This window comes from Pleurodeles waltl, chromosome 1_1 (assembly GCF_031143425.1).
Source record: "Pleurodeles waltl isolate 20211129_DDA chromosome 1_1, aPleWal1.hap1.20221129, whole genome shotgun sequence".
In the NCBI taxonomy this organism is placed as follows: Eukaryota; Metazoa; Chordata; class Amphibia; order Caudata; family Salamandridae; genus Pleurodeles; species Pleurodeles waltl.
In genome coordinates this window covers 912256746-912328834 of record NC_090436.1, presented here as the reverse complement: position 1 = coordinate 912328834, position 72089 = coordinate 912256746, and positions in this window count along the sequence as shown.

Below are 72089 nucleotides of genomic sequence, written 5' to 3'. Positions count from 1 at the left end.
GAGGGTTGTGGGTAATGTGTGTGTGTGTTTTAAAGTGGTGTGTGGGTGTGGTATGTGTATGTGTGCCAGGTGTGTGTAGTTTGAATTGTCCAATGTGGTGTTGTTTTGTATATGTGTGTATATTTTGAGCACAGCGATATGTATCACCAATGGTTTACCACTGTTGAATGTCCGCTGGGGTGATTCGTGGGTCATAATGATGTAGGCGTAGTTCTGTTGGTGTAACAGTGTGGGTTTTGCTACTGCCAGTTTATCACTGACTTTTGGGCTGACGGACTTGTGTGTGTGTCTGTATAGTGGCGGATTTCTATGTGTGTGTCATAATACAGGTAGCAGCGTACGGCCTCGGTCGCGGTATGTTGGCGGCAGTCAGCATAGCGGTGAGCTGCACTTACCGCCAATGTCATAAGGAGGGTCTTTGTGTCTTCTGCTAGTGACATCATTCAAAACAACATTGCATTTTTGCACCATTGCCAAAGTCAGTTTAGGTCCAATTAGTCAGTTGAGTTGGACCTTACAAGTTCTTAAATCCAGCCGTATGATCTGGAAGCATGTTATCTTTAAGAAGTTATGTGCCACATTTAACCTGACACGAAAACAACAGATAAAATAGAAAAGCTAGAGAAGTTGCCTTTTACTGTAGCTGAAACACCATCATCAGTGTGGTTAGTACATGGGATGATATTCCTACTGATATCAACATTCCAATTCACCCTATGGCAGGTGAGACATGCCCTGCAAAGGATATCTTCTTCCGGGGCCAATAAAAGTAGGAGGCAAGACTGGCAAAGATCTTGTCTTGCCCTAGATGTCCTGCTGGGGACATTTCATGAGCTGTGGGTGCTTCACGAGCTGTTTCCAGTGCACCCTGCCCTCTGCCCTTCAATTTATCTGCAGCTAGCTGGGCTATTCTTCCAGGCTACAGGCTTCCTTGTCTCCAATCTTGGGCAGCCATGGACCTTGTGGTCATATGGACCCATTCAGGAAACCCCAACTTTACCCCGTCCACACAGCCAGTGTGCCTGCACCAGCTGCCAAGGGCAAAAAGGGACCATCAGCTGGCAAAGCCAAAAAGGGAGCACCATCAGCTGGCAAAGGCAAGGAGGCAGCACAAGCTGGCAAAGGCAAGGAGGCACCACAAGCTGCCAAAGGCAAGAAGGGGCCACCAGCTGCCAAGGGCAGGAAGGGACCACGAGCTGCCAAGGGCAATGACAATGGCTCGGATGCCGCAGGCAGGATGGATTTGGAGCCTTGTGCTGGAGCAGCATCTGAGCAAACAACACCAGCCATGGCATTTCAGCCATCCAAGGGTGCAGGGGATGGGCTGGAGTCCCCCCCCCACCGGCAGCACCGCCACCTACACTGCCACTGGCACCACCACCAGCACCACTGCCAGCAGCAGCTGCCCCAGTGGACAGCCGCCTGAGACTTCAGGGGAAGGGCTGGAGCCTCCCCCCACCACTGGCAGCACCGCTGCCAGCACCCACTCCTGCACCGCCACCTGCACCGCCACCTGCACCGCCACATGCACCACCACCAGCACCGCCACCTGCACCGCCGCCAGCACCACCACCTGCACCGCTGCCAGCACTGCCACCTGCACCAGCACCACTTCCAACAGCAGCAGCCCCAGTGGACAGTCGTCCGAGGCTGCAGGGGAATGGCTGGTACCTCCCCCCACCGCCACCACTGAGCAGCCATCACCGCCGGCGGGCAGTGTGTAGTTGTGCATCCATGGACTGTAGTGCCTCCTGGCCCCTGCAAATCCTGTAGGTGTGACACCCAGGTGAGAGACTGTGACCTTGCACTCCCCAAGGTCTGCATCACAGGGCACAAAGCCTCCTCCAGAACCAGTGGAAGAAGGCATTCACTCACCCCTCCTTGCCATGATGAAGCCCACTGGGCACAAGGCCCCCTTCAGAACCAGTGGAAGAAGGCATCCACTCACCCCATCCTTTCCAGGATGAAGCACACTGGGCACACAGCCGTCTTCAGAACCAGTGGAAGAAGGCATCCACTCACCCCTTCCTTGCCAGGATGAAGCATACTGGGCACAAAGCCCCCTCCAGAACCTGTGGAGAAGCCATCCACTTGAGAGACTGTAGCCTTACACTCCCCAGAAACAAGTAGTGGGCAGATCACCACTTGAGAGACTGTGGCTTTGCACTCCCCAGGACCAAGCAGTGGGCAGACCACCCACCAGGGAGACTGTGGCTTTGCACTCCCCAGGACCAAGCAGCAGGCAAACCACCCACTTGAGAGACTGTGGCTTTGAACTCCCCAGGACCAAGTAGTGGGGAGACCACCCACTTGAGAGACTGTGGCTTTGCACTCCCCAGGACTAAGCAGTGGGCAGACCACCCACTTGAGACTGTGACTTTGCACTCCCCAGGACCAAGCAGTGGGCAAACCACCCACTTGAGAGACTGTGGCTTTGAACTGTCCAGGACCAAGCAGTGGGCAGACCACCCACTTGAGAGACTGTGGCTTTGCACTCCCCAGGCCCAAGCAGTGGGCAGACCACCCACTTGAAAGACTGTGGCTTTGCACTCCCCAGGACCAAGCAGTGGGCAGAGAGACTGTGGCTTTGCACTCCCCAGGACCAAGCAGTGTGCAAACCACCCACTAGAGAGACTGTGGCTTTGCACTCCCTAGGACAGAGTGATGGGCATGTGGCCCCCTCCAGGAGCAGTGGCGTTGTACCATCTTCCGGCTGAGGTGCCCCTCTCCCCTTCCCCCTGAGGTGCCTGTATATTTTCAACTTGATGCCCCAGCAGTGTTCTCTCCGTATTGAGGAAGGAGTCAAGTGGGGCCTTGGACTATGTGATATGGTCCTGTGGCCCACGGACATTTTGGACTGGGCAGTGTCCCTTCATTTGTATATATTGTAGATACTGTTGTGCTTTGAGGACGTATTTCTAGAACTTTATATTACACTGACTTTACTGACTTCCTTTTGTCCTTGGGGTATTCCTGAGGGGTAGGGGTGGATATGTAATGTTGCATCTGTTTGTGTGTATTTTGTTGGGGGTGTTGTGTGTTGCGTGTGTGTGTCACTCTCTATTTCCTCCCCCCTCCTTTGTGTGCTAGGGGTGGTACTCACTGTATTCGTCTTCGCCGCCATTGGTATTCTTGGTGTAAGAGGAGGTAAACCAGCATGTGTAACACCTGTAGTTCGGGCTCCATGGTGTTGTGGTTCTTTCTTGAGTGTCCACAGGTGAGTCATTTCCCTTCTCTGTACTGTTTCCGGCGTGCTTTTGATGGCATTGGTACCGCCCCGGAAAAGCTGGCAGATTGGTGTCTCGTAATACAGTGGGCGGAACCTTGTCTTCCACCTGTCTGTTGGCGGTTACCGCCGCGGTGCTTGTTGCTACCGCCGTGGTGGTCGGTGTGTTAAAGTGTCTGTCTGTGTTGGCGGTTTCTGCCATGGTCATAATTCCATTATTTTTACAGCCGGCCTGTTGGCGGTATTACCGCCGCTTTATCACAGACCACCAGGGTTGAAATGGAGGCCAATGTTATTTAATATGTATATGCAAGTGGACAATGTCTTCTTACCGTTACTGACAATGGCCAAGGCTTTCTCTAAATTCTCCTCATCTATTTGCCTTAAGCATGCAGTGGCTTCGATTTGTGAAAGTTTCCAAATTTTGTTATATATTGCATACAGAACTCTTTTAGAGCATGGTTTCTTGAGACCTAACAATAAATCTTGTAAGTCTATGTCTTCAAAAGGGGAGAGAGGTGTTCTTTTACAGCTGTTAACATGAATGTTCTCAACCATTGTTGACATAATTTATCCACGTTCTATGTGATAATGATACTTGAACATTGTGAGGTGAGATAATGAGGGTCCAGCCTGCTCACTCTAAAACCCCACTTGTAGTTGATAAAACATTCATGACAACCATGTCCACTGGCCACAATAACCACCCATTGGGACCTGAAAGTGATGAATTAAAGGTACTGTTCTGAGTCATACCATTGAGCTGTTCTTCTGAAACGTTTGCAGGTTTCTGCCAATTATCAAATTTTGCTGCAGAGGCAATACTGGATACCTTAATTTCTTTTACTTTAACTTCTCCAAGGCAAACTTTCAGCTGAAAATTGTCATTCAAGAAAATCATTTGTAATGGAATTAAACATGCTCTAAATAAAGTGTCCAGGTTTTCTATCTGCCAATTACTTGTTCTCCGAGCTGTTTTAAGCCAATTGTCTTTTTCCAATATTCATATCCTTGTATGACTAACTAGAAAACAAACAATTCTGAATAAATTAATTTTCTGTCAGTTGGTAATACTTTCCTTGTTTTTAATGTTGGTAGTTTGAAATAAAATGACTCAGCATTTGTGACATCATGCCCAGAAAAATAAGAGCTTTTCTATACATATATTTTGGGACTCCCCACTGGTGGAGTTAGACAATGTTCCCATTGTGTGCAACTAAAAACTATTCTGGAAGCATAGAACCAACTGTTTTAACATCCCAATCATTCAAAACAACCCCAGGTGTGATAACATCATTCATAGAATTTTTAAATACATATGGAATTTGTATCATTTCAGTTGATCCCAAATATATCATAAGGAACTATGGGCCAGATGTATCAAAGGATTTTGCATTCGTGAACGGTGTGAATTGGGAAATTCCACCATTTTCGAATGCGAAATCGCTTTTCATGATGTATGAAATGCAATAGAGCGCAATTTTAGGGAATCACAGTTTTTAGCAATTCCCTAAAATTGTGACTTTGAATAAGGAATCGCAAATTGTGAATCCCCAAACATGAAATCGCAAATAAGGAATTTCTATTTGCGATTCCCAAAGCACATGTATCATGCATTTCCTAAATGCTAACTGGGCATTTAGGAAATGCAATTAGCACAAATTAAAATGTGGTGGTAATCATGTGCAATTTTGGAAATGCATTGAAAATGCATTTTTAAAAGTGGCATGTAGAGCAAACATATGCCCCTAGGGCATATGTGCGCTTTATATGTGCACAATTTCTTTGGAGGGGTTTGCATCAAAGGGGGCCTTAGGCCCCCAGCAGCCTTTGATTTGTATTACCAAATTTGCACATTGAGAAATGCAAAACCATTCGCACCTATGGAGATGAGTGGAGTCCCATTCCCTAATAGCGATTCCCTAATAGCGATTGTGATTTTTAAGAAATCGCTATTAGGGCTTCGCCATTTTCTTACATCCCATTTTGCATATCTCAAATAGCGATTTCTTAAAATTCACTATTTAAGAAATGCAAACCGGGTCTTTGATACATCTGCCCCTTTATTCCAAACAATCCTATCAGGAGATGGAACAGCAGAAATTTTCACAAGGGGCAAGTCTCTTTGTACTTTGTGGGAAGACAGATACAGATTTAAAATCTAATCCATCAGTTCAACAGCAGAGCATTCAGGAAGAGAATGGCCATGTATAAGCAGAAAGAAAACAATAAAAATCCAATCCATAGAAGGAAAGCAAGCAATGCCAATATGATCCAAAGATAGTAACATGGACAAATAAAATAGTTGTGTTTAAGCCAGTTAAAAAGCTTCCAAATATCAGATGCTGGTGAATTAGCTGGTGCTGAAGAAGTTGAAGAAAAAACATCAATGTCGGTAAAGTAACCAGAATCAGTCTTTGCAGAAACTGGAGCCTCTGCAGGTGAAAGAAAACTGGTAGATGTATTCAAACAAGATTCTTTGTAGGCAGTCCCATCTGTGTGTGTTGCATTTGGTAATTGCAAATTACCATTTTGGACATTTCGTGCAAAGTAACAGTAACTGGAATCAACAAAAGTTCATTCTCCTTCCTCCCCAACCTCAGAGAAATAATTTTAACACTGTTTAATGATTGAAGAGGTATCTCCTATATGGTAGTGAGAGGGGCAAGGGAACTACCTAGGAATCCTCATGGTCTGCTGTGTAGGATTGGCCACATGATGCCGCTTTATGTGATCAGTGAAGACAAAACAGTTGTCTTTGGAACCAGGCAGCGAAGGTAGAATGATAGTCCTTGTACCTTGTATTCCAAGAAATTGCACTGGTGCCTGTCGGATTTGCCAAACTCTTTCTTCACATGTATCTTTTCTTAGGCTACATCCCCAACTTTGGGAACTAAACCTGTGGATGTTGGTGAATTCCTCATTCACCAGGTGGTGGCATGTGCTGATGAGTGTTCATCACAGAACTGTTGTAATTCTTACAAAACAGTGACGCCTTCACTTTTGTCAAAAGGTGTTTCTGCTGCCACAGCACCAAGACCATCAAGATCTATAGCATATATTGGAATGCTGAACAGGAATTCAGGTCGAAGGCTTTCTAGGCAGAGTATTCAATGCTCTCTGGATGCAATACAAGTGATCAATCCAACTGTGCCCTGAACCTAGTACACTCACTGTTAAGGATTGCATTAAGCCCTGATTTTTTCTTTCCACTACTAAATTTCCCTTGGGATGGTAGGGTGAAGAATGATTAGCTGTAACACCAATCATTCTCCTGGTGCCCCTGTTTGCCCTGGTGGCAAAAGCAGGGCCCTGGTCCAAGGGGAATGCTGCAACTGCATATGTCCCAATAAAGCACCAGCAAATCTTTAATAACAGTTCAAGTATCAGTCGATCGTTGGTGTCACACACATAGGAATCTGCAGCAAGAGTCTACACTAGAATGTATTTGTATGCACCATCTGAAATTACGGGACTGCAATGGTTCAGCAACATGCATTGCATAGGCTTATTTGCTACTAGGAGGGGTGTCTGCAGTGGGCGTTTAATGGTGGAACCTTTAATTCATTGGCAGATGTCACAGCTAAGGACATACTACTTGGCCTGTTGTATAGACCATGCCATCCACAGTGTTTTTTTTTAAAGAGATAATGTAGCCGCCACACCAGCATAAGCAGAAGCAACAACCTCATGAGTCAAGAGATGCCTTAATCAGTTCTAGCCTATGATATTGGTTGGGTACCACATGATCACCCACACCTGGCATTGTAACAAAAAAAAATGTTTTGGGCACTTAAATGGTAGGAATATTTGGTAGAGTATGCTTTTGGTAAAGGATTGCCATCAGCTGAAGCATTCATAGCTGCCAAGATGTCATCATTCACCCTCATATGAGAATGAGGTATCACAGCAACAGAAGCTGTAGCAACTGTAGAGTTGGCTGCTTCATCAGCCAATACCTTTCCTACAATGTTTCATCCAACAAATTGGTGGCAGTTTGCCTTTAAGAATTGCCACCTTCCCCCACAAGAATTTATGTTTTACTGTGTTTACTTTGGAATCTCTGATTCCATTAAGGCACCAGTATTGCACGTTTTCATTAAAAGACTGGACACAATAATACAAATCACACACAATAAGTGTAGGCATTTCAGGATCCGTATGTTCCGGTGCCAAAAGCAATGCTTTAAGCTTAGCAAGTTGTGCTTTATAATCTCCTATGTACTGGTGTGTAGGTTTGCAGAAGGTGGAATTTACTATCTTTCAACTCTCCACAAACAGCTGCTCAAGCTATGGAGTATTGATGTTTGGTACCTACAGCTGTTTGAGCTGACCCATCACTGTATATTATGATTCTGTAATGGTCAAGAAGCATGACATTAGTGGGCATGGTCACTCAAGTTTATATTGGAGAAATTCTTGGGTCTGACGTTTTGGATCAGAAACATAATCAACCTGGCAGTCAACAAGGTAGCCCACTTTATCCAACATGGATGTAATGCTTTTGCGTTTAGAATACTGCCCTTGGTAACAGCCTCAAGTGCTGGTATTGGGGTAACAACAATGATGCATTTACCCTAGGCTAGTTGTCTCTCCTTGATGAATGCCATCGGAACTGCAGTCAATATTTTATCTGTTGGTGCAAAATACATTTCAGCATTGGATTATAAGTGTGATTTTTACGCTATTGGTAGTGTGTCACTGTTGTTAAAAGTTACATATGTGAAACCAATGTTACCCAGGATTACCTGGATCCCCAGGTTTGTCTTATCTTCACATGTGTGTAAATGTTTAGCTTTAAACATGTAAGTCTGTAATGAGCTGAGTATTTATGTAGGTTGTGCTGTCCAGTGTTTGCTTGAAAAATCAGGACAGATCAAAACATAAAGTGGTTTTATGTTCCGAGCATAATCTTCAACGTTTTCTGCCAAAATTAAAGAATCCTAACAAGGATCGGAGCTATTTGATATTGTTTGGTGGTTGCAAATGTGTACACTTCTCTAAGAAGTTTGGCGTCAGACATTTCCCCTCATTTGATAGCTTATATCCCAGGCACAGAACACTGAGGAAAGCTATTTTAGATTTCGTAAGTTGAATGTTTTGCTATGTTCGGCAAATCCCAGTACAATGTAACTCACCCTGGCTAGATGTGTGTTGAGATTGCCATCCATCAGATAGATGTTTTCCACGCTGGACAACACCTCAGGATCAATATTCTATAATATTGATGTCACATGGGCTAAGAACAATCCTGGGCTGTTCTTATACCCTTTGGGAAGTCAGCAAAAATCAGGCTGAGAGTCTAACACAGAGAATGCGCTCAAATCCTGGCTTTAAGGTGCTAGGGCCCATATTTATACTTTTTGACGCAAAACTGCGCTAACGCAGTTTTGCGTAAAAAAAATTAGCGCCGTCTAACGCCATTCTGAAGCACCATGCGGGCGCCGTATTTATTGAATGACGTTAGCCGGCGTTAGCCGCTGGCGCCGTCTGGTGTGCGTTAAAAAAAACGACGTACACAGGCAGCGCCGGCGTAGGGGAAAATGGAGCTTGGGCGTCAAGAAATGGGGCAAGTCAGGTTGAGGCAATTTTTTCGCCTCAACCCGATTTGCGCCTTTTTTTTTCACTCCCAACCCCCATAGAAATGACTCCTGTCTTAGCAAAGACAGGAGTCATGCCCCCTTGCCCAATGGCCATGCCCAGGGGACTTATGTCCCCTGGGCATGGTCATTGGGCATAGTGGCATGTAGGGGGGCACAAATCAGGCCCCCCTATGCCACAAAAAAAAACCACTTACCTGAACTTACCCTAATGTCCCTGGGATGGGTCCCTCCAGCCTTGGGTGTCCTCCTGGGGTGGGCAAGGGTGACAGGGGGTGTCCCTGGGGGCATGGGAGGGCACCTCTGGGCTCCTTCAGAGCCCACAGGTCCCTTAACGCCGGCCTTTTGCAGGCGCTAAAAAACGGCGCAAAAGCGGCCGTACGTCATTTTTTTTGACCCGCCCACTCCCGGGCGTGAATTTTGCCCGGGAGTATAAATCTGACGCACATGCCTCGGAGTCGATTTTTTAGACGTGAACGCCTACCTTGCATCTCATTAACGCAAAGTAGGCGTCCACGCTAAAAAATGACGCAAACTCCATGGACTTTGGCGCTAGACGCGTCTAACGCCAAAGTATAAATATGGAGTTAGTTTTGCGTCGAAATTGCGTAAAAAAAAAACGACGCAATTCCGGCGCAAACGGAGTATAAATATGCCCCTAGATTTTACCTGAAAAACCCATTGGGAATATTTAGGGTTGTTTTGTATTTTTTCATACAATGTTGTTCATAAGAGCTGTGCTATGTGAATTTTGAATAGCAAATGTGCATGTGTGGGTGTTTATATGTTTGTAATCTAAGACTATTCTGTAAAAATGGTCCGGCTTCGATATGGGAAAGAAAACATTATTCTTAACTGATACGTAAGGTTCAACTACTCCCTGGTACTCTAGTTGTGAGAGAATCTCCCTCATTGGGGCGTTTGTATCATGTTTTATTGAATATTCAGATTGTATCTGTGGATTGGACCCTATATATATTACGTGATAAAAAAAGTCACTATCCCAACCCACGGAGCTTTGGTAGAGAGCTACAGCCTGCGCCAGACCCCAATGTGCACCTTAGACTTCCTTTATTGGTTCTGGAACAAGGACTGAGAAAGAAGGCAAAATTACATCTTCCCCTTGTGGGAACATTCGGACAAACTCTGGAGGTCAATCTTTCTCTGGAAAAATAATATCATAACTTAGTATTAATTTTTCCCAGAAAATTACTTTAATTGTGTGCTCAATGTTCCTCTCAATTTGAATGTTTAACTTGTAGACCCTCTCGGGTAGGGCAACATGCCTGTCTGGGGTTTTGACTTCAAGGTGGTCATTAGTTGCTGTCACTTTCAGAAACTCTTGAAGATTCTACCAAAATATCATGACCGCCGCTGCACCGTCTAGCAGTGTCACTTCCCACGTCCTGTAACTATTGTTCTCAATATGTGTGGCATACTTAGCTGAAAATGCCATACCCTTTTTCTTTTTAAATTGTGGTTTGTGCTGTGGAAGTTTCTCTCCCTTTTTTATCATGATGTCAGAGGATCTTTGTGAGTCCTTTTTTAGTTTCATGTACTTGTTCTGGTGTTGTGACCGCTTACCTCCCTCTCAGTCCACTTGTCAGATGAGTCCTGAGAGGTATGACAAAGGTGTATATCAGCATACTGATACCTGTCAGGTTGTTTCGAATGATTACGATTCCTAATATTGATTCATTTCTAAGAGGTCTCTGAATGCGGAGATCCCCCTCGTTGTTTCATCTTATCATTATTAGATTTGTTTTTGTCCCAGCATTGTTTTAGAACCCTCCTGTGCTTCTTCAGCATTATCCTTTTTGGCTTTACCGTTAAGCTGTGCCTTAGTTTGTCTGGCCCCCAGATTATCCCAACAAATAGTAGTGTAAATCTTGACGATAAACTTTGACAGCTCTCGTTCCTGGTCTAATTGTGCAACGTCCTGGAGCTGCTGGCATATTGTCAGTTCTGCTGCTTCCCCTTTATGTCACATAAAATAATTGTGACAACATTGCCCATTAGTTTCATCTCCCAAATCCAGGGCAGGTGCAGCACAGGATTAGATTTGGATATGTTTCAACACATCTGGTAAATTTGCCAATGTTTGTGTACCATGTGTCATGGTATAAATTGCTGCAAAGACTGTGCCCCAAGCTGAAGAGAATTTTCCCTAACACCACAGATGCCACTGCTTAGAGGGAACCATCCCAAATTGCAAGCATATTGTGAGAATTCTATGTTTGTTTTGGTGTCCTGTATGGGAAAACACTACTTCCAGCTGATTTGTCTTTTCTGCAATCTAAAACAGAATCTCTTCATGGGAGCTTTAACCATAATTGCATTAATAGTTACTGGGTTTATCCCAGGTATAGCAAATTGTGGAGTAGCTGGAGCAGCACTAAATGGGACGGTGTTCAAAGTTCGCATTACGAATTGTATTGTGTCTATATATTTGTTAGACTTTTCATCCTTGACGTGGTCTCCCTTAACATTTTGCCTCCGTACCCCAGGTTGTTGATGTGTGCTGGACTCCGTTTTTGCTGTTTTTGTAACTCTGGGCACTTCACCACTGCTATCCAGTGCTAAAGTGCAAGAGCTCCTATACAAAATGTGTATATAATTGGTTCATCCATGATTGGCATATTTGATTTACTGGTAAGTCCCTAGTACAGTGCACTAGAGGTTCCCAGGGCCTGTAAATCAAATGTTACTAGTGGGCCTGAAGCACTGGTTGTGGCACCCACATTAGTAGCTCTGTAAACATGGCTCAGCAAGGTCTGTGTGTGCAGTTTTAAACGGCCAATTCTACTTGGCAAGTGTACCCACTTGCCAGGCCTAAACCTTCCCTTTTCTTACACATACGACACCCCTAAGGTAGGCCCTAGGTAGCCCTATGTGCAGGGTGTAGTGTATGTTTAAGGTAGGACAGGATACTAATGTACTTTATATGTCCTAACAGTGAAATACTGCCAAATTTGGTTTTCACTGTTGCAAGGCCTATCCCTCTCATAGGTTAACATGGGGGCTGTCGTTAAATATGATTAGAGTGTGGATTCCCTTTGGGAGCGGATAGACATGGAGTTTGGGGTCTCTGAGCTCATAATTTAAAAATACATCTTTTAGTAAAGTTGATTTTAAGATTGTGTGTTTGAAAATGCCACTTTTAGAAAGTGAACATTTTGTTGCTTAAACCATTTCTATGACTCTGCCTGTTTGTGGATTCCCTGTCTTGGTCTGTTTCCCAGTGGGCTGGTTGCACCTCTCAATAGACAGTGATAAAAAGGGAGCTGGGGTGTAGCCTGCATATCCTGATGGGCCATCTGTGCTAGGAAGGAGGGGAGGAGTGGTCACTCATACCTGAAAGGGCTGTGCCTACCCTCACATAATGCAGTCTTCAACCCCCTGCTGTGTATCTGGGGCATGGCCTGGGCAAGGCGGGATTTCACAAACAAGAGAGACTTTTCTTTGAAATAAGCCTACTTCAAAGGAAACAAATGGGTATAAGAAGGGCACCGACAACCACAGACTTTAGAACACTTCTGGAAACCAAGAGGAACCTCTGCCTGGAGAAGATCTGAAGAGCTGAGGAAGAAGAGCTGCCCTGCCTGTGACTGTGCTTTGTGGAGCTATCCTGCAGTTGCCGCTTCTGCCTGTGCAAGAGGACAAAGACTGGACTTTGTGTGCCTTCCTTCTTGTGAAGAACTCTCCAAGGGCTTGAATTAGAGCATGCCTCCTGTTGTTTGAAGTTTCAGGGATAGCAAAGACTTGCCAACACCTGGATCCTCTGCTGAGATTCCTACCCTGCCAAATGGTGCCCATCCAGTTCCTTGGGCTCTGAAAGGAGAAGCTGGCAGAACAAGAGTAAGAAATCCACGCACCGACCACCGTGCAGGGAAAAGATTGACGCAACTCCGAGACGCAGCTGAAAAATCACCACGCCACCGGCTTCGTGGTTGAAAATCAACAATGGCTCATGCAAATGAGGGGTGAAAATCCTAAACACTTGAGGTGGTCCATTTCCCTACAGGGGATGGACTTTATGGTGAAGCATAGCCCAGGGATTGACAATGCCAACACTAATGGTCTCTCCAGATACTTCCGCCTTATCGATGAGAGCTCCCATCAGGTTGGGTAGCTCTTTCCACTTTCAGCTGTGGGGGACACATGTTAGACTTGACAGCCTTAGGGTGGTCACCCTCAACTTTTTGCCTGCCTCTCTCCACTTTTTGACACTGTGTAAGGAAATGCCTCCTTGGCGTGGTTACCCCCTAACTTTTTGCCTTTGCTGATGCTAAGTTAGGATTTGAAAGTGTGCTGGGACCCGGCTAACCAGGCCCCAGCACCAGTGTTCTTTCCCTAAACTGTACCTTTGTCTCCACAATTTGAACAACCCTGGCACTCAGGTAAGTCCCTTGTAACTGGTACCCCTGGTACCAAGGGCCCTGGTGCCTGGGAAGGTCTCTAAGGGCTGCAGCATGTCTTATGCCACCCTGGGGACCCCTCACTCAGCACATGCACACTGCCTCTCAGCTTGTGTGTGCTGGTGGGGAGAAAATTACTAAGTCGACATGGCACTCTCCTCAGAGTGCCATGCCAACCTCGCACTGCCTGTGGCATAGGTAAGTCACCCCTCTAGCAGGCCTTACAGCCCTAAGGCAGGGTGCACTATACCACAGGTGAGGGCATATGTGCTTGAACACTATGCCCCTACAGTGTCTAAGCAAAACCTTCGACATTGTAAGTGCAGGGTAGCCATAAGAGTATATGGTCTGGGAGTTTGTCAAACACTAACTCCACAGTTCCAAAATGGCTACACTGAAAACTGGGAAGTTTGGTATCAAACTTCTCAACACAATAAATGCACACTGATGCCCGTGTGCAATTTATTGTAACATACTGGCTGACCAGTTTCTGCCAGCCTGCCACACACCAGACATGTTGCTGGCCACATGGAGAGAATGCCTTTGTCACTCTGTGGCCAGGAACAAAGCCTGTACTGGGTGGAGGTGCTTCTCACCTCCCCCTGCAGGAACTGTAACACCTGGCGGTGAGCCTCAAAGGCTCACCCCTTTTGTTACAGCACCCCAGGGCATCCAAGCAGTGGTGGATGCCCACCGCTCCGGCCACTGCCCCCACTTTTTGCGGCAAGGCTGGAGGAGATAATGAGAAAAACAAGGAGGAGTCACCCACCAGTCAGGACAGCCCCTAAGGTGTCCTTAGCTGAGGTGACCCCTGCCTTGAGAAATCCTCCATCTTGAGTTTGGAGGATTCCCCCAATAGGATTAGGGATGTGCTCCCCTCCCCACAGGGAGGAGGCACAAAGAGGGTGTAGCCACCCTCAAGGACTGTAGCCATTGGCTACTGCCCTTCCAGACCTAAACACACCCCTAACTTCAGTATTTAGGGGCTCCCTCGATCCCAGGAAATCAGATTCCTACAACCTGAAGAAACAAGAAGGACTGCTTACCTACAAGCCTGTAGAGAAGGAGGAAGATGACAACTGCTTTGGCCCCAGTCCTACCGGCCTGTCTCCAACTTCGAAAACCTGCTCCAGCGACACATCCGACAGGGACCAGCGACCTCTGAAGCCTAAGAGGACTGCCTTGGACTGAAGGACCAAGAAACTCCCATGAACAGCGGCCCTGTTCAAAACCACCTACTTCTTTTCAACAAAGAAGCAACTTTTAAAGACTGCACGTTTCCCGCCGGAAGCGTGAGACTTCACACTCAGCACCCGATGCCTCCAGTTCGAGATCCAGAGAACAAACACCTCAGGGAGGACTCCCCAGCAACTGCAAGCCCATGAGTAACCAGAGACGACCCCCCTGAACCCCCACAGCGACACCTGCAGAGAGAATCCAGAGGTTCCCCCTGACCGCGACTGCCTGTAACAAGGGACCCAACACCTGGAACCAACACTGCACCTGCAGCCCCCAGGACCTGAAGAAACCAAACTTCAACACAGGAGTGACCCCCAGGCAACCGTTTACCTTGCCCAGGTGGTGGCTGTCCTGAGAAGCCCCCCCGTGCCTGCCTGCACCGCTAGATTGACCCCTGGGTCCCTCCATTGTTTCCTACCTGAAACCCGACACCTGCTTTGCACACTGCACCCGTCCGCCCCTGTGCCGCTGAGGGTGTGTTTTGTGTGCCTACCTGTGTCCCCCCCGTGCTCTACAAAAAAACCCTGGTCTGCCCCCTGAGGACGCAGGTACTTACCTGTTGGCAGACTGGAACCGGAGCACCCCTGTTCGCCATAGGCGCCTATGTGTTTTGGGCACCTCTTTGAGCACTGCACCTGACCGGCCCTGAGCTGCTGGTGTGGTAACTTTGGGGTTGCCTTGAACCCCCAACGATGGGCTGCCTATACCCCAGAACTGAGACTTGTAAGTGTTTTACTTACCTCCTAATCTAACCTTTACTTACCTCCCCCAGGAACTGCTGATTTTTGCAGTGTCCACTTTGAAAATAGCTTATTGCCATTTTTACAAAGACTGTACATGATATTGTTTCCATTCAAAGTTACTAAAGTGTCTAAGTGAAGTACCTTACACTTAAAGAGTTTAAAGTAAATCTTGAACCTGTGGTTCTTAAAATAAACAATATTTTTCAATATAAAATCCTATTGGCCTGGTGTAAGTCTTTGAGTGTGTGTTCCTCATTTGTTGCCTGTGTGTGTCCAACAAATGCTTAACACTACCGTCTGATAAGCCTACTGCTCAACCACACTACCACAAAATAGAGCATTAGAATTATCTACTTTTGCCACTATGTTACCTCTAAGGGGAACCCTTGGACTCTGTGCTCACTATTTCTTACTTTGAAATAGTATATACAGAGCCAAATTCCCACACACTGCTTTTGCTGGTTTTAGGACTCTGTACACTTTACAACTGCTAACCAGTGCTGATGTGCATATGTTCTGTCCCTTAAAACATGGTGACATAGGCTCATACCCAATTGGCTTATTTGATTCACTTATAAGTCCCTAGTAAAGTGCACTTCATGTGCCCAGGGCCTGTAGATTAAATGCTACTAGTAGGCCTGCAGCACTGATTGTGCCACCCACATAGGTGGCCCCTTAACCATGTCTCTGGCCTGCCATTGCAAGGCCTGTGCGTGCAGTTTCACTGCCAATTCGACTTGGCATTTAAAATTACTTGCCAAGCCTTAAAGTCCCCTTTTTCTACATATAAGCCACCCCTAAGGTCGGCTTTAGGTAACCCATAGGGCAAGGTTCTATGTAAGTAAAAGGCAGGACATGAACATATGTATTCTATATGTCCTGGTAGTGTAAAACTCCTAAATTCAATTTACACTTCTGCGAGGCATGCTCCTTTCGTAGGCTAACACTAAGGCTACCCTCATAAACTGTTTGAGTGGTAGATTCTGATTAGAAAGGGGTAACAGGTCATATTTAGTGTGGCCAGAATGGTAATACAAAGTCCTGCTGACTGGTGAAGCTGGATTTTATATTACTATTTTAGAAATGCCACTTTTAAAAAGTGAGCAGATCTCTGCACTCGAAACCTTCTGTGCCTTACATTCCACGTCTGGGCTGGTTGACAGCTCCCTTGGGCATTTCAACCAGACAATTACAAACATAGGATGCTCAGCCACACCTGCACACATCTGCATACTGAATGGGTCTTCCTGGGGGTGAAGCGCCTGACACTTACATGTTTAAGGAAAATGGCCTGCCCTCACACAAAGGACTGCCAAACCCCCTACTGGGACACTGGGAGACAGGATTGTACTGAAAGGGGACTTTGTGCACTTCTAAGCCACTCTTTAAAGTCTCCCCCACTTCAAAGGCACATTTGGGTATATAAACTGGGTCTCTGACCCTACCAACTCAGACAGTTCTTGACAAGATATCTCCTGGGAAAGAAACTCTGAACCAGAGCTGGCAACCTGCTAAGAGAAACTGCCTGAGGCCAAAGGACACACCTGACTGCTTTGCTGTGAAGGACTGCTGCCTTGCTGTTGCCCTGCTCCCTTGCTGCCCTCTGGCTCTCCTGAGATGTACTCACCAAGGGCTTGGATTGAGCTTGCCTCCTGTTTCCTGAAGTCTCAGGGCCAAAAAGACGTCATCTCTGCAAAGAACTCCTTGTGCAGTGAAAATCGAAGTATAGCCTGCCCTGCGGTCAGGAAGGCACTGCATTGCTGAATCAGAACGACGCAGCCCGGCTCCCCGGCTCCCCGAGTGGAGATCGACGCAGCACCAGTGTTGCAACTGGAACTTTGATGCACGGCCCACCGGAAGGATGCATCGCTGAGCCGGAACGACGCAGCCTGACTTCCTGCAAGAAGAATCTATGCAGCGCCTTCTGTGTGACAGAAATTTCCCCGTTTCAACCACTGGATCGACGCAGCTCCTGTGACTTTGTGCTGCACGCCCAGGATTTCTCCACATTGTTCCAGGGGCATCCAAATACCCCGCAACCCAAAGAGGATCCAAGCCTGTGCGCCGGAAAGTGACCCAAAGCCCTTGCTGCGTGGAAAAGCATTGACGCATCGTCTGTGTGCCTCCTGAGAAACCTAGGCACACTTCCCCGTTTTCCACGCATCTCCTCTGCGTCCCCGTGAGGATAATTTAGATGCAACCCAGGTACTTTGTGCTTGCAAGAGACACTTATTGCTTTTTGAGAACTAAGGACTCTATTTATCATTACAAGAGTCATATTCCAACTTGAATTTATCAAATCCTGATTGTTTTTTACCTTAATCTACTCAGATAAATATTCCAAATTGTTCTAAACCTGTGCAGTGTATTTTTGTGGTGTTATACTTTGCTATTGTATGATTTATCGCACAAATACTTTACACATTGCCTTCTAAGTTGACTGCTCAGTGCCAACCTACCAGAGGGGGGACACAGGATAATTTGGATTGTGTGTGACTTACCCAGACTAGAGTGAAGGTCCTTGCTTGGACAAGAGGTAACCTGACTGCCAACCAAAGACCCAATTTCTAACATTATCAATAATGTGTGAGTGGGTGCCTTGAAACCAATCACGGTGTTCTTGACATGTAAGTGATATTTCAAAATATTGGTAAGTTCTGTTCTGTGCAGATGGGCTTGCTACAGTGTATATATATATATAAAGTTGTATGTATTCACATCAACTGCAAGAAAAGTGACCCATGACTAGAAATACTCTGTTCTGTATGCATTGTCGCCCATATTTATACTTTTTTAGCGCTGCATTTGCGGCGTTTTTATGAGTGCCACTTTTGCATCAAAAACTGGCGCAAATGCGGTGCTGAAAAGTATAAATATGGGCCTGTGTGCCTCTACCATGAATGTAACATTTCCAGCCCCATTAGCAAGCCCATTTGCTATTGCGTGTTGTGTCACAGGTTGTATACAATGTACTGGAACTACCACCAGTCGTGGTTTTGCCATACCTAAATCGCAAAATTCAGAGATAGGTTCAAGCTTGACAACCTACAGGCTAAGGGCTTCATTACGAGCTTGGTGGATGGAGTACTCCTTCAAACAAATGTGGAGGATATCCACATCCTGCTGTATTATGATGTCCATAGGATATAATGGAATCATATTATGGTGAAAAGCTATCCGTGACGTTTGTGATGGACTAGTCCCATCCGCCATACTCTAAATCAGTCCCTAAGATAGGTAGTACCTATTTAGCTGAGGAGGATTTTCTCTAACACCACATATGTCTCTGTATAAAGGTAGTTAGGGTACCTTTGGCATGCAAGAGATAGTTACTCAGGAGTCTGTTAAATTTGTACCTGACCAGTGGTGGTAGCATGTTTAGGTTGGCAGCACCACCGATTGTGATAGACTGAGTCCACTCCACACCATTTGAAAGCTGCCAGCCTGATTTCTAGCTAGCCCACAATGCCTCATCCAACCCTGGAAAGGAGAAGGTGATTTGTAGCAACCTGAACCTGACACTCTGCCTTCTCAGATCACACACCTTTTGCTCAGTTACTCAGAGACTCACACATGCCAAGGCAGAAAATGAGATGCAAAAAGCATTTAAATGCACTTATTGAAGCAAGTGCATCCTAGTATAAAAGCATGAGCTGCGATAATGAGACAGATGAAAAATAGCACAGTAATCATCATTAAAACATCGGCAGCGTCCTCAATTCACCATGACCAGACAGGTTAACTCAGTCACATCCAACCTGCTTTCACACCCTCTGACTCCTATGGAAAATTTTCAGATGTATACCAACCGACTGCCAAAAAACCCGGACACATGCCCTGTTCACGAATAGACTTCACTATGGCAATGCCCTATATTTCTGAACCTCCAAGAAGAACCTGAGTAAGCTGCAACAAATCCAGAATGCCGCCAGACTCTTCCTGAACATCCCCCACAGAGAGAACATCACAGGATGCCTGAGAGTCCTCCAGTGACTCACCGTCAAGAAGACGATCAACTTCAAACTCCTCGTACTTGCCGACAGAGCTCTCCACAACATCGAACCCAGCTACCTCAACCACCACCTCACCTGGCTGTCCCATTTCAGACCTCTCCACTCCTCCCAGCAGTTGCTCGCCAACGTACCCCACATAAAGAAGTCCCCGGCTGGAGGAAGATCTTTTATCTACCTGGCAGCAAAAGATTGGAACACCTTACCTCTTCACCTCAGTCACCATTGCTACCTCAATTCAGGAAGGACCTCAAGACCTGGCACTTCGACTGAACCTGGAGTACATACCCCACAGCGCTTTGAGACCCTATGGGTGAGTAGTACGCTCTAAAATATTTGATTGATTTAATTGATTGATTGAACCAGTGTAAAGTAGATAAACAGACCAACCATGTTGTGTAATTCTAGAGTCTGGAGATTCCTTCTTACACCCTATGTCTAAGTCTGAGAGCTTAGCAGTGGTAACCTTTCTGCCTGTCTCAATCTAAGGGAGGAGCCTCGACCCCATGCCTGAATGTGATGGCAAGGACCCGCCTGTTGTCTGGATGGCAATCCTCTTTGGGAAGCTGAAGAGTCACCGTCAGGATCAGCAAAACTGTCTGTGGAATGGTGTGCGTCCCAGGATGGCTATGGCTGAATGCCTCTGCCCCCTTAGGCCTATGTCTTATTTATATAATAATTCATAAAGAGTGCATTGTGTACAAATGCCTGATAAAATGTGCAGCTTGAACAGAGTCTTTGTGGAAATAAGAAGCTGGTTGAAAAAATAAAAATAATTAGCTAAAAGCTGTCTATGCTAAAATATATGAAATGAATAAACTGTCTCTGAATGTGAAAGGCACAGGCTATCGGCCTAGTGCTAAAATAAGGGTGCCCATCCTAGGTGCTAGAGGTGACTCACAACACTTCAACTCAGAATTACCAGACTGACTTCAAGGGCTAGCTCGACTGGCCTCCTGTTCTGAGTTACATTGGCATCACAAGCTGCAGAGACCACTGATGCGTCTTCCCAGCTGCCCAGACTCACCTGGATCTGCCTATGTCTTGCTGCTGGCCTCTGCTGGAGTGAGTCCTGATCGCCAAAAAGGCCCCTAGGTCCTAGATCCGTGGATGGCATCAGAATGTACTCATCCTGGCCCAATTGTGAGTGTCCTCAGAAGCGACATAGCCCAAAGCAGTACCTCGCATTGAAGCACATCACAGCCCTAACGCGGCCTTGTGGGATCTGACAGAGCACGCAGGACCTCATATCACAGCCTTCACAGCTCCTCATCAGAACTGACGCAGAGCGACGCAATGCTCTGCATCAAGGACATAACGCACTCTTCTCAGTGGAACTGACCTGGTCGCTGTATCCAGCCCACACTCAATTGTGGTCGGCCTAAACTTGTGACTTTTTCCAAGTCCGTTATGACCAGCTAACCACAGTTGGAATATTGTGCTTTTATGCACTATATTTACCTAAAAATTGCAGCTTCCAAAAGAGGATTGCCATCCAGACAATAGGCAGATCCTCGCTATCACATTCAGGTTCCACTGGTTGGATTTTCAACATTGTGGTTTATGTATTGATTTATGACATTTTACTTTATTTTTCTAAAATGGAGGTGTATTTTTCATGAGTTTTGTTTCCACTTGATTGCTGTTTGTATGCTGCATAAATACACATTGCCTCTCCGTTAAGCCTGACTGCTTTTGTGCCAGACTACCAGAGGGTTAACAACAAGTTATTTAAGTGACTTTTTGTGTTTTATCCTGACAAGGATTGCGGCTGTTGCTTGAGTAATATTTCACTCCCCTCAACCAACAACCCAATTTCTCACAATACCTGTTACCTTTGATTTTCGTATTGCTTAATCAAGTCCACACTGCTATAGTATTTACTGAACCAGACTTCCGAGGAGCTTTCATTCAATCCATCTCAAGGGGTGGGAGAGGTTGAGTGGAAAACTGCTTTTAACACCAGAGAGGAACATTTTGAATATTTAGAAGGCCTGAGTGAAATTCTAACCAAGCCAGTATAATTTGAGTAATTTTGGAAATTTCATGTTGTGCTTGTTACATGAAATTCTTGAAATTTCTCTATAATGCCACATTATGTAATTATGAAGCATTCACTGTAAAATATTGCCACAAATGTGCCCTTTGAAGTAAAAATGTATCACAAAAATGTACACTAGCAGAAGGTTAGTGGCTATAGTTCATGGTGCTTTTGTTTTTGGTACTATTTATTAGTGTGAGAAGCTTCCTCACATTAAAAATAGCTGCAATGGTACATTTTCCACTGAATAGATTGAGAAGCGTGAGAAGGTGCTGCGGGAACTCGAGTTGGCGAGGTCATGAAAAGCAGATCTGAAACAGCAACTTTTCAACACCAGGGAATAAGTAGCAGTAGATATAGAAAAATTATACTGTTTTCACTACAGGGATTATATATGGCCAAAGCACATCCAGAGCGTGATGAGATGAGTACTCTAGTGCCCTGGCTTATTAATCCAAAGAATAGAAGCGCACATGCACCATGCACTCCAACCAACCCATGTTCAGGTGCGCTATACCCTGGACATCCCCTTGAGATGCTTGGAGCAAATTAATTCGGGTGGAGGACTGAGAGGTCTAGCAGAATTGGTTAATTATGGGGTACATAGGAGAGGAGATCTTTATAGAGATGGGGTGTTACCACCATTTGAGGATTTCTCAGCCTCTTCTGAAATCCCAAGAGGGCAATTTCTATTGAATTGGGCGGTAATAGCCAGAGTGCACCTCCATTGGGCTATGGGTGCAGAGGAACCTCAAAAGCACAGTGCTTGTAAGTTGCTGTGCACTACGTCAGGGTGCATTAAGGGGTGACATTTCTTTTCCAGGCACTATAGAATGATATAGTATCATCCCTTATAGGTCTTAGAGAGAAGGGGATAGAGGACTTGGCAAACCCCATTCCTAAGGCAGACAGGAGTTTGAATACTGTAACTAGAAATGCTAGATTTAAATTGATTAACTTATTTTACCTCCAAAGGGCGTATCTGACTCCAGGGAAAATATATTGGATTTATCATGATACAGGTGTGGTGTGCCCTAGATGAGGTGAACAAAGGGTACGAATGATGCGGTGTGGTCATGTGCAGTCTTGACCCCCATTGGTGAGATACTGGTGGAAGTCAGTGTCCTGTATTAAAGAGGTGACACAGAGTTCTATTGAGTACGCACCTGTGGTTAATCTTTTAGGAGGATTTCCAAGACGTTCTAAGTGCAACAGGGTTTATTGACTTGGCCCTGGTACTAGCCAGACAGGAAATAACCATGCATTGGAAGGCAACTTGGCCCTCTAGGATAGAGAAATGAGAGGGGGAGCTGATTCGGTGGGCAGGATACGAGAGTGCAATGTTGCATGGAAAAGTAGGGAAAGGGAGAGGATGAATTAACAGGGTATGAGCATGGGATAATTTCTTTGATTGCCTGAAAGATCCTGAAGTGTTGGGTGAATCTGCGAAAGAAAGCGTGTAGAAGCAGAATAAATATATTCTGAAACTGAATGATAGGAATAGAGTATATGTAGCTGCAGATTTGAAATGTATTTTGTGAACCAGGAACAGAGCATGTGTATAAACACAAAGAGAAGTGTGGGTGTGGAAGCTTCAACAGAAATGCAGTGAGCCTGTGTACAAATGCGGAGAGGAGAGTGGGTATGGAGGCTACGATGGGAATATATTGGTAAATAATGTAATGGGGACTGGACCTTTGTGAAGGGGCTTTCAGGGTTAATAAGGTAATTATTGCAATGTTTTGTTCATCTTATGATAAAGGCTGATAAAATGTTGTTTAAATAAAAAAGGACACATTTTGAGCTAAAATATAGCACTAAACTGCAGATTTCCATTTAATGTAACCATGTGTAATTTCACATCATTTTGCCTGAATTTTGCAGAATAATACAAAAGCAAATGGCACAAATTTCACATGCCCCTAATATTTAGTAATGCCATTCGGCCGATGCATTGCTCTAACTTCTTTCCAACGTCTAGTCAACTATATCTTTCAAGACATCTTGGATATCTTAATTTAGACGATATTCTAATGGTTTCAAAATACCTGAGTATGTATCCAAAGAGGATTTCTGCAATGATGGAATAGCCCTGTCTACTTAATGTGAACCAGATGCAGGCATTTTTGGGATTCAATATCACTTATAGGCATTTTATTGAGTATTTTTCCGATATAATGAAATCCATAGCCCAGGCATGTCCAAGATTGCAACCGGAGCGGCAGAATAATCTGCGGCTCCACTCCTAGCCACCTAATCATCCATCACCAAGGCCCCAGGGAATGTCTTGGCGCTGGACGTGAGCAGCGAAGCCGAGCTACTTGGGCGGCGTCCTTGCCGCGAGGAGAGTGGTGCCCCTACCGGTGCAGTCTCTGCAAGGGCCTACACCCTCCTAGATGTTGGGGGAGAGCACATCGCGGGGATTGGGGGCCCCCCTCCACATTACGGTGACAAGGCACGAGTGCCGTGACCCCCGTGGCGCAAGAAGCCGGGGGTGCGATGAGAGCTTATGGCTGGGAGCACGAGGGCTCCGATACAGTGAGGCAGCGACTCAGCTGAACTTTTCGAGCTGCGACTCGGACCGCGCAAGGCCCCTGAGGCTCCTATTTAATCTATAGCTGCACATGAGCTCCAGCCTGCTTGCGTGAAGACGCCATTCACTCTCCTGCTGCTCTAGCATCCTATCATAGCAGATATGGGACCGGACTGACAATTTCTGTCCTAAGCCCGTCACCTTGGGGCCCTGATTTGCCAGCCACATTGCGATATTCGTCACAGACCGCCTTCTTGGAACTACCAGTGTCTGCCAGACTCGGGGGGACACTGGGACTGCACCCCCTCGATCGTGGCAGTCGCTACACGAGCTGCTTGGCAACATTAATGCGGCACTGACTCTGAGACTTAATTTCTCCTTCCAGCATCGCCTTGAGTTGCCTTCATACCACATTAAGGCGGGTTGCTTCTGTGCTGTCCCCAAATTCACATTGTGCTTCTCCACGGGGACATTATACTATACATATCAGTGCACTGGTGCCATGCATGGGGGTTCACTTACTGGAGGCCTCTTAGCTGCTTGATATAGCGTCTGCCTCCTCCCCCTTGGGCACTCGTCTCTGGAGATGTCCTGGAGGGTGCATGCCCGACTAGGTGCTCCTATCGGGGGTCCACCTGTGACCAGGGAGGCCAGATAGGTAAACCGAGACCCGCCAAGAACCCTACGATGACCATGGAGATGACGGGCACACTGGCTGTGAACCCAGACTCGACCTCCCAGGCGTTGTGCCAGATGGAAGTCACCCTGCATAATCACACATCACAATTTGAGCGGGTGTTATAGCCCATACTGGATACCAAAACCACTCTTGAGACGAAGATTGATGTTACACGGGACGTCAACCTCCTGCAGACCGACCACCAGGCCTTGGCGGAGAGAGTGACGGAAACAGAGAGCGATATGGCAACACTGTCTCCCAGTGTGAAGGCCCTTCAGGAGAAGATGACCCAACTAACCACGGAGGTAGACGAGCTCAGACATAGATGCGGAGGAGAGATCGAGGCGAAACAATAAACGCCTGGTAGGATTCCCGGAGAGAGCCGAGGCCCCAGCGCGGAATTGTTCTTGGAGGGTTGGCTGACAGACACCATTCTACAAAACCAAATTCCAAAATTATTTTCAGTAGAACGTGCTCATAGAGTGCAGGGCAGGTCTCCGCCACCAGGTGCACTTCCTCGACCATTGATAGCTTGTTTCCTCAACTACCGTGACAGATACTTGGTGTTGCAGCTGTTCCGCAAGGAGGGCCTGCAAAAGTTTGAGAACGCATCAATATTTGCCTATCCAGACTTCACTGCCAAAGTCCAAAAAAGGCATGGTTCCTTCTACACATTGAAACAACGTCTCCGCAAGCATAACATCAAATATGCCTTTCTCATCCCTGTGAAACTGCGAGTACAGGATGGTTCAGCAGTGCCCGTTTTCTCCTCTTCGGATGATGCTTGGACCTGGCTGCACGCTAAGGGGTTTGCCCAGCTCACGCAACAGAGGGAAGCAGAGGGACCATGGTCACGCCCTAAAGGGAGACAAGGACGCCGGGCTCACTCTGAGATTAAGCCTACCAAGGCGGAGCGCTCCCGGCTACTGCGTGATGCCACGCAGTTTGTATCAAACTCTTACTCGGCCTTGAGTGAACTAGCTGATGTCGAGGCCGACCATGCAGACTCTTCTGATGCTGGGGACTCCCATCGGTTCCCGTTACTCACCCCACGTTCTGTAGATGACATTTGACGTACATACTCTATACTACCACTTTTTCATTAGGAGCGACCGCCCTGCACTCTTCCTGCTCTCTGCTGCTCAGTGAGCATCTTGATGAACCATGGAGTGTGTGTGCCCGGATTCGGCTCACATCACCGGAGTACTCTGACTGGGCTTTGGAGCGGAGTGGCCTGCGCTGCTGTCTAGGTGGCCGGGAGCAAGACTCTTGCAGTCTGATACCTAACACCGCTCCCCACTCCATATGGACCAGTTCTCTTCCATGCATGCTTGCAGGCCTTGTTCTAGTGTGTTGTTGTTTCTATGCCTATCTCATTGAGGACTTCTTCTCTTCTTATATCCCATTGGTTTGTTTTGTTATTACCATGATTTGTAGCCGGGGAGGAGGGTTGAGGGCATGCTGGTGTCTAAGTGCCGAAAACATTTGACCGGGGGCGACTGTATGCTACGTTTGCCCAAAGTATTGGGGGGAGGAACTCTGGGGCTCCTCCACTGCCTTACATCACCATACAGTAATGGTTGTCCAATTTCAGGCACATATCCCTCGTTACAACGTGATCACATGGAACGTTAGGGGCATGTTCACTCTGTGCCGGCGGCAACACATTTATGCGTTCTTAAGGTGTCACCTGGTCCACATTGCAATGCTGCAGGAAACGCACTTAACCTCAACCACGTTAGAGAAAATGTGCGCCAGCTGGAGGGGTCAATTGGTGGGTACTACCTCCTCATCCTTTGCTCGGACATAGCAGTTTGGATTGCGCCGGGAGTGCCGTATATGATTTCTCACACACAGATAGACCTAGATGGTCGACATGTGGTTATAGAGAGCTTCCTAGATTGCATGCCCATGGCTCTTGTGGCGCTTTACACACCCAATTCTACCCAAAAAAGCTTTCTTCGTGCAATGTCAGCTGGATTATTTAGTGAACCTTCTGTGGAGAGTATCTGGGGTGGAGATTTCAACTGTGTTTTGGATGTCCATTTGGATCGTCCCTTCCCCCCACCGCCTTCTGCCTTGAGCAGGCCGATCTCGCATGAGTTTGAAGAATGGAGAGTGAAGAATGTCTTCTGTGATGTTTGGCATTTTCAACATCTGGCGGACCGTGAATACTCATTCTACTCCCCGGTGCATGACTTACACACCAGGATAGACCAGATTTTTACCTCCCCCTCCATGATACATAGGATTTGTGCCTCTGATTATCTGGCCCGTACCAAGTCAGATTACTGTCCCCTGCGGGTAGTTCTGGACTGGGGCCAGTTGAGAGCTTGGATACCTATGTGACGCTTACAGCCAGAGGCCTTGGCGGATCACTCAATGCCTAACCACTTACTTCTCACAAAATCAGAACTCAACACTACATAGGGCAACAGAGTGGGATGCTCAAAGTAGTGATATGGGGCCACTGCATGGCTGCTTCCATCGGGGTCCATCGTGTACTGGTCAGGGAGCTATCAGAGCTTGAATCTAAACTGCGCATGGTAGAGGTTGCAGTGGCTAGAGGTGAGGAGTCAGCAGGCGTGCCTGCACCCTTGCGTGCAAGCCACAGGGAAGCCGACTATAGGCTGAGTAAACATGATTATCGGCATTATATTACATGACAATAGGCAGAGGGGGACAGAGCTGGACGTTTATTGGCTTGGTTAATACGCGATAATCCCCAGTCCTCGCCCATTGGGGCGATCCGATTGGACACTGGAGAGATAGTGACCACCCAAGAGTCAATTAACAAAGCTTTTTTTGCCTATTACCTTGAATTATATGCCTCCTCCCTCCTCCCTCGATGGGACGAGTGGCTGGCTTCTTGTGCTCTCTACAGCTAAGCCGCCTGCTCCTGGAACAGGCGGACACATTGGAAGGCCCTATCAGCCTGGAAGAGATACGCCTCGTGCTATCCCAGATGTTTCGGAACAAGGACCCTGGTTCAGATGGTCTTCCAGTTGAGTACTTTGTATCTCTGGCACCCTATCTCCTACAACCCATGCTCCAGGTGTTTAATGAAACACAGACCCATTGACAGTTGCTGTCCTCAATGCGCAAGGCCCTTATAGTGGTACTCCCGAAGCCTGGCTGCGACCCCCTAGATGTACGCTCATACCGCCCTCTTTAACTGTTAAACACAGATTGTAAAGTGCTTGGGAAAATATTAGCCAATAGGTTCCTCCAGTATATTACTCATTTTATACACAAGGATCTATCAAGCTTCATATCTGGAAGGAATACTTTCCTGAACATTAGGAGATTGATCCACATACTGCATAATACCGCATCGTGCCAAACCATAATGGAGTCGCCTTGTCATTAGACATAGAAAAGGCGTTTGACATGTTGAGTTAGGACTTCCTTTTTCAAACACTTTCTGCAATGGGCTTTGGTGATGGGTTCATAACATGGATTGGAACATTATACTCTAGTCCGTCGGCCCGTGTCAAGACAGGGCAGATTGTCTCTAACCCATTCCTCATCTCCAGGGGCACTAGACAGGGATGTCCGCTGTCTCCCTTGTTTGCATAGCTATGGAGCCCTTAGCCGCCCACCTCAGAACACATGCACAGCAATGGGGTATACCAGAATTACACACTCATAACATAATCTCCTTGTACGCAGATCTATTTGCGCGATCACACGACATCCGTGAGTCGAGTCTTAGAGTCCTTCGACTCTTATGCCGATATCTCCGGCCTGTGTGTAAATAGGTCTAAATCTTGCATTTTCCCCCTATCTCCTATCCCCCCGGAGCTCCAGTTGGCACTACTGGAGTATCACCTGCCATGGTGCCATACCACCTCTAAATTCCTGGGCATACAGATATACCACTCTTTGGAGGACCTTAGAGAGGGCAATTTGGCCAGAGTTCTTTGCTCCATACGGGGCTCAATGCCCTTCTGGGGGGCACTCCCCTTGTCTCCCATGGGAAGAGTTTACATTGCTAAGATGCTCATCCTGTCTCGCCTACTTTATTGCTTTGCAGCGCTCCCAACTGTCTTACCACACACATCCTTTAAGACACTACAGGGCATGGTGACAGATTTCATGTGGAGTAAAGATAGACACCATGAGTCCTCCTCCACGACACAATATCCGTTGGGCGAGGGTGGCTTGGGTGTACCCAATTTTGAAATGTATTATGCAGCAACCCAACTACAATGGGCAGCTGTTTGGCTGGGTGTAAGAAAATGGCTCCCTGTTGCAGTTACCCCCCACATTTTTTGCCTGATACTGATGCTGACTTGACTGAGAAGTGTGCTGGGACCCTGCTAACCAGGCCCCGGCACCAGTGTTCTTTCACCTAAAATGTACCATTGTTTCCACAATTGGCACACCCCTGGCACACAGATAAGATCCTTGTAAAAGGTACCAGTGGTACCAAGGGCCCTGTGACCAGGGAAGGTCCCTAAGGCCTGCAGCATATGTTGTGCCACCCTAAGGGACCCCTCACCTAACACATGCACACTGCCACTGCAGATTGTGTGTGTTGGTGGGGAGAAAAAGGCAAAGTCGACATGGCATTCCCCTCAGGATGCCATGCACACAAAATACTGCCTGTGGCACAGGTTAGTCACCCCTCTAGCAGGCCTTACAGCCCTAAGGCAGGGTGCACTATATCACAGGTAAGGGCATAGTTGCATGAGCAATATGCCCCTACAGTGTCTAAGTCTATCCTTAGCCATTGTAAGTACAGTTGTGGCCATATTAAGTATATGGTCTGGGAGTTTGTCAAAAACAAACTCCACAGCTCCATATTAGCTACACTGAATACTGGGAAGTTTGGTATCAAACTTCTCAGAATAGTAAACCCACACTGATGCCAGTGTAGGATTTATAAAAAAATGCACACAGAGGGCATCTTAGAGATGCCCCCTGTATTTTGCCCAATTGTTCACTTCAGGACTGACTGGTCTGTGCCAGCCTGCTGCTGAGAGACGAGTTTCTGACCCCATGTGGTGAGGGCCTTTGTGCCCTCTGAGGCCAGAAACAAAGCCTGCTCTGGGTGGAGGTGCTTCACACCTCCCCCCTGCAGGAACTGTAACACCTAGCAGTGAGCCTCAAAGGCTCACGCTTCATGTTACAATGCCCCAGGGCACTCCAGCTAGTGGAGATGCCCGCCCCCTGGACACAGCCCCCACTTTTGGCGGCAAGTCCAGGGGAGATAATGAGAAAAACAAAGAGGAGTCACCCACCAGTCAGGACAGCCCCTAAGGTGTCCTGAGCTGAGGTGACCCCTGCCTTTAGAAATCCTCCATCTTGATTTTGGAGGATTCCCCCAATAGGAATAGGGATGTGCCCCCCTCCCCTCAGGGAGGAGGCACAAGGAGGGTGTAGCCACCCTCAAGGACAGTAGCCATTGGCTACTGCCCTCCCAGACCTAAAGACAACCCTAAATTCAGTATTTAGGGGCTCCCCAGAACCTAGGAAACTAGATTCCTGCAACCTGAAGATGAAGAAGGACTGCTGACCTGAAGCCCTGCAGAGAAGACGGAGACACCAACTGATTTTGCCCCAGCCCTACCGGCCTGTCTCCCCACTTCAAGAAAAACTGCAACAGCGACGCATCCCCCAGGGTCCAGCGACCTCTGAAGCCTCAGAGGACTACCCTGCATCTAAAAGGACCAAGAACTCCCGAGGACAGCGGCCCTGTTCCAAAGAAACTGCAACTTTGCAACAAAGAAGCAACTTTTAAAGACCACACGTTTACCGCCGGAAGCGTGAGACTTTCCACTCTGCACCCGACGCCCCCGGTTCGACCTGAGGAAAACTAACTCTACAGGGAGGACTCCCCGGCGACTGCAAGCCCATGAGTAGCCAGAGTTGACCCCCCTGAGCCCCCACAGCAACGCCTGCAGAGGTAATCCAAAGGCTCCCCCTGACCGCGACTGCCTGCTTCAAGGAACCTGACGCCTGGTAAAGACACTGCACCCGCAGCCCCCAGAACCTGAAGGAACCAGTGCAGGAGCGACCCCCAGGTGACCCTCTTCCTAGCCCAGGCAGTGGCTACTCCGAGGAGCACCCCCCTTGCCTGCCTGCATCGCTGAAGAGACCCCCGGGTCTCCCATTGAAACCTATTGCAAACCCAGCGCCTGTTTGCACACTGCACCCGGTCGCCCTTGTGCAGCTGAGGGTGCAGCTGAGGGTGTACTTTTTGTGCCTACTTGTGTCCCCCCCCGGTGCCCTACAAAACCCTCCTGGTCTGCCCTCCGAAGACACGGGTACTTACCTGCTGGCAGACTGGAACCGGGGCACCCCTATTTCCATTGAAGCCTATGTGTTTTGGGCACCACTTTGACCTCTGCACCTGACCAGCCCTGAGCTGCTGGTGTGGTAACTTTGGGGTTGCCTTGAACCCCCAACGGTGGGCTACCTTGGACCCAACTTTGAACATTGTAAGTGCTTTACTTACCTGTGAAACTAACAAATACTTACCTCACCCAGGGACTGTTGATTTTTGCAGTGTCCAATTTTAAAATAGCTTATTGCCATTGTTGCCAAAACTGTACATGCTATTGTGATGATTCAAAGTTCCTAAGATACCTGAGTGAAGTACCTTTAATTTAAAGTAGTGTTTGTAAATCTTGAACCTGTGGTTCTTAAAATAAATTAAGAAAATATATTTTTCTATATAAAAACCTATTGACCTGGAATTGTCTTTGAGTGTGTGTTCCTCATTTATTTCCTGTGTGTGTACAACAAATGCTTAACACTACCCTCTGATAAGCCTACTGCTCGACCACACTACCACAAAATAGAGCATTATAATTATCTCTTTTTGCCACTATCTTACCTCTAAGGGGAACCCTTGGACTCTGTGCCTGCTGTTTCTTACTTTGAAATAGTACATACAGAGCCAACTTCCTACACTGGGTGAAGGTCGCACAGCAGAAAAAGCAATCCTGGCTGATACATTACCACTGTTGCCACTGTTGACTTGGTTGTCAGATAAATCTCTCCCCTCTCCACGTAGCAATGTTATACTAGCTGCTGTGAAGTCATGCTGGTTACGGTATGTTCATGGTAGGAGTCCCCACACACCATATTCCCCTCTATATCCTCTGACGCTTCTACCTGCAATGCAGACTTTTCTAACACATCCTATGTCTCCATGGAAGGAAGCGGGCCTTGTTACTGTTGGGGAATTTTATTTAGACAATACATTATTGACTTTTGACAAACTGTTGGTGAGCGCATAGATACAGACTGGTAACTTTTTAGCATATTGCACTATTCAACACCTACTTCATTCCACGTGGGGCATAGGTGATGTTGAGCCTTTGTCATCACAGATCCTCACACTGGTCCTTTCGATGGGTGGCGCAAGAGGAGTGATATCAGGGTTGTTTTCTGTACTGCTGCCGGGTGCGCTCCAGGGCTTGGACCATGTTAAATCCCGCTGGGACGAGACGTTACCCATGCCTCTGTCCTCGGTTGCGTGGTCATCTGTGCTCTCCTCTGTTAGGAATGTCTCTCGTAATGCTAGACTCCGCTACACCTAATTTAATTATCTACACCACTCTTACCTGTCTCCCTCTCGCATAAAATGTATGTTCCCTGAGTCGGACCCGGTGTGCCCACGCTGCGCGGACCCTCTAGCAGACTGATTACTGATGTGGTATCTGACATCACTGCCCATGCCCTGCAGGCCACACCTGAGTCCTGTCTGCTAGGTCTGCTGCATCATGCCAGTAAGGACAAGCAACTCCATAGGTTCATTGATTTAGCATTCATTGTATTCAAACAACATAAATCCACCCACTGGAAGGCACCACACCCCTCCAATCACAACAGTTGGTTGCAAGTCTTATTACAGCAGTCCCTTGCAGAGGCCCAGACACTGCGCAATTTACAGCAAAGAAGTCTAGTTCAGGGTGGGTCAGATATTTGGGATACCTTCATCGTTAGCATGGAGACTAAGGACGACACACGCCCGCCTTAGAATTATCATAGACATTGATGCTTGTGATAAAATTGTGCTCCTCTAGGATTGTATGCTCTTTGTGGTTGGTTGATGGGGTTGTTGTGACCTTCATGCTCGTTGCGGCGCTAATAGAGGGGTGGTGCGTGGGAGTCTTTGACACACTCATCGCCCTTTCCATTGAGTCTTGGCCCATCCCACTCCTCAGTTCATATTACTATTGCTCGACGCCGCTCCACAAACATATCATGCCCTTTTGACACGTTTGGGCACCCAGTGTCCCTGCTCTTCCTGAAGCTCTCTGCTTAGCACCTCCTCCACTCTGTAGAGTGGCAGCGTCATTCTTGACAGGTGGCATAGTTTACTTTTGTTGTTTTAAATTGTATCTCTGTTTATATGATATATGGAATGTACCAATTCCTGTGTACCTAAACAGTTGATGCAGGAGTGTTTCACCTTGTGTATTACTGTTGAAATAATAAAGAGATTTAAAAAAAAATGTCATCCATAGCCCAATTAGCCAATGAATGTAGATCTTTCCATTGCGATGTAGTTCAGCAGAAGGCTTTTGAACAATTAACCCAGGATTTACAGTGGCCCCAAATTTGACAGATGCAGATAAGAGTCCACCTTTCATCGTGGAAAAAGATGTGTCTTCTTTTTCCTTGAGGGACATATTTTCACTGCTACAGAAGCATCCAGTGCACTTTTTCTCATGTACCTTATCATCAATAGTAGAGAAATACACCATATATGAGAAACAGCACATGGCCTTCTCCCACTGGTGGCATCATCTGGAGGGGTGTCTGTGCCCATTGACTGTAGGGAGCGATCATAATAAAATGTTTTTTTTTAAATCAATGAAATATAGCAAATGTCTAAATGGATAAGGGCTCCTGAAGGAGTAATATTACCAAGAGTCACTCAGTTAGAGGATTGGTGAGAATAATATCCAATCCCACCATCTAATTAGAAATATAGTTACATTATTGTACTCGCGTACTTATTACACATGAGTGAACATATATTTTTTGGCAGCAGTTTAGTTCAAATTACGGTCAAAAATAGCACAATCCCCCTGTCGTAAAAGATCACAGAAGTATTATCCAGTTCACTTTGTGACATTTACAAGCGTGGTAGACACTAAGCAAGAATGATGCACAAGAGCTTCTCAAAATCCTTTCCTGGTACAAGAGTTCATAAGTCTATTAAAAAGAGTGTAGTGGTCGATACGTTGACGTTAAGGTCTTCAGACGTCTAATGAGCACTGGGGCCATCCACAGGACAAAGTTTCGGACATACCATAAAATAAAATACATCCTAATGAAGTAAAACAAAAATGAAAGTTACATAAAATGGTATTTCTGAAGTACACCACCAGTGATACCACCATGCAAATCATCACACACCCCACCTCTGACTCAAAACATGCTAAAAACACCTGTTGCCAAAAATAGCCTCCTGGTACGTGAAAGGCACCATCATAACACCACCTAAATGCAACAGGTTTCAGGAGACTTGATTGATTGTGGGAAAAAAGACGCCTTTGTTCTACTCTTTTCAGAGGTCAAAATCTGTAGCTTGTCTTTGGTAAACAATGTTTGAGTCATTGACAGATATTATTAAAAATCTGGAGGCACTGATAATGATACAACCTGTTCATAATAGTTACAGCACTCTAATCCAAGGACTACTCAATCGAACAACAACTGGGGATTATGTGAAAACTACAGTAAACTAAACTAAAGGGTTCACCTTTCCAGTTTTTTTTCTAGAGATGGAACATTCTGAGATGTACTGTGGGACATTCTGATAGTACAGCGCTGTATCAGTAACATGATTATGGGAATTAATTCATCAAACGCTATATGCAAGAAAGACATTGTCACCTATTGAAGAAAACAGTCCAGTTCTGGCTGCTGGAGACAGAATCACTGTCAGTTTCTAAAGAGATACCTCCTTTGTCCGTTAAAGTTCATCAGCTCGCCAATGTATCAGACTGGACGCCAAAGTACTCCACAGAGGCAATAAAAAAAGGCAACAGTTACACCACGGGAGCTGAATGTTCCACTGGCAAAGAAAGAGTCTATGGCCCTCATTATGAACATGTTTGTCCGTACCGCTCCGCCGGCGGTGGCGGTAGAAACCGCCAACAGAGGAGCGGTCTGGACCACCAAATAATGAAGCAAACGAGACACACGCATCCCGTGCACCACCCTCCGCCAGGAAAGGAGTCCCGCTGACGACGGCAGAGTCCGTCCACAGGCTGTTGGAAAGGCCCAACCCGCCCATCAAATTATGAACCACCATTCCGTCGCCAGTTCCGGGGTGGGAACCACCGCCACACAAAGCCAGGCGGAAAAGTAACACATAGAAGGAAACACTCACCGGAGTTCCACAAAATGTGCACCTGCAGCCATGGACAAAAAGCTGCAGATCATGCATTGCTCCTTGCCATATTTCTACACGACCGAGACCGCCAACGAAGACGACAACGGTAAGTAAAGCAACCTACGACACAAGGGAGGAAAGGGCAAAGTTACATACCCACCCACTCCACCCACTCTGCAATGCCCGCCCAACCCTTCCCAGCAGCACAAGTCAGATACCCCACATCAAGAGAGACGCACCCGACCGAAGGCCACTGCAACTTGGCCATAGTACATACAATAGCCCCACACCCATAAATAATTAAAACAAACACTAGGGTGGAACTGCGTGCAGCCCAAACACGGGCCACACAGAACCTTTAATATGTAGCTCATTGAGCAAAACAGTGACAACAGGGCCAATGGCCAGTCGATAAAAAGGCCTTAGTCCTTGGCCATAACTGGCCACACCTGACTCCCACAAGTGCTGGGTACTCCACTGAACGGGGCACCATATGGGGATCCAGGCACCTCATGGAAGGGGGGTGGGTGGGTGGGGGTGGGGATTTACAATGGGGTGGGACTTAGACTTCCGTGAGGAGGTTGGAGGGCTTCTCCTTTGAAGGGGGTGGGGGCTGTTTGGCTCGGGTGGAGCTGGGTGGCTTAGGCTCCGAGCAGGCCTTCTTCTTCACCGGGGCACAGGAATGGGAAGGCTGGACCACGGTGGGCTGTGATGTGGAAGGAGCGGAAAGGGCTAGGAGGTGGGCATGTTTCGGGACAAGACAAGGTGGGCCAGTGGGTTCGAACAGGTCTGCACAGGAGAAGAAAAGTTTCTTGGGAGCAATTGGGGTGGGCGTGGATGAGGGCGTGGGAGTAGAGGCAGAGGGAGTGGATGTATGGGGTGTAGGTGTGCGTGTAGTGAGTGCAGGTGACTGCTCAGTATGCTGTGGTGTGGTGGATGTCTGATGGGCGGGTGTCTTGCTGTTTTTTGGGAGGTGGGGGTGGACACAGTGGGAGAAGACAGACAGCTAGTGTGGATGTATGTTGAGTGGGTGTCTGCAAGTCTGCTGAGTGTGCTGCATGTGTCAACTACAGTGGAGGTGGTGAGTGCAGGTGTGGTGTATGGGGTGCATGTATGGCTGTCTGCTGTCATGGTGAGTGCAGGAAGAGGAGAAGTAACAGTGAGTGAAGGTGCAGTGCATGAGGGTGTGGATGTAGAGGGGACAGACAGGGAGGCGGAAGAGGTGGGCACACTGGGGAAAGTGGACGTTGTTGTGTGTGCAGGTGTCTGTCGGCTGTGTGAATGCTTGTGGTGGGAGGTGTGGTGCTTGTGTTTGGAAGTGTGCTTCTTGTGTGATGAAGTGCCTGTAAGCGGGTCTGATTGTGTGCTTTGGACGGGTGAAGGGAGTGGGGTGCTGGAAGGGGTAGAGGAGGTTGGAGGGGGGACGGAATGGCCAGGGAAACTGGCTGCCATCCAAGAGGAGGTCAGAGCCTGAAAAGATCTCTGTAGGGCAGACACGGCACCGTGAATGCCATCCAGAGAGGCATTGGTCTGCTGCACCTCATAAGCCAGACCCTGGATGGCATTGACGATGGTTGTCTGCCCTACAGAGATGGTTCTCAGGAGGTCAATAGCCTCCTCTGTGAGGGCAGCAGGGCTGAATGGGGCAGGGAAGGAGGTGCCTGGGGCAAAGGAGACACCCACCTTTCTGGATGGGTAGGCAGAGGCAACTCGGTGGGGAGCAGAAGGGGGGCGCTAATGGTATGGGGGTGGCGGAAGATGTTACGGTAGTGGTGTGTGCACTAGGGTCCGCCACCGCAGGAGGACCCCCATCCGAGGAGGTCTCTGTGTCACTACCTCCTGTGGTACTAGTCTCCCCCGTGGAAGTCCCCTCACCCTCCCCCCCACTGATCCCCTGGGCATCCATTGCCTCTGCCTCGGAGGATCCGTGGGCCGCTGCCTCCCCACTTACCAGTGCCTCATCTCCCTCGCCTGATGTAGATGCTGTATCAGACAAACACAAGAGAAAGAGGGATGGGGAGACAAAACAGGAGAGATACTTGTAAGTAGCTGAATGCTGATACACAATGGCCAGACATACACCTAACCAGCAGACTCACCCAACAGGCAGCACCGTGCACAATGCCCATGGCCATGGTCCTGACTACTGAGCAGAATACTGGCCTACACCCATCCCCTGAAATTGTATTCAAGTTGAGGTAGGTGAAACCTGACAGGGACACCCTTACACCCTTTGTGGAGCAGACAGTAGCTGGACACCAGTCAAATTCCCTGCTCTAAGCACCATTAGCCCTATAGCACACACACTCATCCTTCCAGGCTGAAGTATGGGCTGTGAGTACTCACCCCCTTGTGACTGCTGTGCAGCCATCAAGCGCCCATCCAGGTCTCGGTATGCCACCGCCAGGATCCTTCGCATGAGGGGGGTCAGTGCCCAATGGGCACCCCTTCCACGTTGGGAGGACTTCCCCAGCTAGGCTTCAGCGATCTACTGCGCCCATCGCCGCAGGTCCTCCCACCTCTTTTGACAGTGGGTGCTCCGCCGGTTGTAGAGCCCCAGGGTCCGTACCTCCTTCGCGATGGCATGCCAATGTGCCATCTTCTGGTGGGCACTGACCTAGTAGGGTGACACAGAAATGGAACACAGAGGTCAGGCACCTGCACGATGGCAACAGCTGGCAGAATGTCAGACATAGGACAGACAGTACTCCCTGACATGCAGGACAGTGGCACGCAGCATTCCAAGCACCAAGGCCCATCCTGCCTCACAGGAGCACACATCTGTGCAATCCACTCCATTCATTACTCACGCAGTACCCCCCAAACCCGGAGTCACTTGAACCCCTGGCCAGTCGTAGAGTCTGCCAGTACAGGGGCAGGACCCTTTCCACCAGTTTTTCCATTTCTTCCTGGGTGAAGGCCGGGGCACTTTCCCCTGCACCATGTGGCAAATCCATAGCCAGAGGCAGGCTACAGCAGTACACAGAGGGGAGTACCTGTCCGCACAAGATCAGGGAGTCAAGTGATCAAACGATGACGAACGCGCGAACGTTCCACGGCGGTATGCACCGTCACCACCGGCGGCGATCATGATATGCCAGGATTCCCCATTGGCATCCATGTTAGCCCATGAGGGTGCGAACAGCGGTCAACACCGCCGTACACTGTGACATCAACCACTGCGGTATTAGGTCACTTCCACAACGAAGGGGCAGAACTACAGTGGGCAGATATTTTGCCATCACCTACGCATCTAGAATTTCATGATACTCACAATGCTGGGCCTACTAGCCATACAAAGCACCTAGGCCTCTATCCATTGAGTATATAATCACACATGATTTACTCCATTCCCTCATAGTGATGTACATCTGTCAGGTTGCAGTTATTGTACAGACACTACTATGAACAATGCACTGCATGTATTTAGTATATCTGCCAATGTATGTGTGCCCATCACTCCTTTTCCTTACCCCTCATAGGTACTGACCCTTGTGACGAGGAAGGGCACGCTCTGTGTACAGACCACTTGTGGATATGGGGACCATGGTGGAGCATCAGATCTTAATCTCACACGTGCAACTATTCAGGACCTATGTGCATTAGTGGATCCTGCACTGACTCCCGGAAACCGTAATCAGCAAGCCATTCCAACTGAGGTGCAGGTACTCTCCGCACTCCATTTCCTGGCCACAGGCTCATTTCAAGTGACAGTGGGCATGGGTGCTGGTTTCTCACAGCCAATGTTCAGCCAGGTACTGACAAGATTTCTGAATGCATTTGTACAACATCTGCAATCCTATGTGCGATTCCCCCAAAGTGCTGACCTCCTTGCCATCAAGTCTGACTTCTATGCCTTTGCAAACATTCCACATGTGATAGGTGCCATTGATGGCACCCACATACCCATCATCCCCCCAAGAGTGAGTGAACAGGTTTACAGAAACAGGAAGAACTTTCACTCCATGAACATCCAATTGGTCTGTACTGCAGATCAGTACATTTACCATGTGAATGCCATGTTTCCGGGTTATGTCCATGATTCATTTGTTTTGAGGAACAGAAGTGTGCCACAGAAGATGGAACAACTACAAGAGGACAGAGGGTGGATCATAGGTAAGTTTGCATGTCACTAACTGACGCATTGCAGAACACCAGCCTGTCTGACTAAGGGCATTACAATGACAGTTCTGTATTGACCATTTCCCTAGGTGATTCTGGCTATCCAAACTTGCGTTGGCTCCTGACACCAGTGAGGAATCCCAGGACGGATGTAGAGAGGAAATACAATGAGGCCCATGGACGTACTAGGAGGGTGATTGAGCATATTATAGGTCTCCTGAAGGCTAGATTCCGGTGCCTACATATCTCTGGGGTTCCCTGGCCTATGGGCCTGATAAGGTGTATAGAATTGTGGTGGCCTGCAGCATGCTACACACGAGACATTCAATCCCCCTTTTGGAGGTGGAGGGTGCTATAGGTCCTGATCAGTTCATCAACAACACATAGCTTTATTCGGTTACTTTCAACCATAAAAGCAAAACAACCAACAATTGAATGAAAAGGAAATAGAAATTGAGTTAAAAAGAGATAAGAATAAAATAGAATAACATATGTTTCAGCCTTAAAACACATAAAATTACTTTCCTTAAAAATGCACCTAACCCCCTAATACCTATCATTTAGATTAAAAATTGGGTTTTATTTCAGTCTAGGTGTATAGTTAAAATTTAGCAGCTAAAACACTTAAAAAAAAAAAAATTGTTCCTCATCATCATTTTTCCCCAGAAATTTAATACGTATATGCCAAGCAGCTACAATATACTTGCTAACCGCACAGGATAGAGGGAGAGAAGTATCCCTCGTCATGATCCTTAAGGCAACAATACAATGTCTTATCCCCATATTCCTGCACACAGGTCGTAACCACTTCCGTCGCGCAATCATATAAGCAGGGCATATGAACATAAAATGTACAATAGATTCTGAAATGTGATTACAACTAGGACAAAGATCAGGTCTTGGAGTAACACTCCGTGTGCTACCGTAGGATTTAAGAGGCAGACAACCATATCTGAACTGAATATATAGACTCTTACTTAATGGGTCAAGAATTGTATCCATAAATGGTTCCAGATACGGGTACCATTTAAAATCAAAAAATTGTGAAGTCAATCTGCCGTGTGTTGAGCACAGCAGGTAGTTTTCCCTGACATATATCCAGTAAACAGTTTTCAAATGGTTCTTCTGATCCTTCCTTGTACTTTCTGGATGACTCCAAAACTCACTAAGACCCAATCTATGAAACCATTTTGAGATGTGGTTAAACCAGGAAATGGTAAGTACATTTGGTCTATCTAGAATGTCTTGAATAGACTCCTGATCAGTTACCTCAGAGAGGTGAGGAGAGCGATGGTGAGTATGAGGAAGGGGAAGATGTCAATTCCAGGAAGCAACTGATACAACTCTACTTCCAATAACTGTGTGGGACTTGAGCCTGTCATTGGGGTTAGTGACTGATACTGTAAGTGTGCCATGTCATGTAGGGGGAATTGGTCATTATAGGCGAGACATGGACCTCTTCAGCATGGTACTTGCAGACAATATATGCATTACCTCCTTGCATAATTTGAAACACACATTACCACCACCAAGCACAAATTGACAATAAAGTAGTTCCCTGCCCGTTGCATCCATACTCCACTTTGTTCAACATTGAAGACAGGGGACAGTGTTACAGGTGAGAAATGTTGTTTATAGGTCAAATACAGTGAAACGTGCTATGTACAGTGATGGAAGTCATAAGGGTTGGGTGTCCTCAAAACAGACTTGGTGGCAGCCCTGTTGGATGTTATAGGTGGGTCCTATTTGTAGTATAGTACTTTATTCAGCCCTCAGCTAAGTGTAGTTGGTGAAGGGGTGGGATGGTTGCTTTGCAGTAGTAGCAGTGTCAATTGTTGGAGTGGGGCTTGTTCTTAGCTGGATTTCCAGTGCCATATCTTGGCCTAAGACTACGTTTGGGCGCCTGATGTGGAGCTTCTTGAGGTGGCATGGTTGGCCTTTGTGATTCCTGGGAGGGTATTTCCTGTGCTGTTTCTGCTGTTTGGGTCATCTGTTGCTGGTTGTTCAGGGCTGTTGTGGGTGCCTCTTGTCCGGTGTGGGTGTCTGACTGTTTGTTGACCAACTGCAGCAGTGCTCCAGCAATGGTGGCCATTGTGGCATTGTGTTCTTTCCACTGCTTCATGGCCTGTTGGTGGTGTTCCAGCTGCATCCTCTGACTTTGCTCCAAGGTGGATACAATCTGTGCCAACCTGTCTTGGGTATGTTGGTACACCCCCAAAACCTCTGCAATGATGTTCTGGGCTGCTGCATCCATCTGGTGCCCTACCCCCTGACCCACTGGGGCACTTTACCTTGCCCTGGCCCCCTGTGCCTGTGTCCCCTGCGCAGGTCTTGAGGTGCCACTTGGACTGGGGCCCTTGCCTTCCTGCATGTTGGGAGTGGGAGACTGTGGCCTCTGTAGCTGTGTTTCACCTGTCTGTGCCCCGGGTCCACTGGTGTGGGTACGCCTCCCCTTGCCTGCTGGTCTTGACTGGGTGTTAGGAGTGACAGTGTTTTCCTGGGTGGGGCTGCTGCATGCTGAGCATCCAGGGCTGTGTGAGGGGCCTGCCTGCTCATCAGTGTCCAGGGATCCTTTGCCAAGGTCTTGTGATGTGCCTCTGTCTCCCTGGAGTGCTGTGGCACTCCTTGTCCCCTCCATTAGGGTTGCATGGGCGGTGGTGCCTGTTGGGGGACATATGCATGAGGGTTTGATGTGCACAGAACTGTGCAATTTAATGCTGGTGTGCCTTTCAGTGGCCTTCCAGGGTGCCTTTGTGATGTGGTCATTGCATTTAGTGTCAGTGGGGGGGTTACATTGTGGTGGGGGTTATTATTCCATTGTGGGTATGTGCAGGGGTGGGTGGCTGTACACAGCGGGAGAGATGTGGGCCTGGTAGTGAGTTGTGGGTGATGCAGGGTGGTGGATGTGGTGGGTAATGGCTGGGTGGGGTGTGGGTCTAGGTGGGTGTGGGTGGGGTGGTGCATGCATTACAGGTATGGTGTATAGTGGGTAACTGTAGATGACTTATCTGAGTCCATTCCTTCAGTGAGTCCAGTGAGTCCCTCTGGGTGCAAGATGGCGAGTACCTTCTCCTCCCAGTTGGTGTAGTCGGGTGGTGTTGGTGGCGGTCCTCCCCCAGTCTTCTGCACTGCGATGTGGTGCCTGGATGCCATGGCCCTGACCTTCCCGCAGGTCGTTCCATCTCTTGCAGATGTCGTCCCTTGTGCGTCGATGGTGTCCCACTGCATTCACCCTGTTAACAATGGTCTGCCACAGCTCCATGTTCCGCTCAATAGGTGTGTGCTGCACCTCGGACCCGAAAATTTGTGGCTCCACCTTTAGGATCTCATCTACCACAGTCCTTAGCTCCCTTTCGGTGAACCGTGGATTTTTTGGGGGGGACATGGTGAGGGTGGCGTCGGGACTGGGGACGGGGTTTGGGTGCTCCTGTTTGGGTCGCTATGCGTTTCATGTCTGCTTGCGTTCTCTCTCTCTGGCTCTGGTGCTCTCCGTCTTCTGGTCCTGATTTCGTTGCAAGGGATTGTGGGGTGTGTCTGGGGGTGTTCTATGGTGTTGTGGATGTGTGTCAGGTGTGTGGGTGCTAGGCCTAACCAATGTGTGCACTGGTTGCTGTTGGGCCTCTTGCCACCCGTGGCGGTCGCAACCGCCAATGGTTGTCCAGCCTCCACTGTCCACCGAGGTGATTTGTACATCATTATTTGGAAGGCAGGATGTGGGTGTGCTTGGCGGTGGGGGGGTGGGGTGGTCCGGGATTTCCACTGACAGGGTCCTGGCGGGAAGTGGTGGTGTGGGAATTTTTGGCGGGGTTGGGTTTTTCTATCATTATCTGGCGGGTTTCCGTTCGCCACCACTGGCGGGATTCTGTTCACCGCCACTGCGGCGGTCGGTGGTCTTTCCCACCATGTTCATAATGACCACCTATGTTCTTGCTACCTCACCCATAAGCCCTCAGCTGCCAGTTTTCCAACGTGAACAGACTGACGCAGAATGCACCTCTATAGTTTCTACGTATCCCCAGAAATCCCGTCTGAGAGTGGATGACCAATTCTTCTCGAAAATGACAGGAAGCAGTTGTTACATATAGAGGAGAATTGATTCAGTCAGAGGAAATCCCCAAAATGATGTATTCAGTGGATCTGGAGCTAATATTTCAAAGTATGATTGGACAGGGGAGGCTTTAAATTCCGATAAAAAAAATTCCAATGGGAATTATCCTAAAGAACCAAAGAGTCTAAGGGAGGAACTGGAACAAGTTTATTAAAATGTCTATTTACCTAAGCAGTCAAAGGCAGGAAGGTACAAGCAGGTTTAGGCAACAGAAACCTTCTAGGTGTTGTTGCTGAGACATTGGCTATCACTAGCTTTGCATTTTTACAGGCTATTCTTGATTGCTTGTTGGTTTCAGGTGCACTGGTTTTGAGTGTACGTGTGTGTTTGTGTGGGGGGAGAGAGAGAGAGAGAAAGATCCCCCCCATAGTGATCTGTACTATAGAATCTAGCTTCCTGTATGGTGTTGGTGTATTTGGTAGCCCTTGCTGTATGGTTTGCCATTCCCACAATTGTCGTATTCCCCATTTCACTTTTCTGTATTGCAGCAGTCTCCTGATGCCACCTCTTCCCTTGTGATCAAGCTGTGTGAGTATGATTGTGTATCCTGCCTGCAAATGAAGTAGAGATGATCATATAAGTGCAACGGTGCTCAACCTTAACAAGGCTATTAATCTAAGATAGCCCTGTCAGATACATAATGATAAAGTCAATATTTTTGTGGTTACATTTGGGTGAGAAAATAATTATTCAAACTGTCCATCAACATATTCATATCTCAGGAGGATTCAAGTTAGAAATGGCAATCCTTCAAATATCCGCTGGCAAGTGGCCACACTGAGATTACCCATGGAAGGAAGGTATAGCCATTCTAAGAATACAGTTTTAGCTCAAGGAAGGTCTAATATTCAATACTGTTGAGGTCATTTGGAGTTTGAGACTTGAGCTCAATCATAAACTGGCACGGCTCTAGCTCTGCAAAAGTCATGGTTGCCTCATCTGTTGTTTAGGTAGGGGAATGAGTTTGTATCCAAATGCAGAGCATCAGGTAGCTCCGTTGTCAGAACTCGTTATCCACCGGATCACATTGAGGTTTGTCCTTTCCTGTTTAGAGTGGGGCATACATCCTCAATGTTATCTTCCTGGGCCACCATGCAAGGCACGTCAGTCCTGGGAAGGAAATGTGTGAAAATGTCTCTGATGCAAAGGGAGAATATTCCCTCCATATCATTAAATTAGTATTTTACATTTTAGCAGTAAACTCCAGCTTAGAATTTTATTGTTGAAAATGCAAAACCAAATGTTGATAGGGACGTCTCATCATGATGGTTCGGTCAGCCATCAAATATGCCAAAAGTGCATCTCCCAAAGTGGCAGAAGCACTGTTTTGACACAAATCCCGAGGAGGAAGAGATCTCTAAATATGGCTGATGGTCCTCTGTCCGGGGAGCATAAGTGAGTGAGTCTGCTGACCTGGTGGACCACCTACCATACATAACTTTTTCTCTGTCTCTCAGAAGAAAACAACCATCAATGTGTGATTCCTGTAGATAATATTCAAGAATATAAATATTGTCCACTCGAAGTTTTTGACAAAGAAATATATCAAGAATGTGCAGATAGATTGCTATTCTTTAATTGCTTCTAAGGAGATGGGCATGGCCGCTGGAATTATGATTCCGCGCGGCAGCAGCTTTTTTTTCATAATTATGGAATTTCCAGGTTTGCCTAATAATACATCACCTGTTGCATAATCTGCAAACTTTAACAAAAAAAAATTGTTCTAACTCAAAAGTTACTGTAATGTGGTGGTGTGTGTATATGTGCAGTGGAAGATCCTTTGCAGAGATTAACGGGTCATCTTTATGTTGCTTTTTTCTGCATTTGTTAGCTGCACTGGTACCAATGAAGGGAAATATTTCCCTAGACAGTATTACCAGGTGTACAAAAACAAAATAATGAATTAATAAGATGAAAGAACGTGCTGCGTTATGCTGCATGTTTTGCCTCTTCTTGCCACATAATTTACTCAACTCTAACACATACATTTGTGCTCTCCTGCTGCATGATTCCATTGGCAACAGATATACTGGGAACACAATTACAGTGGATGGTATCTTCTGCTAGTTAGAACATTGGCCCTATCGACAATGAAGTTCCTGAATTTTTGGCGATATATCAAGCTGTCCTCACAACGTTTTAACATAACTTGAAAGACATAGCCAAAGAAACTCATACAGACATTTGGAAATGTAGATTAAGAGACACTGGATTGCAAAAAAGGGGAGCTTGAACAGAACAGGTCAGCTCTGACAGCAACCTTTTAGGTTATTACAGAAAATACATTTGCAGAAAATATTGGGAAGTGACTATAAAGCACCATAGGGATGGTACATAGTAGTTCAACAGAAACGTGGTTTAATAGAGTACCATTAAAGAGAATAATAGAGTGGGTAGCAATAACTGAATCTTTGATTGACTGTAACCGAATGAGTGCCAGGGTTTTGAAGACCCTGCACGATGTGTACGATAATTTGGCTGGCCAGGAAACAGCGAGTTTTCATTATACATTAATAGCTGTCACTGCAACCTGTCTTTTATTCTCAGAAAATGGATATCTTCAGCTGCTGGATGTGAAAGTAGCAGGTGGAAACTAAAGCTAACATTTAACCAGCCATGGTAAGATAGGAGTCAACATTAATTCTTAGGATGTGATAGTGGCACTTTGAACGGAAAGCATCCTATTTCACTGTTTTCATCAGCCTCTGACCTTAGATCTAATCTACCATTTACCACCAATCCCGGAGGTTTATCTAAATTTAGGTTGAAGAAAAGTCTGCTCAACACTTCTCAGACAAACCTCTTACAGTTGTGGAGGTGCATCGCTGATGACGTTTCTCCACCCAACTCTGAAAACATTCTGCGCGTTTTCAGCATACATGAAAATTAAATGGTGAGGGGACGAGCAGATCTTGCGGGCATACTTCAAAAATGATGGAATGAGGCAGACTGCAAAGAGGTCTAGGGTACGGAGTAGAAACGGTCAAAGATAAACCTATAGTGTACTCCGCCAGTGATCCACTTAGCATTTGGCCTATACGACAGGATGGAGTCATCCAAGCGTCAAATGCAGCTGGAAGATCGAATAATAACAGTGCACTGACAGCCCAGAAATCTGCATCTATCTTGGTATCATCTAAGGCCGCTAGAAGTAACATGTTATGTAGCATTTATGTTCTGGGTTCCAATAAAGTTTAAGCAGAATCAAAGCTATTTTGAAATATATCCTTCGAGTAGCCTTAGGTCTGCAGCTGAAGGTAGTACAGAGCAGGCCTGTATTTCATCACAGCTGGCTACTGTTTTGCTATGAATAGGCACAACTACTTCACTTCACTTTTGAACTTCTCTGGTATCAGTTCTGATACTGTTAAATAACTGAGGCAACCTTAAAGGTATCAGCTGGCCATGTGAATTTGTTAAAGCTGGCATCAGGCATGTATGTTATATTATGTAATATCGATTTGTATGGCGCACTAATCATTCAAGAGGATATCCAGGCACTTGGGCAGGTTTGTAGGGGTGTGGTTGCCAGAATGCTTTTATAAAGTGCCAGGTCTTCAGCTTTTTGCAGAATCCGATATGTGTCGAGGAGGCTCTGATGTGTTGAGAAAGGATGTTTAATGACTTGGGTGCAATGTAGGAGAATGAATAACCTCCAATTTTGCTTTTGTGGATGCTGGGAATGTTCGCGAATAAGGAAGGCAGTAGGTACCTCATGGGTTGGTGAAAGTATATGCAGCTGTTCAGGTATTCTGGTCTTGTATTGCATGTATATGTGCACGAGAAGTGTGAATTGGCTGGGCTTGTGAATGGGGAGCCAGTGAAGCTTCCTGAGGTGCAGTGTGATGTGAATGTGGCGTGGGAGGTCAAGTATGAGTCGTGAAGTGGTGTTCAAATCACAAGGTGATTTTGATTTGAGCCTAATAAGGAAGCTTTGACTCCCTTACAAGCAGAAAGGGGAGAAGGAGGGAAGGTCTTAGATAATAAGATTAGACTTAGGACCTTGATAGAAAAATGGTCCTCTTCAGTAGCTTGACAAATTGATTGTATATTCAAGGTACCACAGAAAGTTTGAGATGGAACAGAAGTCGAATGAAGGGCATGGTGCCTGGATAACTATTTCATGGTGTAACAGACCATTCATGGAGAGCTCTTTGCCATAGTAATGCATGTAGAATAGAACACATTTTCCTAGTGTCATTAAGGGGTTTCTTGTAGTCTCACACAGCAGTTTTATCAGGTTGCCTTGAGAGTGAAAGTTATTCAGCCTAATGTTCTTCTGGCCTAGTAATGGCTAAAGCTGTACTGAACAGGGAGCATGTTTTATGTTCTTTGAGTGATGATTTTCTGTGAGAAGGTACCTTTAGTAAAGATAAGATTCTTGTAATTTTATAGCCATGACGTAGAGTGACAAATAGAGCAAAGAATATTAACTATATGGTGCCATGGAGTGCAAGCCAAAAAAAAACGGATTTGACAAAAAGGTAGCAGTTCTTTGTGAGTGCTGGAAAACTATCAGCTTTCTACAATGCCTGGAATTGCCTGGTACCCAAATAAAACTGGAATATTAAATACACAAAGGGCCTGATTCAAAGAGGTAAACGTCCACATTTTTGTAATTTTACTTTTTTCAGTATTCATAAAACTGCAATTTAATAATTTTCAAGTGCAAGGACTCTGCAGTTGAGGTGGAGAACGCTGCAATTAAAAACATAGAACAGCCTGTACCATGTAAGCCTAGCTTTGTAAATCAGGCCCACAGAGGTTTCCCATTTCTGGGTGTAAAATTTAAATATCAAATTAAAGGATAAGAGGTCACATGTATAGAGCTACAAGTATCATGTATACCAAGTATATCAATAACTCTTTATTGAAAAGCACATTTTTTAAACAGGTCTGCTCCATCCATGTATATTAAAGCATAAGACAACCAGATTTCTTAAACAAATACTCAACAGTCTGGGGTGTACAAGTGCAGTGGTTGCTTGGATATTACCTCTGTATTAATGTGAAAGAAATCTGCATTTTTTGTGTGGTCATGTCTTATTATTTGCCTTTTTACTAAACACAATTTATTGGCTGGTGTTAGGACTCTGTGCCCTGTGACACTGTTATTCAGTGCCACAGTGTGTGCGATATGGCCTTAAAATGTTATTGATAAAATTAGTTTAACTCAATTGGTCTACCTAACTGTCCTGTAAGTTAGCACATAAATTGTCCAGCAGTATGTCATTTAAATGCCTTAGTATTTAAAATTTGATATGTGTGAAAAAGTGTGCTCTTACAGTGACTAGTGCCCTCATTATGACTTTGGCTGGCGGCGGAGACCACACGCCAAAGTCCTGCGTTAGAATGACCACATATAGTCCATCCCTCTGCGTGCCAATCACGAGTTTCCTGCTGGGCTGGCGGGTGGAAGCAGCGTTTCCCACCCGCCGGCCCACTGTGAAGCACACCACAACATTGACGCTGGCTCGTAATAGAGTGGCTGCAATGTTGCAGTGCGTCGGGTGGTCGCACTTATCACTGCCTGTAATTTGGGAAGTGAGAAGCGCAAGTGGGCAGTCCATTGGAGCCCCTGCACTGCCCATGCTAAGTTCTTGAGCAGTGCAGGGGCCCTCATGGGGCCCCCAGCACCCCCTTTCGGTGGCAGTCCAAGCACCATGACAAGACTGGCAGTCCATGGACCTCCAAACTCATAATGAGGCCCTGAATGTCTAAAAGGTTGTCTCCACTGAGTGATTTCAGCTCCAACTTCCATAAAATATTCCTGGTTGTGATTGAAACATTTAGTATATATCTAAGCTTGGAAAATGCTTGAGAAATAATTAAAACTTATTTTCAGCTTCATTTTAAAAGTCTAAGCTAATGGTGAAATCAGATTTCTTAATAACTTTAATGAAAAAGTAACTTTAGAAAAATGTATGTTGTGCTGTCTGAGGCAAAACTGGCATGAAATAGCCACTCATCCAATCTCCAGAGACTGATGACATGTTACACGTACAGATCCCAGGAAAGCAAGGGTGTTGTTAACAATCAGTCACTTAGCAAGGATTAGCAATGTGGGAGGGGACAGGAACGTTTAACTTGGTAATACCAAACAGGGCTACCCCCATTTATTCCAAGAGCTGTCCTAGCTCCCTGAACACTAATACCAGTAGGAAAGAGAACTGTGCTGAACTTTCCCAGACCGGAAGAGAATCCACCTAACTAAGGCCATGGTTTTTGCAGCAAGCCAGAGACACTCCTGTTGGAAGAAGCATTCAGCTAACTTTAACTGTTGACTTCTGCAAAAATGTGGGTAAGGCAAGGAGTAAGTTTTGCAAACAGAGGTAGACATATGGAGATAAAATAGAATGTATTTGGTAGGGAAAATTCTACAGTCACTAGCTTGTGCACATGATAAACCAGCTCTTTGCTCATTTCCTCTGAACTTTTCAGTACCTGAGAAGAACACTCCGGAAGAAGATGGCCATTCTGAAAGAAGGGAAACGTCTTACTCCTGCCTTGTGCCTGGGACCCAGGGACTGGAACTGCTCTGCTAGGGTCAGTTGGTTGACTTCCTTTTTGCCTGCTCCACAGAAACAAAAAGCAAAAAGTATCTTGACCCAAGAATGCCCAACTGATCATAGAGGATTGGATCCTGCAGAAGCCCTAGCTGAAGAAAGACCTTGTGACACATACCTTTCTGCAACAGCACCTTCATTTGAAAAGCACCTCTAATGTTTTCTTTTCTCAAAGTGCTGCAGCTCCAAATTAAATAAGCAACTGCCATAACTGCACAATACACATTACCAGATATGCATTTTCATAAATCACATCAACGTAATATAGGAGCAAGATACATTAGCTATTCAGTAAAATAATTACATTATTACAAACCAACAAGCCACATTAGAAACATACAATATATTTATAGGAATCTGCTTTGTACCAAAATTTCATAATCACTACATTTTATCGTAAGCTAGTACAACATGTTTGGTTTCAAATTATTGTAAGCATTAAAAACTGACCTAACCCCCAATTCAGCACCTCCTCTAAAACAAAGGTGAATTCACCCCAGAGGTAATTTTAAGTTCCTAGGTACTCTTTTTCTTCATATATCTATCTACCTGTCAGCCTCAGCATGGTCTTCCCCCAAACCTTTCGCCTCTCTTCCTCATATTTGATGAACTTATTTTTGTTGGCCTTAGGTATCTGTGCATTTTACCACTGTTAACCAGCTATTAAATTGGGTTAAACCCAATTGGCATATCACATTTGCTTACAAGTTCCTATAAAGTGGTATACATAATACCCAGGGCCTGTATATTAAATGCTACCAGCTGGCCTGCAGCACTTATTGTGCCAAACGCTTACCTAGCAGTGTGAAACATGTCCCAGGTCCACCCCGACAGCCTGAATGTAGTTTTAGACTGCCATGTCGACTTGGCAATAAAACCCCCTTGCCAAGCCTTAAACTTCCCTTTTCTTACTTGTATGTCACTCCCAAGGTAGGCTCTAGGCAGCCCATTAGGCAGGGCACCAGGTTTATAAAAGGTTGAACTTGTACCTTCTAGTCTTACATGGTAGGGAAAAACTCCTAAATTAGATTTATTTTACTGCTGTGCACCCCACCCCTCCCATAGGATAACAATGGGGATTCCTTATTACATTTAATAAGCTGTAGTTTCCCATGTTTTTCCAGAAGTACTAGATCCTGGGGCATCCCATAAACATGTAGATATTGTCTGCCTTCTCTGGGTCACATTTCATACATTTAGATGTGCCCACTTTCCCCATCTTCAAGATCCTATTGGGCATCCAGTATACTCTGTGAAGGAAAAGAGATGGTTTAACAATACTGTAGAAATCACTCTTTGAGACTTGTTATTGTTTTTTTAACTGCATCTTTGGCAAGTTTCCTTCCCAAAGCTCCTCTGGTAGCTTGAAATCACCATCTGCAATATCCAACAGCAAACAATACCGTCTTGAGACTTCCTTCTTCCTTGGAAACCTTTGCATTAAGAGTTCTTTCGATTGATTAGTTTTCCCTATCCCATAATTCAAGCTATGGGACCTGTTTTTTAACTGTTAGTACTTGAATCTTGATACATTTCCTTCCACCATGACAAAGGGTTCGTCCCGTGGTAGAAGTTCACCATCATGTACGAGTTGGCCTCATTTATAGACATCCGCCATTTTTATAGTGAGTGACAGCTTATCCTTGACACATTCTGGTGAACCACATGGGTCCCAAATAGGTGCAAAATTACAATAACACATATGCTTTGTAGTCTTTCTAATTCGATGTCAAAGTACAGTAGTTGATTGAAGTACTTTCAACCTTACTTTCTTGTCATATTTGAAATCCCTGAGTTTGTACAACAAATGTGCATCCACTCCTCTAATGTTTTCTAACATAGCCTTGTACCAAGTGTCGATCTCCGAACTGGTTGGGCTATTGAGCAGCATTCTACAGTTCTTTAATTGAAATGCCCAGGCGTGGTGCTGCGTATCTGGTAATGTTAAGCCCCCCTCATCTCACATTTGTTAAAGCTTCCTCCAAGATATCCTTGTGTCCTTTAAAGCCCAAATAAAGCTATTAATGCTTCCTTGCAATTTATTGAATCATTCCTTCTTAAAATACAGTGGGATTTTATTAAAAATAATGCAAATTTAGGCAGTATTACCATCATGACCTGATTAGTTCTACCAAAAACAGTCAGCAGAAGGTGAAACCAACTCTTCATCAATCTATTTGTCTCTACTAGAGTCTTAGCAAAATTTACTTCAGGACACTTTTTAAGATCATGGGCCAGATGTAGCAAAGTTTTGCGAGTCGCAAATGGCCCGAATCGCTATTTGCGACTGTGCAAAATCGGAAATGGGATGCAATAATCCCATTTCCGACTCGCAAAAAGCAATGCGAGCCGTTACCAACTCGCAAAATGTGCGACCCCATTTTGCGACCCGCAAATAGCAAGTAGCAATTTGCGAGTCGCAAACCATATGCAATTGCAACTCGCAAATTGCGACTAGTCGCAAAAAGCCCAGTTTGCATGTCCCATTTACCACTAACTCAGAGCAGGTGGTAACCATTACCAAAGTATAAAAGGAGACCCAGAAGGCATTTGGGTTACTCAAGATGGCGGAGATATACCTGATAGCAGTGAGGAGGAGAGTCCACGCAGCCCAGCAGAGGAGGAGGAGGAGCCAGAGACACGAGAAGATTTATAGAACAAGGCAGACTCTTTTTCAGCAAACTGAGGAAGAGATATACAATAAATACCGCCTTAGCAGCGCAGCCATACTAGAATTAACTGAATTACTAAAATCACAGCTAGAACACCAGACTCTGCGCGGCTGCGCCATCCCTACGCATGTGCAAGTGCTATGCTCACTGCATCTCTTGGTTTCAGGGAGCTATCAGGGGGTCATTGCTGTGGCAGGTGGGGTATCCCAAAGCGCAGTGTCAAGGTTCCTCAGGGCCTTCCTAGATGCCATACTCACACACATGCCTCACTTCATATACCTACCCAGGAATGAGGCAGAAATTAACAGCACCAAGCTGGACTTTTACCGGATTGCCAACTTTCCCCATGTCATAGGATGTGTAGATGGGGCACATATCCAAATATGCCCCCCTGCAAACCTGGAACATCTGTTCTTCAACAGAAAGTGTACCCACTCACTCAATATTCAGGTTGTTTGTGACGCACATTATGTTATCACTGACATTGTTGCAAAATTTCCAGGCAGTACCCATGACTCCTACATTTTTAGGCACAGTGGGATACACCAACACCTGGAACGTGGGGAGTTTGGAGACGGATACCTCCTAGGTAGAGCTGCATACACCTTGCAGACATACACACAGGTCACTGTGCACACCAACCAGGACTTTCTAACAGTGTAATGTTTGTGCCCAACAGGTGACAGTGCATATGCTCTACGGCCATGGATAATGACTCCGTTCTTAACACCCAGCAATGAATCAGAGAGGCGATACAACAGTGCACATAAGAGGACCAGGAACCTTATTGAACGCACCTTCGGATTACTGAAAGCAAGATTCAGATGCCTCCACCGCAGTGGAGGTGCCCTCCAGTATACCCCCATTACAGCATTCAAAATTGTTGTCGCATGCGCCATCCTGCACAATATTGCCACCCGACGTGGGCTACCTCTCACCCCTGCAGACCCAGATCCTGAGGATGAAGAGCAAGAGCAACCACATCGCCATCATGGGGATCGGAGTATAGCTAATCAAGGCAGACTGAGACGGGAACACATCGCAAACCAATAATTTGGAAGGTACGTGTCAACTCCAACCATACTCACCTATTGACCATAAACTCCATTTGTTAAGTGGAACAAAAAAACTATTTAATATGTGCAGAAATACAACTATTTACAATAACTAACTGTTCATGGTCTTCTAAATGCAAACCATGCATGGGGCACATTGCTGTCATGTGCCATATCATCAGGGACAGGGTTATGTCTATGTCCTACGGCGACCCCTGCCAGCCTGGCTGGTCCCCGGTGGTTCTGCAGTGCTCTGCCTGGTACTCCCACTCCGGAGCACCCTAGTGTCACTGGCAGAGACACTGCTCACTGTAGAGCCCTCCTCGCTGTCCTGGGGTGTGTCCCCTGTGCCCCTGGACAGATGCCGTGCCTCCATTAAGTCAATCACGTGTGTGATCCGGCCCAGGCCCATAGCCACATCTCCTGCAAAATGGCCCATTTCGACTTGGAGGCCAACTGTCCTTCTCGACAGGCCAGTGGTGTTCACAGCCAGTCTGCCAATTGATGTGGCCATCCTATCAAGCCTCTGTAGCAGTTGACGGTCCCTGCGCCGGCCACCCTCGCCCTGTGCCAGCAGTCCTGCCACCAGATCCCTTATGGACAGGGCTAGGTCCCCAGTGTTTGTGGCAATAACGTCTATTCTGGAATTTAGCTGCTGCATGCTGGCCTCGTTGTTTCTAACAAAGCGGTGCAGCACACCACTAATCCGCCCTAATATATTGTTTTTGCAGGCGCTGACCACGGAGCAGCTGTGCCTCGCTGTTGGTGGTTGATGGACGGCCGGACGCAGCATGCAGCCCTGCTCTCCTGTACCTGCGTCGCCTGCGCAGCGGTGGCTGACCTGTGTGCTCTACTGTGCCACTCCTGCCTGTTGCTGGCGCAGCCTCCTGAAACACAGTTGCAGCAGGTGTGGACATCACAGGGATGGTGTTGGTCGTGCAGGTGGGAGTGGTGGCAGCTCCTGTGCTGTCCTCATGGGGCTGGCTGCTGTGGGTTGTGGTGGTGTTGTGTGGGAGACCTGTGGGACATGGGGAACAGACTGTCAGTGTCTACTATCTGTTGCACACTTCCTAATAAACAATTGCCTATGAACTGCCTACTTGACTACATTTCCCATAATGCATCATTCTGGTGTTTGCTACCCTGAAATGGAGCTATCTTGGTTGTGCATGCCCCTGTGTACATGGTGGGTGGGGGTATGGCATTGATAGGGGTACAGGCATATCCATGGTACTCACCGGTTGATGTAGTGGGCTCAGAGGTGTCCAGATCTCCAAATCCTGACACGGCCTCCTGCTCCAGGGTCTCCTCCACCCTTTCTTCCAGGGGTGTGGGTGGTGGTACAGATGATGGTCCCCCTCCAGTGCCTCTCATCTCCCGGAGCCTTTCAGCCACCCTCTCCTTGGTCCGGGAGCGGAGGTCATACCACAGTTTTTTAATCTCTTCCACACTCCTGTGGCTCACCCCCAGGGAGTTAACTTTTTCTTGGATCTCCTGCCAGAGTTGTTGTTTGGTGGCTTCTGGCACATTGAGGGCTGCCTTTCTGAATAGTTCATCATAGTGCTGACAGCATTCGTCTGTCAGCACCTCCAGCTCCTTCTCTGAGAATTTTAGTTTTCTTTTTCTAGGAGTTTCTTCTATTGTAGCTGCTGTTCCTCCTGTTTGCAGTTCAGCAGTTTAAAATAGGTGTGGTCCTCCCTCCTCCCAGGTGTATTTGTAAACTTCCTGGCTGTGATGTCATCATCATGTGCCAGGAAGTGTTTCCAGAGTGTTCTGGAGTGGTTTCTGGAGTGTTGTGCAGCACCTGCAATCAATTTACATGGTACTCGCAATTTGCGACACCCACTCGCAATTTGCGAGTTCGTTTTTTGCGCGGTCGCAAAAAGCGACCTCGCAAACAGCGGACTCGCTATATGCGTTGCGACTCCGGGTGCGAGTCGCAAATTGTACACTGACATTGTACCTGCATTTCTATTAGCGACACGCAATTTGCGATTCGCACATACTCTCAAATAGCGAGTCGCTAATTTTTTTGTACCTACATCTGGCCCCATGTGTGATCTTTAAGTTGAGAGAGTTCATCTCATTCACAATTAACTCATTCTCCCTCGGCAGCTTCCATACCATTATTTCAGTTTTTTAGGTGTTAACCAAACAGCCTGCCACCCTTACAAACTCCAATGGCAACTTCTCAATAACCAGCAGGGCAGTCTGTAAATTGAATGTATGAAATTAAATTTTTATAGCCCACTGCTCTCTTTCTAAGGAATGCCCATTTGTGTTCCATGCTGCAGGTTCTCAAAGGGGGTTGTAGACCAGTTTCTCCCAGAACAAAGTACATGTGATTGTGAAAGATTGAGAACCCACTTTCATATTGAGTTATTTAACATGTAATTAATAATTTGAGATTAATACTCGGAGTCAGGTTGGTGGATCCAAATCTATTTATTATTGCCCTTTTAGGCCTGAAGATCTGAGCAACTTGTAGATGTCATTTTTGAAGATAACTTATAAGTTTCAGACCAGGCAGCCAACACGTGTTTTGCCCCAGAGTGGTGAGTACACCTGGGGCTTTTTGAAGGCTATAAACAATACAAAGTAATAAGAGAAGTTGTAATAAAAAAGGCAGACGCTGGAATGTTTTTAGTGGTGTGAGTCATACAGTGCACTACAAAAATAGAAGGTATTTCGAAATATACCTTGTGAGTTAGGTGCGACAGTATGGAGCGATGAAGAAGATCGAACACTTAAGCATTCATTACAACCCTGGTGTCGGTGACAAAGTGGCGGTAATGCCGCCAACACACTGGCGGTAAATACTGCAAATTATGAAAGAGCTCAGACAGACAGCCACATTACCACACCGACTGCCAGAGCGGAATCAACAGCAACCACAGTGGTAGCTGCCTACAGCTACGCAGAAGCCAATGTTCCGCCCACTGTATTATGAAAGCTCAATCCGCCAGCTTTTATGGGGCGGTACAAATGACATCCAAAGCTTGGCAGAAACACTGCACAGAAGGGAAACGACTCACCGTTGGAGACTCAGGGAAGAACCACGCCTCCGTGGAGCCTGCACTGCAGATCTTCCCCATGATTTTCTATGTCCTGCTCCACCACAAACACCAATGACGGCGAAGATGACCACAGTGAGTACAGCCGCCTAGCAAACAGGAGAGGGGGGAAGGAAAAAGAGAGTGACACACACATGCAATACCCCTCTCTCAATACCACACACACAAGCTGAGGCAGTAACATAACATATTTAACCTGTACCTCTCAGGAATAATGCAAGGGCCACAGGAATAGATGAAAGTGAGTATAATAATATAAATAAAGTAGAAACACATACATCCAATCCAAAACTATATATATATGTACAAATCAAGGGACACTGCCCACTCCTCAATGTGTATGGGCCACTGGGCCACATTACAAAGTCCAGGGCCCCACTTGACTCCTGCAACAACACGGAGAGAACACTGCAGGGGCATCATTTGGAAAATAGGCAGGCACCTCAGGGGCACAGGGAACGGGGGGCATCTCGGCCGGCAGATGGAACAACACCACTGGTCCTGGAGGGGGCAACATGTCCTGTGCTTGGTCCTGGGGAGTGCAAGATCACAGTGGGTGATATGCCCACTGCTTTGCCCTGGGGGGTGCAAGGCCACAGTCTCTCAAGTGGGTGACTTGCCCACTGCTTGGTCCTGGGGAGTGCCAGGACACAGTCTCTCAAGTGGGTGACTTGCCCACTGCTTGGTCCTGGAGAGTGCAAGGCCACAGTCTCTCAAGTGGGTGTCTTTCCCATTGGTTCTGGAGGGAGCATTGTGCCCTCTGATCTTCATCCTGGGGAGGATGGGGTGAGTGGGTGTCTTCCCACTGGTTCTGGAGGGGGCATCGTGCCCTGTGATCTTCATCCTGGGGAGGATGGGGTGAGCGGGTGGCTTACCCACTGATTCTGGAGGGGGCATCGAGCCCCGTGATGCAGATCTTGGTGTGTGCAAGGTCACAGTCTCTCAGGTGGATGTCATACCCACATGATTTGCAAGGGGCAGGCTGCACAGCAGTCCATGGATGCAGGACTACACAATGTTTGCCTGCGGTGATGACTGCTCAGTGGTGGTGCTGCTGATGCTACAGCTGGTGGTGGGGGGAGGCTACAGCCTATCCCCTGAAGCCTCAGATGGCTGCCCACTGCTGGTGATGGTGCTGGTGCTGCTCCTGCTGCTGGTGGTGGTGGGGGGGGGAAGCTCCAGCCCATCCCCTGAATCCTCAGATGGCTGCCCACTGCTGATGATGGTGCTGGTGCTGCTGCTGCTGGTGGTGGTGGTGGGGGGAGGCTCCAGCCCATACCCTGCAGCCTCAGACAGCTGCACCACCATAGTTGGTGGAGAGGGTTCCGACTGAGTCCCAGCACCATGCCCCTTGTCCTTTCTGCCTGCTGGTGCAGGCCCCTTGCCCTTCCTGGCAGCAGCCGGGGATTGCTCCTTGCCCTTCCTGGCTGCAGCAGGGGATTGCTCCTTGCCCTTCCTGGCAGCAGGTGGGGAGTGCTTCTTGCCCTTCCTGGCAGCATTTGGCGATTGCTCCTTGCCCTTCCTGGCAGTAGCTGGCGGTGGCACCTTGACCTTCATGGCAGCAGCTGGGAAGGGTTCCTTGCCTTTCCTAGTAGCAGCTGGTGCAGGCACCATTTTGTTGTAGCTACCTGGTGCCTGGGATCCTTTCCCACCACGAATTGCTGTGGACACTACTGGGCCCATGGACTGGGTGGCTGAGGTGCTTACCTGGTTTTTACCCACCCTGGCCCGACGTGAAGGACCAGGGGGAGGGGTGGGGAAGAGGTCAATGGTGGAGAGGAAAAGCTGTTAAGGGACATTGGGCCGGGAAGAGAGAGAAGGTTTGGGAGTGGAGGAAGAGGTAGTGGTTGTAGGAGGTGTCTGCTGTGTTTGGATGCAGGTGCATGGGCTGGATGCTGTTGCGAGGTGGATTTGCTGTTTGGTATCTGAGTGCTTGCATTTGTGTACTTTGGGAGGAGGAGGCACAGGCACAGTGGGAGAGGACACAGTGGAAGTGTGCATGGCTGTTGGGGTGGTGTCTGCCAGTGAGGTGTGTGTTCTGATAGGTGTACTGGTGATGACAGTAGTGGATGAGGATGTAGTGAATGCAGGTGTGAGTGTAGATGAAACTGGGAGGGAGGTGGAGTAGGAGGAGGGGGACACAGTTGAGGCAGTGAATGTTGTTTTTTCTGCATCTGGATGGTGTTTGTGTGAGTGCCTGTGGGATAACGTGTGGTGCCTGTGTTTGCCTGTGCCACTCTTGTGTGTTGTCCGGTGTGCATTCTCATCTGTCGGTGTGCTTGGGATAGGTTGGGGTTGAGGGGAATGGGATTGGGTAGAGGAATTTGGAGGGGGGAAGGTGGAAACAGGTACAATGGCTGCCATCAGAGAGGAGGCCAGAGCCTGGATTGATCTCTGTTGGGCCGCCAAGGAAGTGTGAATGCCCTCCAGAAATGCATTGGTCTGTTGCATTTGGGCTGCCAGCCCCTGGATGGCATTCACAATGGTTGACTGCCCAACAGAGATGGATCGCAGGAGGTCAATAGTCTCCTCACTCAGGGCAGCAGGGCTAACTGGGTCAAAACCTGAGGTGCCTGGGGTGAAGGAGATGCCCACCCTGCTTGGGTGAGCAGGCACTGGCAACTCGAGGGGCTGCTGGGATGGTGGTGCTGGGACGTGGGTGGCGGCTGTACCTGCAGCTGGGGTGGGCACAGAGGTGTCCACCACCACTAGGGATCTTCCATCAGAGTAAGTATCCATGTCCGAACTGTCAACTCCAGTCTCTGCAGTGGTGCTCTCCTCGCCCATCCTCCCGCTGATGCCCTCAGCGTTGGTGGACTCTGCCTCCTGAGTCCTGTGGGATGCAGCTCCCTCTGGTGACTCTGCTCCTCCACCAGATAATGCTAATGCACATAAGGACAGAATGACAAAACAAAAAGGGGGGGTGGAGACAAAGGATACAATTGGTCAATGGCTGCACCAAACCACCATTGGCGTACACAGCACCCTCATGTACAGGAAACAGCCCTACGCACTATGCAATGCACTACCAGTAACAATGCTAGTCACCAGGGCATAGGTAGGCATACATACCGCCAACTGCAGTATACCTGGGACCCACACAGCCCTGCCCAGTAGTGGATGCCTACTAGCTAGGTAGGAGGAATTTCACATCAGAACCCTGCCCAACATGGGACCTACTCTGCAATGTCTTTCCTGGACTAGGGGCACCCACAGATACTCATCCCTCACCCGGATACCACCCCACCAGGCCAAAGTAGTAATGATGGGCACTGTACTCACCCCCTTCTGGCTGCATTGATGCCCTCAAGTGCCCATCCAGATCCAGATATGCCACTGCCAGTTGGCGGGCCATTGGGGGTCAGGGTTCAACAGGCACCCCTTCCTCGTTGGGAGGCAATTCCCAGCTGGGCCTCCTCCGTCTTCCATGCCCAGCATCTCAGGTCCCCCCACTGTTTCCGACAGTGGGTGCTTCGCCTGCAGTAGACCCCCAGGGTCCGCACGTCCTTGGCGATGGCATGCCATATACCCTTCTTTTGATGGCCGCTGACCTGCAGAGGAAGTATACACAGGGAAAGGTATTAGTCAGACCACCTTGGCTGTTACACTCACGGCTCACCATAGCCCTTCCCATCCCCATTTGCACAGACATGGCCCAGCATACATGCTGCACGCTGCCCAGGGCCCGTCTACCAACCCTCCCCTACACGAGGCCTTCACACACACAACTCCATGCATTCATGCCACATGCATCGTGCCCACAGTGTACTCACCTGTTGGTCTGGAGGCCCCTACAGCAGTCCGTACTGGGGTAGGACCCCATCCACTAGTCTCTCCGACTCCACCGAGGTGAAGGCAGGGGCTCTTTCCCCAGTCACACCGGCCATGGTAGGTTCCAGACACAGGTCACAGCAGCACATGTAGTGTAGGTCCTCTCCTGCTGAACGTCAGGTAGCAAGTGAGTGAACAGATAGAAAATGACGGCGCCGTCCGCGGCGGTGCATACCGTCACTGTACCCCATAAGGCCCAATAATAACCAGTGAGGAGTTGCACAGCGGTTCCCGACCGCCTCTCGCAACGGCGCACAACGTCTGCAGACTTACCTCACTTCCACCTGTCCCTCCATACAGGAAAAGCGGACGCCATTTCAGGGGGGGAGCAGGCCATGGATCATAACTACGTCACAGATCACAGTTGTACATACAGGACATATGTCACTACTACATTTCAAATACACATTATGCATTGATCTGTAGTGGCTACAATATACAGTTTATGACCGGCTCCTCACTCTTTTGCCCCATAGATTGCAACCGCTGCGAATGAATAGGAGATGGAGACATTCCCCCGTGTACAGACCCCTAGTAGACTTGGCAACAATGGAGGACAGGCACATTATCCTCACCTACAGAATTGACAGGGCCACAATCACTGAGCTGTGTGCCCAACTGGAGCCTGACCTGATATCTGATATCCGTCACCCCGCTGGGATCCCCCCTCTTGTGCAAGTCTGATCTGTGCTTTATTTGCTGGCAACAGGCTCTTTCCAAGTTGTCTATGCAATGGGATGTATCCCAAGATCATTGGGGCGACTGATGGAACACATATTGCATTTGTTCCCCCCCTCGCAAAAAGAACAGGTCTTCAGAAATAGAAAAAGTTTTCACTCGATGAATGTCCAGATGGTGTGCCTGGTGGACCAGTACATCTCCCATGTCAATGCTAAGTATCCTGGGTCTGTGCATGATGCCTTTATCCTGAGGAATAGCAGCGTCGCATATGTGATGGGCAAACTACAGAAGCACAGAGTGGGGCTAATTGGTGATCCCTGTTTCCCACCCAGTGGATGTTGGTTTATGGGTATTGTGTGGGCCATAAGGAATAGTGTGTGGCTAACTGTTGTCCCTCGATATTTGCAGGTGACTCAGGTTACCCCAACCTAGCATGGCTTCTGACCCCTGTGAGGAATCCCAGGACAAGGGCTGAGGAACGTTACAATGAGGCACATGGGTGAACAAGAAGGATCATTGAACGTACATTTGGCCTCCTGAAGGCCAGGTTTCGGTGCCTCCATCTCACAGGTGGATCCCTGTGCTACTCACCCAAGAAGGTCTGCCAGATAATCGTGACATGCTGCATGTTGCATTACCTTGCCTTGAGACGTCATGTGCCTTTTCTGCAGGAGTAGGAGGCTGGACATGGCCGTGTAGCAGCAGTGGATCCTGTGGACAGTGAAGATGAGGAGGCAGAGGATGAGGATGAGGACAACAGAGCTGCAGTGACTAGACAATACTTCCAATGACACACAGGTAAGACAGTGTAACTTCATATTTCATTGTCATTCTTTTGTTTCACATTATCACTAGCAGGCTGTTATTTCCCACTTCTATACCCACTCACTGTACCCTTTGGCAACTCTTTTTGCAGATGTTGGTGCCCCACTATCTCTCCTGGTGTGTTCACTGCAGCCAACTACAGGTCTTTCCTATGTAAACATTACTGTACAGTTGAATTGCAATGTTTAAACCTTGTTAAACAATACATACTTAAATAATTTAACATACTCCATACTTGTATTTTTTCAAAGTGTTTTTATTGCAGTGCTATGAAGAAAAGGGAGAAGTGCAACGGGCTGGTGTGATGATGGAATAAAGTCCAGGGTATAGCTCCAGTCTATTTGTAGTACAGGTGCATTGTCCAAGGGGGCAAAGGAATGTGAGCAATGGCAGTTCAAGGTGGACATGGTACCAGAGTGGGACACAAGGGTGACAATCAGGAGAGTTTCATTTCCTGGCGGGGGTCTTGACAATAGTCTTTGGCTTCTGCCTGGATTGCAGGGAATGTTTGAAGGGTGGTTCTCCTTCTGCAGGGGGAGGGGTGCTGGTGGCCTGTTGGTCCTGTGGCGCGGCCGCCTGTCCACTTGCGGCAGCGGAGATGGAGGGCTGTTCAGTAGTCTGGGTGGTGGCAGGGGCCCGTTGTTGTACGACTGCCTCCCTCATAATGTTGGCCTTGTCTTCCAGCACCCCAGCAATGGAGACCAGGGTGGTGTTAACGGCCTTCAAGTCCTCCTTGATACACTGATACTGTCCTTCCTGCAGCCGCCTGTTCTCCTGCACGTTGTCCAGGAGCTGGCCCAGCGCATCCTGGGAATGTTGGTATGCTCCTGGGATCTCAGTGAGTGCCTCCTGGAGAGTCAGTTCTCTGGGCCTGTCCTCCCCCTGGTGCACAGCAGTCCTCCCAGCTTCCCTGTTGTCCAGTGCTTCTGTCCCCTGAACCGTGTGCCCACTGCCACTGACCCCATTTCCCTGATTGTCTTGGGTTTGGGTGTGCTCTGGGGTCCCTGTGGTGGTGGACACACTGCTGATTGACTTGTCCTCGGGACAGAGGTATGGGCACGCTGGGTGGGTGCAGTGGTGGTGTTTCCTGGGGGGGAGGCTCTGTGGTGGTGTGTGACTGTGGCTGGGTAACTGACTGTCCAGAGGTCCCTGATGGGCCAGGTTGGTCATCCAGATCGAGGCAAGCAGAATCGCTGTCATCACTGTGGGCCTCTTCTTATGGGGGGGACTGGATAGTGCTGGCACCTCTTCTCTGGTGACATTGGATGGGATACCTGTGGGGATGTAAATACAGTGTTATTGTTTCTGTGTGTGACATATTGTGCATGGGTGGGTTGCCCTGTATAGTTGTTATTGCCCTGGCAACTTTACCTTGTGTGAGTTGTTATGTGGTGGGCTAGCTGATTCTCTCTAGTGTGCATACTTTAGTGATAGCTGTTCATGCAGGTCTGTGAGTGGTGTCCATGCATTGGTATGGCATGCAGGGCTTGGCATTGGGATGAGTGGGTTGTGATGGTGGGGTTTGTGGGAGGCGGTGGAGTGATGAGAGTGAGGGTAAGGGTGGGGTATGTGATGGCATGCAGGTAGGGGGGTAGTAGTAGTATGGAGTTGACTTACCATGAGTCCAGTCCTCCTCCTACTCATGTCAGGCCCTCAGGATGCATGATTGCCAAGACTTGCTCCTCCCATGTTGTTAGTTCTGGGGGAGGTGGTGGGGGTCCACCGCCAGTTCTCTGTACTGCGAGCTGGTGTCTTGCTGTAGTGAAACGTACCTTCCCCGTATGTCGTTTCATCTCTTCCTGATGTCATCCATTGTTCTGGGGTGCTGTCCCATGGGGTTGACCCTGTCCATGATTCCCCACCATAGCTCCATCTTGCTAGCAATGGATATCTGCTGCACCTGTGCTCCAAGTAGCTGAAGCTCTGCCCGGATGATTTCATCTACGATGACCCTTAGCTCCTCCTCAGAGAATCTAGTTCGTTGTGGTGCTATGGGTGTTTTGTGAGTTGTGTGGGTGAGGTTGTGTAGGGTGATGTGCTGGGGTGTCTGTTGTGAGGTGCGCGGTTGGTGTATAGTCGATGGTAGAGTGTGTCACTGGTCTTGTCTGTGGCCGTGGTGTGTGTCTTGTGCCAATGGTTTGTAGTCATAAGAGGTTGTAGGTAATGTGGGTGGGTGTTTTATAGTGATGTGGGTGTGTGGGTGTTGTGTGTGTATGGATGTCAGGTGTGTGTTGTTTGAATTATCCAATATGGTGTTGTTTTGTTTGAGTGTGTGTATTTTGAGCGCAGCGGTATGTACCGCCAATGGTTTACCGCAATTGAATGTCCACCGTGGTGATTCGTGGGTCAGAATGTGGTGGGCATTTTTCTGTTGGCGTAACGGTGTGGTTTTTGATACCAACAGTTTATCACTTTCCTTTGGTGTGGCCGAATTGTGTGTGTGGCTGAATCGTGACGGATTGGTGTGTGTGTGTCATAATATGGTGAACGGATATCCGCGGTGGCGGTCAGCATGGCGCTAAGTGGGATTTACGGCCAATGTCATAATGAGGGCCTAAGTTTTTGATCTTCTTCACCTCTCCCCACTGTCTCACTTAACTCACAGGGTGTATTTCAAAATACCTTCTATTTTTGAAGTGCACTGCATGACTCTCACCACTATAAGACATTCCAACATCCTCCTTTTTTTACAACTGCTCTTATTACTTTGTATTGTTTACAGCCTTGAAAAAACCCCAGGTGTACTTACCACTTGGGGGTAAAACACGTGTTGGCTGTCCAGTCTGAAACTAATAAGTTGTCTTCAAAAACGACATCTACAAGCTACTTAGATCTTCAGGCCTAAAAGGGCAATAATAAATAGATTTGGATCCACCAACCTGGCTCGGAGTATTAATCTCAAATTATTAACTACATGTCAAATAACTCAATATTAAAGTGGGTTCTCAACCTTTCACAATCACATGTAGATTAAATGTATGGACCAGGAGATTGTCTGCATATGGAGAGACCTTTTTTCCAGTCATTATAAACAAAAGGAGGACACCTTCCTAAGTTTATAAGCCAAAAGCTCACCATATAAACTAAACAAGAAAGGAGAAAGCGGGCATCCTTGCCTTGTGCTCCTAAATACTTTAAAGGCAGAGGCAAGACTTCCATTTACAAGTAAAATGTGGGTAAGATTTTGATGAATATCTTTTGAGTAAATATCAAGGTAAGCCTTTCCTCAATTCACATTGGGGCCATGGAGGGTCCTGTGAAGTTAAGTAAAATGGGTTCAGGTTGCGATTTTACTTGACTCTCTTGGCACGAAGGGAAGTCTGTAGGAAGTGGACAGCTGGAGCCCCCCAACGTGTGCTGAATGGCTCAGTTCTGTAATGGACACACAAAAAATGGACTGCATAGATATTGTTGTTAAGAGATAGAAGTTTTGACAATTGCTGATAAGATGGTTGGAATGGAGTAACTTTGATGGGAATGTTGTAGGAAATCTGGTTATGTTCCATTAAACCTTTTGTCCTTTATTATACCCATCCTTGCTTTTGCTTCAGTGCTCGGTTGTATACTGATGTATGCTAAATAAAGCTAAATACCTGTCTGGTGAGGCAACCTCAAAAAATAGGGGTGTGAGATCAGAAATTGTGGCTTAAAACCTGAGGGGAAAGAGGGCAAAACATTAATATCTTATGATTTCTAATTGGGAGCAGGTGGTTACTTCATGTTTGGTGTCTTTGGAACTGTAACTAACAACCCTATTTAACGGTGAAGTCGGGTTTTTGATTACAATTTTAAAAATGCCACTTTTAGAAATTGATATTTTTCTGCCCTTAGCCTTTTTGCCCCTGCAACTTGTCTTGCATCACATGACTCGTTGTAACTGACAGTTGAACTTTGTAAATTCCTCCCAGACAGTCACATTATCGAGGGACAGGTGTGCCTGAATGGGCCATCTACTGGCAGGATGGGAAAATGGAGCTGAATACGGCTTATTTGCAATTGAATAGGGAGTTCTCTTGTCTAGAAATGTCTCCCACTTTCAGGAAGGAGGGCATCAAGCTATAAAAATAGGGCTTCAGACCCCAACTATTCAGTTCACTTTTGGACCTGCGTTGAACCTTCCGAGGCCAGCCCTGCTTTTGTGCCTATATTTTCACCTGAACCCAGGATCACAATAGTGACTCCAAGGGCTAGTCTGCTGGCCTCCTGTACAAAAGGTTCCCAACATCTTGAACCCACATCTGCACAAGCCTGAGTGAGTCTTGAACCACCAAGTGGTGTCTCACCTGTCCTGGACCCTTGGTTGTGGTGCTAAAGATGCAAGGGGGCCAAATCCCAAAACTGAGGACTTAGAACATTTTTCCACAAAATTATCTGAGAACCAGGAGGAGACCGGGACCAACGTGCTCCCCTATCTGCCTGAGGTGCATCGCCAGTCGGATTGGCTTCACAGCTTCTCCTGCTATATTCTTCTCCACAGTAGCAAATCCTTGTCAGTGTTCCTTCGCCAAAGTGGTATCCAGCCTCCCGGAACTGTCTTCAGCTACAGCACTCTGCCTCATTGTGCTGGAGATTTTTGACTTCCAAAAAAGAGACTAAGGCCCATATTTATACTTTTTGACGCAAAACTGCGCCGGCGCAGTTTTGCGTCAAAACTATTACCGCCAGCTAACGCCATTTCGGTGCGCCTTGCGGGTGTCAAATTTATACTTTGACGCATGGCGGCGCAAACCACAGGTGTAAGTAATTTTTTTTTATGCACACCTCAGCGTCAAGTTGTAAAGCAAAACGACGTTAACGCGGATATGCAGCGTTTTTTGACACAATAGCGTCAAAATTCCCAGCGAACACAGCCATTTCAGCAGAGGAGGGCCAAAATGGATCCCAGATGCCTGTACAGACCCCAGGAAGATGACAGCAGACCAGGAACCAGTCAGGAGGACCCACACAAGAACCAGGACTCTTTTAAGAAGAAAAGAAAGTGTTGCTTCAGTGCTGAGGAACAGGAAATTCTGGTTAAAGAGGTGACGGAACACCAGCACCAACTGTTTGTCACCTCAAAGTTGCCAATTAGTAGGAGAGAGGCAATATGACAACAAATTGTTGACAAGATTAACAGTGTGGCAGAAGTACGCAGAACAGTCATTGAGTGCAAGAAACGCTAGCATGACTGCAAGCGCAGGACCAAGGAAAAGATGGCCAGGAAGGCAGCACTGCAGAGTTGAGGTGGGAGTCCAGCACACCAGGAGGCCCTGGACCACATGGAGGAGATGGTCGCAGCCATCATCCCTGAAGAGATCGTTACAGGGATTCAAGGACAGGACAGCGCAGACTACCAGGAGACAACACACATGCACGGTATGTCGCATGATGGGGAATTATAATGCACTAATGTCACCTGTAAGCAGGGGGGATACGGGCCACAAAATGCATGGAAGTCATCATATACCTGGAGTGACATGGGTAAGGGGGTATGGCATGGGGGCATGGCCTGCACAGAGAGAAGCTGGGGCACACCATAACACTACACCAACAACTGTCCCATGGGGGCATGCTGCCATGCCAACGATGGAGCAAAGGTAAAGCCACGCCAGGAGGGAAGGGCGCAACGTCAAAATGACATCCTGGAACACGTCAGCCACTATACCCCCTACAATAACTAGGGCCCAATTAACAACCTCTAGTCATACCGACAACTGGAATGTAACAGTGACAACAGTTGCCACTACCACCTCAGCTCTGTGTGCAGCTCAAGTAGCCAATGGCAGTAACATCCCCATGGATCATACACATCTAAATTAGAGGGTTGAGGATGACAACTTCAACAATCCCCTGAAACAAGACAAAGCCTGCAGTCCTGTCAAATGTGAATGCCCATAGTTGTTGCAAACATCAGCCAATGTCATCCACATTAGGAGCTACACAGCACTAAGGTCACACCCCTGCTGCATATGTCAGGGTCCATCCTGTGCCTGGGTCACAATGCAACATCCCAAATGTCATACTGCTCAGACAACAGCATTGAGGGGGAGGACACAATCAATCTATTTATAAAGCGCACTACATACCCGTGAGGGTTTCAAGGCACTGAAGGGGGAGGGGGTGCTGCTACTGCTCGAAGAGCTAGGTCTTGAGGCGTCTTCTGAAGGAAAGCAGGTCCTGGATCTGTCTTAGGTCAGATGGGACGGTGTTCAAGGTCTTGGCTTGGAGGTAAGAGAAAGATCTGCCGCCGGAGGATCTGCGCTGGATGCAGGGGATGGAGGCGAGGGCGAGGAAGGCAGAGCGGAGTTGCCAGGTGGGGGTATAGAAGCTGAGTCTGCTGTTCAGGTAGGTCGGTCTGGTGTTGTAAAGTGCCTTGTGTGTGTGGGTGAGGAGCTTGAAGGTGATCTTCTTGTTAACGGGGAGCCAGTGAAGGTCTCTTAGATGGGGGTGATGTGGCTGTGGCGAGGGATGTTGAGGATGAGTCGGGCGGAGGCGTTTTGGATGCATTGGAGGCGTTGCAGGTGTTTGGATGGGATGCCAGCATAGAGAACGTTGCCGTAGTCGAGTCTGCTGCTGACAAGGGCCTGAGTTACTGTTTCTCTTGTTTCGGTTGAGATCCATTTGTAGATTCTGCAAAGCATGCAGAGGGTGTTGTAGCAGGAAGAGGAGACGGCGGTGACTTGCTTTGACATGGAGAGGGATGAGTTGAGGATGAAGCTGAGGTTTTGTGCGTTGTCGGTGGGGAACCCAGCGAGGCTGGCCACCACGAGTCATCCCAAGCGGAGGGGGTGGGCCCAAGGATGAGAAACTCTGTTATGTCCGAGTTCAGTATCAGCCGGCTGCCTCTCATCCAGTCGGCAATGGCTTTCAGTCCCTCGTGGAGGATGGTTTTGGCGGTGTGTGGGTCCTTGGAGAGGGAGAGGATGAGTTGGGTGTCGTCGGCATACAAGACGATGTTGAGGTTGTGTTGATGGGCCACTTGTGCGAGGGGCGCCATGTAGATTTTGAACAGCGTCGGGCTAAGGGATGAGCCCTGGGGTACGCCGCAAATGATGTTGTAGGCTTTGGATTGGAACGGGGGAGGCAGACTCTCTGGGTTCTGCCGGAGAGGAAGGATGTGGTGTAGTCGAGGGCCTGGTCTTGGATTCCTGCTTTGAGGAGGCGGATTTTCAGAGTGTGGTGGCAGACAGTGTTGAAGGCGGCCGACAGGTCTAGGAGGATGAGGGCTGAAGTTTCTCCATTGTCGAGATGGCTTCTGATTTCATCTGTGGCGGCGAGGAGGGCGGTCTCGGTGCTGTGGTTTCGTCTGAAGCCGGACTGGGAGGGGTCAAGAATGTTGTTGTCTTCGAGGTACCGAGTGAGCTGTGTGTTGACGATTTTCTCAATGACCTTCGCCGGGAAAGGGAGCAGGGAGATGGGCTGGAAGTTCTTCAGGTCTTTGGGGTCCGCCTTTGGTTATTTGAGTAGAGCGTTGATTTCGGCGTGTTTCCAGCGTTCCAGGAATCTTGCAGTTTCGAAGGAGATGTTGATGACCTTCCGTAGGTGTGGTGCGATGGCTGTGTCTGCTTTGTTGAAAATGTGGTGTGGGCAGGGGTCTGACACATGTAACTGGTCTGACACATGTAACTGGTCACTGACACATGTAACTGGTCACTGACATACACCTGCACAGTCAGATGAGTAAATTGGACACTGCTCCGACTCTCAGGGAAATCCAATCTCCACACATTCCCCAACATCAGCTGTACACATTACCAATGCCAAAATCCATATCATGCCATAACAATGCTATGCATAAGATACGCTACATGTCAACTACATATAAGTGGATGTGAAAGATCAGAGACTGGGGCAGGTCCAGATTGTGTGCCATCAGAGCACCCACAGCCAGTGAAAGGTCTCACCATGTGAATGGATGTAGACGGAGGCCTGAGTAGGACAAAAAGGTGGCAATTCATTATTTGGCCTAAAACAACACTAGAGGAGATGATGCTGACAAGTCCAATAACTTAATACAATACATGTGACATGCAGGTGGGCCATGGGCCTGGGAGAATGCCCATCTGAAAGACTGGAGCAATGAACATGAAACAAGATCACAATGTGAAATCATCACAAGGCAGGCATGTCACATTACAAATGCCACAACACACATACACTAATTGTACCCCATTTCATTTCAGAGGACGATGGGTCTCCTGCCGATATGCCTGTCCCGGAATACCCTGATGACATGGATGACGAGCTGACAAACATTCCCCAGCAGACCATCCAAGATGTTTTGGAACCCTCCAGACCCCACCTTCCGTCACAAGGAGGAGCACAGAACAAGCAGCCATCGCAGAGGATCCACCCACCACCCCAAGTGTAAGACCTGCCAGCTCCAATACAGCTGAGGACTCAGACGACACAGGCACCAGCTTTGAGAGAACTGTAGTTGGAATACGGCGGGAGCTGGCCAATGAGGTGCGGGTGGGGATGCAAACTATGGCAGCCAGCCTAGAGTGGGTGCGTTTGTGCATGATGTCATCTGCAGATCAGGCAGCAGCTATGCAAGGCCGAACATCCATCCTGCAAGGACTACAAGAAACTGTCAAGGAAATCACCACTGCAGTAAGGGAGTTGCCACAACACCTCGCACCCCAAACCTTCCACTGCATGCACGAATGCAATCATGACCCCCTCAGGGCCGACCTAGCTGCCTACCATCATGATGTGGATGCTATTCTTAAGAATCAGCAGATCCTCCTTGCAGCAGTACTGCCCTTAAGACCTTCACAGGTACCAGTGACCGGGATGTCTGACTCCACGTCTTCTAACACTGTGGTGTGTGTTGCCCCTTCACAACCACCACTACCAAGGACAGAGGAGGCAACACACACATCAGAAGAAGAAGACATGGAACAGATCACCTTCACATAGAAAAGTACCCGGAAGCACTAGTCACTGCCACATGGCCAGCTATTATCAAGGTCCAGCGCTTTGTAACATGCCAGTCTTACAACAACTGTACTCAATGACTGTTCTGCAAACCACTGTTAATCTTGTCATCCTGCCCAGTGATTGTCTCTCACTTACTCATTGGCAAATCCTGTCCCTCTGAACTTTCCGACACACCCAAGCATGTCAAAAGCACTTTCCTTTACCACTTGTGTACGATCACAATGGAAGATGTCACTATAATGGACTCACAATCATGGGCAATGTACATATAACACTACAGCACTTTTCAATAAATAGCACTTACACAACTTTGTCTCTGTGTAATGTGACACATCAACTGTGCAGTAGATAACCGAAATGTGACTCCTGTCAAAATACATAGCATGACAATACAACTGTCCTGAAATTATGTAGTCAGATAAATTTGCACACTGCCCAGGATTGCATCATACTCTGCCCTTCCTGAGGGTAATATCTGATGAAGTGAGAAACCATAAACCATCATGCTGTGTTGGACAGAATAATGCTTCCTCAAGGGATATCTTAGTCATCAAATAGTGGCAGCAAAATGTTGTCACCATGCAATACTAACACATATAACAGTGCCCAACAATCTAAGCAAACACTCTAAAAACTGCATGAATGAAGGTGTCTGAGTTTACATCCAAATAAGTAATCATGCTGAACAGAGTCACAAATGATGTCTGTGAGTAATGAAGACGATACTACAAGAGTGCTTACGACCACTCCCCTTATAAGTGTGTCCTTGAACATCACACTGCAGTCATACCTAAAACAGTTCCCCCAATACCAAATCTGGAAGCACTGTTTGTGACTTTGAAAACATACTTATTGACAAAAACACTTTGGGATCCATATTAACTGTGATTGGTGGTTGCAATGAATGGTGGAATCTTTGCAAGGTAGCTCTGGGGTAGCTGCCAATCTTACAGCTCAGTTGGGTTTTGTTCGTAGCATAGGACACAAATGTAATAGAACAAAATTAATGTACACTTATGCCAAGGCCCTGATCAACAAGCATTTAACACATACTGTAAAGGGTTCACTATATATTTATTAAACGGTAATAACAGAAGAGGAAACTCGGGGAAAAGTCTTATCTACCCTAATCTACCCTAACTACTCATTACCCACAACTGTCCCTTACTAACCTAACCTAAACTTACTTATCACATGTAACAAAACGTTCTAAACATCAATGCCCCACCCCCCTTTTGAGACAGGACACATGGAGGACAACAGATACTAACCTAAACACACACTATACTATCCTAAACAAATATGTATATATTATTATTTTTTTGATATTTTTTGATATTTTTTATTTTTTATTTTTTATTTTTTTGTAAACACACAAGAA